General features: G+C 37.5%; 2 protein-coding genes and 1 pseudogene across 2 annotated transcripts; 1 reads left to right on the forward strand and 2 right to left on the reverse strand.

Moving 5' to 3' along the window:
• Window positions 1–21,592: 21,592 nt before the first annotated feature.
• LOC139717052 (uncharacterized) lies at window positions 21,593–24,407 on the reverse strand. The gene is made up of 2 exons (XM_071628564.1): window positions 24,388–24,407; window positions 21,593–22,502 (listed from the first exon to the last, which is right to left on the reverse strand). Exons 1-2 carry the CDS (start codon window positions 24,405–24,407, stop codon window positions 21,593–21,595), a joined length of 930 nt encoding a protein of 309 aa, XP_071484665.1.
• A 16,271-nt stretch (window positions 24,408–40,678) lies between these two features.
• Window positions 40,679–52,452, reverse strand: LOC139716913 (uncharacterized). The gene is made up of 7 exons (XM_071628432.1): window positions 52,162–52,452; window positions 51,479–51,791; window positions 46,387–46,602; window positions 45,739–45,822; window positions 44,073–44,294; window positions 43,175–43,295; window positions 40,679–42,243 (listed from the first exon to the last, which is right to left on the reverse strand). The coding sequence occupies exons 2-7, from the start codon at window positions 51,549–51,551 to the stop codon at window positions 41,562–41,564; spliced, it is 1,398 nt and encodes a 465-aa protein (XP_071484533.1). The 5' UTR covers window positions 51,552–51,791; window positions 52,162–52,452; the 3' UTR covers window positions 40,679–41,561.
• A 6,273-nt stretch (window positions 52,453–58,725) lies between these two features.
• LOC139717053 (G-protein coupled receptor moody-like) overlaps window positions 58,726–72,089 on the forward strand; it is a 16,852-nt pseudogene continuing 3,488 nt past the window's right edge.

The raw sequence follows: 72,089 nt of genomic DNA on the forward strand, positions 1-72,089 counted from the left end.
CTGCTACCTTTGTTGTTTTTAGATATGCACTCAGCAAAATAGAAAGGCAAAATTTTTTTCAATTCATTTATTTCATAGAAACTTTATATAGCAATTGTTGTATCATATACCATATCAAAGGTAATGTCATTGGCTATTAACATCATAGGTCAATATAAAGAGAAACTTTACAAATGGGTGAACACATTTTTTTTTATTTCCTCGACATGCTCAAAGGCACACAGTAGAAATTCACAAATTTGAATGTTTTCAATTTGAATGTTTGAATAAAGAAATTAATGACAACAAAACACCAATTTTACAATTTAAAGACATTAATTAAATTACAAAATAAGAATTCTTGTATTATCTTCATTGCCTCAAAAAGAGATCGAAATTGGGAATCAAAGGGGAAAACGTGAATTTTTATCAACTCCATATTCAAATGAAATGAAAATAAAGCAAAAAAAATGCTATTAAAGATTTAGAATTCATTTATTTCATTCTTTCATTTAAGGAGTATAAAAAAATGACACAACTTCAAAAACAAAATATTATATTCAATTTCCCTATTTTAAAGTGAAGATTCAAATTTCTGCAAATTTTTTGCGTTAATATTGGTTCTGCTCTAGAGTCGTTTGAATTTGGATTTGACAGAAGATTCTTTTCCTCCCCTTCCTTTAACCCTTCTTTATCTTTTGGACTGCAAAGACGAAAGATCATAGGTTTAATTTTCAACATAATTCCTGTTTCTTGTGTTAAATTTGTATTTTGTTCCCATTGTTATAATGGAAGAGTACTTGAGAACTTGTTCATTTGAGCTTTTGTTTCACTTTTATGCCTTGAAAGAGAAAATTAATGCCTGCAGCCATGCAAAAAGTTTTTTTCTTTCAATTTTCCTACCATTTTTCTACCATAATAAAGTTCTTGGTTGTTCATTTCTGTCGTGCAGCCTGAAATACTTCCACATATATTCTGACAACACTCTCGACAACATAATTCGTACAAACAAATACATGCACACACACACACACACATATATATATATATATATATGTATATATATATATATATATATATATACGTACATATAGATATGAGAAAGGCAGGAGAAATCGGGACGTAGCTTGGACATCCGCGGGGAATCGAACCCTGGTTTTTGGCATGAAATACCAATGTATTATATATATATATATATATATATATATATATACTAGTATGTTAAGTACGTTGTCCACGTGTTGGCGTGATAATCAAAAACAAAACTGGAACAAAGTTTATGCTGCATTGTGTGCAGAAATAAACTGTTGGTGGATACAGCATGAAGTTTGTTCCATTTTTTTTTTTACTTATATATATATATATATATATATATGTAAATATATGTATATATATAAATATATACACGTCAGTATAATTTCATCAGCAGGGAGCTCACACTCATAAATATGTCAGCAACAGAGTCTTGTCTTTAGAAGTGCTTAATGACTGTATGATTAATGACACCAGTGGAAGCCCCTTTAACTACACGTGTATTACAAGTCCCTTTACTATAAGCTTTCAGGTCTCGGTCTTTCCTCACACCTCCAATAGTTACTGACAAATAGGCCCAAAAGCCAGTGTGCTTTTCTTAATACTTTGTCGGTATACCGAACATACATAGCTAGACATAAATTGTGGTTAACATAAATATCCAATTACATAAAAGTGGTTAACAGTAACAATATTTGGGATGGATAGAATCGAACAATATTAGAAACACATATCACACGAAAGAAAGCTTGACGCTTATGTTGTATAAAGTATAAAGTGTGAGGGCGTATATCAGACAGGACAGGGAGAAAGAGGGGTATCGGTCATGATCGAGAGATATCGTGTAAATGAAAGGGGAGTTATTGTACTTACATTACATTAAAGATGACTAATCGCCAAGTTACGCTGAGCAAGTTTGATACGAAATTACAATAAGGTAGTGATATATCTGTAGATGAGCAGTGTTTAATTGAAATCTAAAAGAAAAGACTAGATTGGCTTTTTTATCTCCCCTCTCACTGCTATTTCCAAACTCTCAAAGGTTTGAAATACAACTACATACAATTAAGTCTCAAATCATTCAAAACATATTCAAACATATTTCATTTAAAACTTACAAGGATATACCACCGTAGGCATAAATACCAAGTAATAAAACTGCATAAATAAGTCAATAAGTGATTCGTAAATATAATTTACATTTGACTAATACTTTCTTTCTTGTTTCTTTACACCATTTTTAAACGTGCAAAGAAAAAACTTATTTTCCGCATAAAAGCAGTATGAATGTGTATTCCATACGTGGCTGTAAAAATTCTACGTTAAATGTAATTTCAATCCAACCGCGTTATTTGTACATGTCTTTCTGCACTGTGCTGTGAAATACATTCTTTGAAATCACGAGCAGAATTAAACAGTTGAATAAGTGCTAACCACAATTATATGTTCACGTCATGAGGGCAAGTACGTATAGTCCTACACTGTTAGAAAAAAATCAACAAGGTTGTTTAAAATTTTAAACAACCACAAGTTAACCGGTGAATCGCTCAACTGTTGTTTAAAAATTAAACAACACGTAGTTGTTTAAACTTTTAACCCTTTGTTGTTTAAAAATTCTAAACAACTGTTGTTTAAAAGAAATTTAAACAACTGGGGTTGTTTAAAAAAGTTGTTTAAAAATTTAAACAACTGTTGTTTAAAAGTCATTTTATACAACTGGGTTGTTTAAAAAAAGTTGTTTAAAAGTCTAAACAACTGTTGTTTAAATGTAATTTTATACAACTGAGTTGTTTAAAAAAAGTTGTTTAAAACTCTAAACAACTGTTGTTTAAAAGTCATTTTATACAACCGGGTTGTTTAAAAGTAATTTTATACAACTGGGTTGTTTAAAACAAATATTAAATATTCATGTTTAGAATTTAAACAGTTCGTAATCACATATTACTGTACAACTCACTTGTATATAAGCACAATAACACAAATGTTTATTTTTTTGGCCAATTATATATTTCAGCACATTTTCACTGTCTATATCACTGACAGCGTATCATTAGAAAACCTTCAATCGGTCAATCTGTCCATCGATGTGCAAACTTATTACAAATAACAAATTGCGCCAATCAAGAATTGTCTCATCCATTTTCAGAATATATACAGAGTAACAATTCTTCTTATACAGTTAACCTTTGATAAGTCGAAGTTCTCGAGAACCGAGACAAACGTGTCGACTTGCGCGGATTTAGTAAAAATATGCAGTTTGACTGCAGAGGAAAAATCACGAGCTTTTGTTATGCTTGAGTTAAGTGATTTCCTAGCTGAATTGACCTCGACTCATCTAAAGCTTAGTGTATTGTCAAATGTACATTTTGATACCACTTACATACAAATGGGGCGCTTAATGCCGTAAAAATCACATTTCACAATATTTCAACTAAACTGCAATGGCAAATTGAATTTGAAACATGAAATAATTAAAGAATTAATTATTATGCATAACATGGATGTGTTCAGCTTGAGCTTATCTATACCTGTGCCACATTGAATATTTTGTTGCTTCATTTCTCATATTGTGTGGGTGCATGGGAACCATCAGTTGCCCTCAGATGGGTCCAAAAGGGCTAACTGAATGAACAGTACACAGAGAATGTAATTTTTCAGAATGCTTTTACAGTCCAATGCACACCTTACAGACACATTATCCAGTTTTATGGTGATCATACCCTGATAAGACAAGATAAATCTTGAATGAGTCTTATTTCCTGGAATAATTATCTGATTTTCTTAGAACCACTGACTTTGTTCTTGAAGTGTTTGTCACTATTACATGCGCTTGGAAATCTCATAAGCGAAGCATAAGGGAATGGCCCTCTAAGGATTTGCTTTTCTGTCCCAATACTGTACTTTGTTGCCCCACTAAGAAAATATTACTGAAGGTATTGCACTACACAGCTTCTCTATTAACTAGATCATTTTAGCAATGTTCAATTTGATGTAACAACATTTTGAATCATTTCAGTTGCAATGCTTTTGGGGAACATCTGCAATTGTAAGTCAGGGGTTATTAGATTATATTTCCTTGACAGTACAATGATGACTGTAAATATACTGCAGATGGAGAAACCATTCACATTAAGAAATAAGTTTTATCTCTTGTGAAAATTCTACTCCATACCTATATTCAGCATATCTGAACAGACCAAATAATATATACAGTACATTGTAATTATAATGAAACTTACTCCTGTTTACTGGTGTAATTTGAGAAGTCATACCTGCTACCAACACATACAGTTGTTTTTTTTTTCATAACTGGGATGTGCATTGTACAGCACATCTGTCCAGCAAAGATCATCTCTGTCACTCCTGTGATAGAGATGGCAGTAATGAAGATTACTCTATATACAATGAAATAAATTCATAATGGAAATATACATTCTACGAAACAGTTCATCTTGAATTTTATGAAGGCCACATTCAGTACAGAGTGTCACCTCCATTATGCTCAACAGATATGAGGTTTTAATTTCACAATTGCTATATTTCTGAAAATTGACTGTCATGCTTCAGTATAAACCTGTGAAGATCTTGCCCAATATTTCATTAAGTGACTACTATGCAAAATACCTTTTTTAATTCATTTCTAGCCCATCTTTATCACAAGTTTTCAAGGGCCAACATTACCCACTAATAGAACAATCTTCTCATGACCTTTGATCTTTCCATGTGACATGTATCCATTACTTATTGAGTTATAAACAAATGAAATATAGATACCAAACCTTTGCTTTGACGAATGACCTAAAAGTCAACTTTGTCAATTAAACTTCTGATGACCATGAAAATCTCATTCTACGCATCTAATCTTCCTGATTTGAAGAGTTCAGGTATGTCCTGATCTCTTTCACAGAATTGGACGTCACTTTACCAGGCATTTTGTACACAACTGTCTCCAAGAACTGCCAGGCAGCAAAACATTGAGCCTGGTACTCTACATCTAGGACATAATGCACTTTGAATGCACAGTCCACAGCCTTTGTCAAAGTTGGAAACAAGAATCCCTGTCTCTCTACAATAGGGAGTTTTCGCAAGCACAACGCGGCCTGGAGTTAAGCATGTCGTGTGCGAAATTTGCTTCTGCACATGATCAAATCCGAGGAACATCCCGTCCGGGGGAAAACAAGTACGGTAATTGGCCAAAATAGCGTTCGGTCCCGATGCTGGGCAGGAGTGAGCCAGCCAGTCAGCCAACCATTCAGCGATCTTGTCCTCATGCCTCCGTTCTGTACAGGAAAGCGAAACTGCATAGATATGGGGACGGGAGTCAGAGTACGGGGACTGTCACAGGTGATCGCTTCCTCGTATTCTCGGTCTTCGCGTCGTGTAGCAAAAACTTCCAAATGACAAAGGTTTGCAGTGGCTTCTTCCAGGATCCTCCCATCAGCAAGATGAAGGGCTGTGGTCTCTGCTTCCTGTCAATTTGTCCAATGTAGAAAGCCAGGTCTGTGCCCTCCTGTAAAATGAAATGGAAGTGGAAAAGAAATATGCATTATATACATCTCGATAAAATCTTGAAATAATCTACGCAGAAGTGTTGGGTTGAGGCATTGGTATAATGAAGTCCATCAGAACAGATATATTTCCCACACCTCTCCAATGTTCAAGGTAGAGTTCATAATAAAGTGCCTGGCCAAATTCTGCAACATTTCATTTGCAAACATATACCCTAAATTGGGTATTTTATGTAGTATATAACATCCATGTATTACATTTTCTATTCTTGCAAGGGCTAACCATGACCTGGCTGAATGAATTTTCAACTGTGTGGCCTATGGGAACTTCTGAAAGGCAATTTGTAATGATTATTGACAAATGCTATCCTTTGCTATCTATGTATCATTCCTTCAAACGTATGTCGAATTTACATTTTTTGTACATTCTGTTGAAAGAAGTGAAAATAAAACCTTTGAATTGAATTGAATTGAATTAATTTTATTGCTGGCAAGCCCAGGCAAAAAGTATCATCAAACAAAAACTACTTCTGAATTGCATTTCATTATTTTGGGTAAGTTACTCTTTCCAATACTAGTAGTATAACAACTTTGTCCACTTACATTGCAGGAACATTAAGGAGTATGCGAGGTCTTTGTTCTTTTTGGTATGGGGGGGGGGGAGACACCCTGTATCACATTGGATGTATATGAGTGGTATGTGATATATTTCCAGCATCTTGCTGAATATAATGATACCATAGGTCAAGTGCAATATTTATTGATAAATGGAATATTCCTTATTGGCGACATTTGGGACCAATTTTGCATTTCATGCGAATTTTTTTCCCCTTTTTATCAAAATGAAAAGGACATATTGATATTGGACAAGTGTGTGATTGAGCAGTCAGGCACAAAATAAAGTAAATATGTATGTTGACTATGTAATATAAGATTTTTTTTTTTCATAAAAAAAAAATTATTGTGATTCACAGCATACATTAGCAACATAGTAAATTTGCATAAATATGTAGAATCCATGGACTAAACTAACAAATGAAACAGCATAAACTGGGAATTTCTGTAACTATGGACCACAGCTTGATGATTTTTATATTTTGTATTGCAATGTCAAAGTCCATCTCATCATTTTAATAAGAGGGCAACACATCACTTGTTTTAGAAGATTAGCCTCCGAACAGTTAGGTACTTACAGGTTGAAAGTCGTAGAATAACTCCAACGACTCCTGAAAGGAGCACTTGCCCCACACCCTCGCAGTCCAGCCTCGGCAAACTAGCGGCAGCATGCTGAATGCAAGCGTCTCTTTTTCCTCTGTGGAGCAAAATGTATGACACAGGGGGAGTATTTTGAATGATAAGTACAAATATACCCTTTAAAAATATTAACACAATCAAGGCTGATAAAGAGAAATGCTGACAAGTATCAGCTCATATTCAGATGCTAGCTTATGTACTTATATTGTACTTGATTGCAACCAGGATTACTAACTGTGGGGGAGGGGGCCGGGCTGTTTTAAAGTTGTTTGGAGGGTATTGTAGAAAATACTACACATTTTGAATGAGGGACTGATTCTGGCAACGGCATTTACTACCAAGACGGGCAAGTAATTGTGGATGAGTAGAGCCAAACTTGTAAGGCCAAGCATTAGAATTATAATGTTGTAATAATCATCATGCTATTCTACAAAGCAGCAATCAGAGTTACCATGAACTTGAATGAAAGAAAGTTGAATGGTGTTGACAGCCAGTGCCTTAATAAGAATAATCTTGCACTACTGTTAAGTGCTTAACAAAGACTATTGCAATATGAATGACATTTGGGCTTTTGCAGGAGGTTCATGTCATATTCTGGCAGTGCATAAGGCAAGATCAGTTGATATGCATATATCTTCATTAGATTAGCAAGAGCAAGGGATGTTCAAGGTCCAGTGATTTTTATTTCAAGTAGTAGGAAAAAGAATGCAAAAATTTTAATAGTTCATAAAAGACTTCTCTGTTAATGTTATCCTATAATGACAAAAGCTTGATTATCATGTGAGTTGATCAGGCAGTGGAGAAGAAAAGGGGAATGGTAGATGAAGGAGGCAAGGACAAACCGTCCAGAAGTTTCAGTGTACATGAACTGTGGGGCCGTGGGGTGCTACAATGTGAGAGAGGGGCAGGAGACAGCCTCCCCCAAATAATTGTCCAAGCTGTAGTTACAGTCATTAAAGCTGCACTACCGCATGTGATACAAGGAGCAAAAGAAGTTTGTATGAGCACAATTAAAGATGTTCTGAATCCACATGTCATCTCTTGAGGATTCAGTTCCAGCAGGACGAGGTCCAACATGAGCTAAGGAGGGACAATCTCTGCCTGACTGACCTGCCAGAGGGGGCTGAGGAGACAGAGGAAGAGCTTACTGAGGGCGAGTCAAATGTTGCCAAGGAAGTTGGCTTAGACATTTGGAAAGAGGACATCTCATCTTCATGATCTTATCATCATCTTGGGGAAAAGGCAAGAAGGAAAGAGCAGGCAGATCAAAGTCCACTTTATTGCAAACAAAAGAAACAAACTGTATTCTGGGCATTCTAGTCTGAAAGGAAAAGAGAACATGAAAAGTGTGTACATCAATGAAGATCTAAAGGCATGCAATGTGTCACTCGATCAGTGCATGATAAATGCCAAGGAAGCTCATGATGTCGAATCGGCAACAAAACCAAATACGGGAACATGACATGCAAGTTGAATGATGGACAAAGCAGAGTCATCAAGAGCCCGGATGATCTCTTTGATATTGGCTTTGAAATTACAGATCCACTTCAGTTTTTGCAAGTTTTTGCGAAAGTCTTAGAAATTAATTAACAAGCATTGAATGAATTTATCGGTCTAACAATTTTCTTTTTTTATAGTCATGTTCATACTGTAAGTATTTTGTTAATAATGTTAATAAATTCACCTCAACTCAAATGCAAAAAAGGAAAGGGTGGTACTGGGGCTGTAGATTAGAATCTCTACACAGAGCAATACTATTTAAAATGTACCTTGGGAAAGGCCATCGGTGTCACCCGTGTGACGAATAAGCAGCGTTTGCTACGATGGACATCTTGATTCCCCATAGTACATGTAGAGTACTTTGTCAGCATACATGGCCATGCTGCAAACATCCTGTCTTCAGCCATGATCTCCTGGCTGAAGTCTTGCTTCATCTGGACAAATTAGGGAACAAGATTGCATTTGTAATCATATTAAGGGTGGCCCAGACAGAATGCTATAAACCAAATGGAAAAAAATATAATACTCATGTTAATAACAAAAACATAAATGATGGAGTGAATTATGCATGATCATTAGCTTCTGCAAAAATGTTCATTCTATTACATTTTTCTCACAAGTTTGTGTGAATTTGCACAATGTGCTTCGTTTGGCATGGAAATCTTGACAGACTGAGAAGAAAGCTCCTAATCTTTGCATAGAAACTTATTTGAAAGTGACAAAAGTGCCAAAAATTGGTTCCAACCACCTACCTACACGAAACAAATAGAACACTACTAAGGTGGTATATTATTACTACAGGCATTAAGTTTACGTGTGGTGCATAGACTATATTGTGCGTTAAAAACACCACAATCTGTTTTCTGTCTTTATCTTCATTTTCTATAGGGGTTCTAGGCCTTTTTTTCTACTAAAAGTTTACGTAGACCTTAATTCATCGAGCATCATTGATGGCAATGATGCTCAGTAAAGAATGAATTGCTCCAGCAAAAGTAGCAGAACTTAACTTGCACTTTAGTATTGGATTTTAGGGGGTTCGTTATGTTTACAGTAGATTTTGGTTGTACGGCTGGACCTACTACTCATCGACCGCCTAATGTTTATTTGCTTGATAAGAATATTTAACACTACTAAAATTCATGCAAAAAACTTGACCTACATGATTGAGAAAATCCAGAGCTAGGCTATCAAATGCCTTTTAGGCCATGGGGTGAGCTGGTTTTTTCGCTTGTTTCGTTCCGACAACTGCGGCACTAAAATTTCTCCACAGCTACGTGTAAACAAATAACCAAAAAGGCTACAGGAAAAAGTTCGACACAAACCCTCCTGCAGTATTTTGGTAATTTAGGGGGAAACAGTGAACTTTTTTGTCACTGAGGAGCTGAATATGTACACTTTGCCGTGTACGATATTCATTCGCGAACGATCATGTGATGTATGTTATCCAATCCGAATCGAGAATTATTGTTTACGAGTCAAAATGGCCGCCCCCTGTGAGCCTGTCGACGCGTCTACGTCGTCTGCTCAGCCGAAACTTAGTATGCGTTATTATGCATGTAATATCGATGAAGTTTGAAAATTTCACGGCTATGACAAACCTAAGATAGACGAAACCTATTTTGTGTGCCAAAGAGTGGATCAAATTGAGTGGGGGAGACCGTGAAATCGCAGACCAGAACGAAGTGATTCAGCTGCTCAGGGGGACTGACTGCAACCTACGTAGTAGGATAATTTACAGGTTAGTTTACGTGCGTACAGTCGAGTCGTAGCAGTCGACACTGCAGTGCAGTCTCACTCATAATGTTAATGACCATGATGACTACAAGTACAATTGTACAACGTTTAATAGCTATGTTATGAACGTTGCTTGTGTATGTTATAATGGGCGCTAATGCGGTAGCTTAGCCGTTAGCGTGTCTGTTACTTAGATAAATTATCTTGAATTTCACCAATTGGCATGGCATAGCGCCGTTATAAAATGTCGCCTAGGCCTAGATGTAATTTTACATGTTGTTCTATGTACAGCCCAGGTTAGGTTGATGTAGCTGATCGGTGATATTGTTTTGTAAAAGTCTTGACACACAGGACTGGATTGAAAAAGGTCTAAACTGCATGTAAATTTATATTTTCATAATCATGGTCATGGAGTATTAATATTAAAAATCCATCCTGTTTCTCTCACCCCGAAATTGGCGAATCCTCCCTCAAAACACACATTTAGCATCTCATTAAATTAACTTATTAATATTTGATATAAATAGATCTAAAAGACCAACAATGACAATAACATAATTGCAACAATTAAACTCCCTAAAACATCTGATTACCATTATGTTGTGCCAAACTATAAAGCAGTGGGTGGTGGTGATAGTGAAAGGCCAAGGATTACTAGGATTAATGATGATAAGGCAGTTGTATTCATAATTATGATAATTGATATTGCATGTGATCAGGTGCTGAAAGCTGTAGATGTAATCTAAAATCAGTAATTGCACTGCAAGTACAAGTTGAAGTAGTTGATGATGACAATGATCATGAGGTGTTAATGATTACCTGGCATAGTACTAGGGCCTGTGTATTGGTAATTACAAGATTCAAATATTGGCAGTCAGTAGTCTACCGTACATTTAATGATATATTGAGTGTAATGTTCAACCCCTCCCTCTAGCATTTAGCCTTTTTTCCCCCTAACAAAATCCAACGGCTAATCATTGCTGTTCATTTCTCCATTGTATTAAATAGGATTCCATGAAACGTGCTACAAGAGGTTTATAGATAGCAAACGCCTGAATCTCGCTCGGAAACGAAAGCTGAAGCCAGTGAAGGAGGAGCCTGGTCCGTCAGCAGGAGCATCTGTTTCCTCCCCTAAGACGCTCACATCAAGATCAAGATTTTCTTCTGGAAGCTCTTCAGGTTCTGCTGTGTTCCATGTGAAATGCATCATTTGCAACAGAGTCAACCTGCTCATTACTTGCCATGGGAAAAAGGTTAATATGATTGATATTGAAGCATGAAAACATTGTCATGTTACTATAAGTTGTCCTTGATAAAATGGAGCAATATATAGGCCTATACACCACTGAAACATTCACACACATACACAAAGAACTTCAGTGCAAAGTTCAGAAACAACAGAATGTACTGTATATGCACCAATGCTTTGGTCAATGTGATTGATATTCAAGAATTGACATCTTACCAAAGTTGTGCATGATAAAATGTCTTTGTAATACAGATTGCTTCCTGTATTTTGAATGCCAATGTTTATGCAACATGTTTTGACTCCTTGCCTCAGTATGTGATTGTTTGCCCTTTAGCAAACATTTCTGCCCACTATTATGATTTGATTAGGGTTGAATTATTCTAAGAAGAAAGATGTTTTCCTAAGTGTGATTTTTTTTTCATAAAACTGAATGACTACGATTAAAATTTGTTTCTCCCACTCTGGGGAAAAAAAATATGTAACTACATTGTATCATTAATACTGAAACAGAATGTTCATGTAGAAAGGTCAGTACAATGTAGGTGTGAGTACAAAATCAGTTTGCTAAAACTAATACACACCAGCCAAATGAAAATTGTGCATAAGTTGAGTCAGGTTTGCACAGATCCTCTGATATTGGATGTTAATTGCAATGTTATCATAATTTTTAATGCCAAACCTGTTTTATTCTCTCCAAGATTTTCAGGTACACATTGCCTCCAATGCAGAATCCAACAGTTTTCACTCATGAATGGGTAAACTATAATTTTGCCTTTATTTTATATATTGGCATTTTTCAAAACTTTTACACCCTTTCAAGGATATTTGGACCATGGAATGTTCCAGGAAATTTATTAAAACTAGAAAATTTGACTGATTATCATTTTGAGCTATCTTACATGAAAGGAGGTAGTGTCCCACCATGTTGTAACCTAATGATAGCAATGAAGACTTCAGGAAATTTTATGAAGATTAAATTTTCTAGTGCTAAAGTAATGTATAATATTTCATGAACAACGTGATTACTATGTGATCTAAGTATATTAAAGCTTCTTAAGAAGAAGAAGAAGAAGAAGAAAAGAAAAACATGTTTACTGATAAACAATATGATCTGTTTAATAGTAATGTCTCATGTGTGTAAATGAGTTTGTATGTGTGCGTGTGAGTGTATATATGTCAGCGTTTTTATGCACCTGTGTATGTGTAATGCACTGATCAGTACATGTATTATATCATTTTGTGTGTTCATGTTTATGATAATCTTTTTTATGATGCTGATGTGATAAATGGCCAAGGCATGAAGAATAATATTTTAATACACTTGGGTATATTGAATCTTCATAACTATGTGTGTGCGTATGTGTGTGTGCATGTGAGGGTGTGTGTGTGTGTGTGTGTGTGTGTGTACAATAAGATTCTCCCACATGCACACGGACACACACACAAACAAACACACTGATTTTTTTTCTCTTTTTTTGCCTTGAATGATTAGTCATTTGATTAATAACATGTCTTTGAACAGAATATAAGGCATTTGCCTTGACCTCTGACGGTCAGTCAGTGCTCTCTCTCATATGGTCTTGAACCACTTTGCTCTTGTCCTCCTTTGCATAGCCAGCATCAGGAAAAGCTGAAACATGAGATATAAATGCTACTATTAAACCAAAACTTCACTTTTTTTCTAGGTATATGGCTAAAAGCAGTGCTTTACAAATGTGTATATGCATTTCAGCTGAGAAACACTATGGGAACTATACTGCGGCTAGCAGCCCCATACGCATAAAGGGCCGTTCACATTGGAGCGGTTTTGCGGCAGCGGCAGCGGCAGCGGTGCGCCGCAAAAATCACTCACGTGTTGTACCTGTACAACCATTCACACTGGAGCGGTAGCGGCGACTTTTCAGAGCGGCAACCGCAAGCGGTTTTCTCGAATCGCTCTGCTGAGCGATTTTTTAGTCTGCCGCTGCGGCGAGGTTGCTATTGACCAATCAACATAGAGTTTATTTTGTGACGTTTTTTTTGTGGGCGGAGTCACAAACTTTGGGCCAAGTGCCGCGAATCGTTCAGGAAAAAGGAGCGGTGAAAAAAAATCATGTCGACGGAAGCATTGATAGAGGAAGTCAGAAAAAGACAAATATTGTACGACTCAGGCAATAGCGAGTTCAAAAATGCATTGAAAAAAAATAAAGAATGGGATGACATCGGGGCCTGCGTCGGGCTAAGTGGTAAGTTGATCACATGGTTTTCTCGAGTTTTTGTATCCATTTTGTTGTCATTGGCATTTGATTCACGACAACGTTCACTCTTTGAGACATCGCAGACTGTACCCTCACACGCAATTTGCTATGGGCGCAGAGTTGCCCGCGCGATGAAGCGCCTTCTGCCAATTATCATAGTCCCGAATATGTATATCTGTGTATGAAATTGTAGTAAGACTCAAATGAATTTTCATCAGAAATATCATAGACTCTAAAGTGGTGATGCCCTAGCTGGAGTATAAATTGCCAATATGGCATTATGGAAGATAAAGCAATAGCAGGGGGTCTGGCGTTATCATTTAGGCTAACCCAGTCGTTGTAACGAACGTTTCTAGAGTTCTAACGAAACAGGTTAGATCTCGACACTAGTAAATTTATCACTTAACGTTAAACTTTACTTAAAGATAACTTTAACGCCATGAGAACTAAATAGTCTAGGGTCCAACACTAACGATATACAGCCGTACCTATATCTACTCTCGATCTAACGTTAGACATACTAAGGTCATAGACTAGACGGTAGACCCTATGCTAACATAGGCCGATGCCTAGGTCCTATACACGGGTTGGCCAGAGTTGTAAGGCCTACGAGTTAGTACTGTCACTGACTGTAGACCAGGGTCTAACGTTAGTTCTAACATCAATGTTAGCCCTAACAAGCTACCAATATCAAGCACCAGGTACCATTCTATTATAGACCATGTGCTTCTGTATACTAGACTAGTTCTAGGCTAGACTAACTATAGATTAGTGGAATAGACTCTAGATTCTAGTTCTAACCGGCATGCTACAAATAGACCATCTAACACTAGGACTAGATATTTTAACAAAGTGTTAACGAGTTAGTACACTAAACTCTGTAATGTTAGTCAGTGTACTGTAGTAGGCGTAAGTGTTAACCTATAGTATTATGATGACGGTTACACTTTAACGTTACTCAAGTAAATTTAGGCTAGAGTACGCTAGTACTAGTTCTAGTAGGGCCTAACGGTTAGGCCTAACAAGAATTAGACCACCTATACTACTGTTCTTACCTTAGTTTAGATGAGTAGTAACATAAAGTCCTACGGCGTTATAGTTTAGTAGTAGCAGTACATAGAGCCAGCAGAGGGTCTTGATGTCTAGTATGATTTATAAAGTTAATGAAAATGTCCAGAGCTACCAAGTCTCACGCATTCTGCGTGAGACTCAAGCATTTAGGGACCATCTCACGATCTCACGCATGACACCCATTTTTCTCACGCATCGGGCGAAGTCGGCAACTTGGGCCTATAATAATGAGCATAGCTCAAAAGATTAAAGTGATAGTTGCAGTTGAAGGTATATTTCCCTTTTGTCTTTCAAAATAAGCATAGTCACTTACGAATGCACCTGAAAAATTGAAAAAACTCCCTACTATATGGGGGGCCACATGGGGAAAAACCCCTCCCACACCCTCGCTCATTCGCATTCGCATGCCTAGATGCCGAGTCATGAAAATCTCATAATTCTTTTTTAAACTTGGCATCCCTGAATGTCGTGAATAACGACAAGGTAAGCCTAATGTTAGATCTAGATAAACTTCTAACGCTTCTAAAGGTTAGATCTACATAAAATAGCCCGACCAGACGCTGTCATAATACTCATAGGCTGTGCAGCGATTGGGTTGTGTACTTCACCTAACTTAACCTGTTAGACCTTACTATACCTGACTTAAGGCCTATAAAATTTTAGTCAAACGTTAGAAAGATGTCTAGAAATAGTAGTCCTCTCTGTAAATAGAGCCTCTACTAGCCCAAGTAGAATTCTAACAAATCTAATTGTACTACGTCAGTGTTACACTGGTAGTGTTACCACTGTATAGTGTCAGTATACTGACTTACAAAGTAGGCCTGGTGTTAGTGTTGACATGCTATCGCAGGTTTCATATTTCCGATTTGTTGTCATAGTAACAACTAGTCCCAGCAAAACAAACCGTTTCAAATAGGCCTAGCTAGACAGCACAGTCGTTGTATAAATAGCAACAGGATCGCACCGCATTTTCCTTGGGTTTACTGTTAGAGTGTATAAATTATATGTTTGTTCATTTCCATCTGAGAAGATGGCTGGATAGCCCATATTCAGAGCCTATGATTAAGTTGGTCTTCCATGGGGTCCAGTTGGATGTCAGGTCAGACCACTTCATCGGGATAAACACCCTGCAGCTGCACTTTGAAATGAATGAATGAAGCGGGATCTTGAGCTGTGCATGAGTCACAACATGCATGAGTTGTGACTCTCTCATACATGGGACCTCCATTTTATGTCTTATCTGAGGGACAGAGTGTTTTGCCTCTTGCTAGAGGGGGCGGTATGCTTACACATAACAACATTGCTCAGTCCAGACTCGGATTCGAACCCGGGCCCGACTGAGCCAACTCAATGCCCAGAGTAGACCATACAATAACATATCACAGGATATTAGACGCCTGCATGTGCTAACATTTAACGTTAGATATACATAAGACCTAGACGTGTAAAGAGAATACCAAGGACAAAGGTATTGTAGACGGGTCTAGTCTGCTACAGTTAGAAGTACCGGTATTAAGATACCACTAATTACTAGTTGATACAATAAACAACTCTAACGTTAGTAAGCTAGGTTATATAACATTTTGTACATTCTTCTTTAAGCATTAACTTATGGATACGTGCCTGACTTCATAAAAGTGGTTAGTATTCAAGGAAAAGGATATAAACTTTTGCTGCAATTGCAACTTCCAGTAGTAGCAAGTGCCAATATGCAATAACAATCGCCAATCAGGAAATTGGGCCCTGGTGGACCTGTCCCTAACTAGGTTCTAAACAGTACTAATACACAGCACTAGGTCAGTCGCTGAATGCAGGGTCTGCAGGGTATGGTCACGCTATAGACCAAGACCCATCATTACATTAGGCTATACATTTACAGAAGATCTCTTGAATTCAGAAACCCTGACCAGGGTTTTGAAATTCAATTTATAGTTCTAGTGAGTTATCATTAAACTCTTAGTCTGAGGTTGGGCCCTACTTTGTACTGGCCCTGATTATCTTGACATAACGTTACACTACACTGCTAACCATGTTAATTCTACATACTTTCTGTGCAGTCTGGACTTTTCTATATCTAGGTCTAGTAATAATACTTATCATACAATGTAGCAATGATGAGGTCCTGAGGGGTTCGAGCCTTGCTGAGGCAGCTGACGGAAAGTGATTCCTCTTCTGAAACTCACTCTGAATTGAGACCAAGTCTTATTGTTGGTCAATTAATATTAAAACTACCAAAGGTTACGATCTACATCACCATCCTCCCTCCTTTTTCATAATATTGTAGATTTGGTAGATTTAAGACTCCAGAAATTCCTAGGTCTATGTATATCTAATGTTATACTATAGAGACGGTCTTTATCATGTACATCAAGAAAACCTAAATTCTACACCCTAGCTCTAAAAAGATGTGATGTACTTATGTAACGTTGCATCGCTTATCTAAATCTTATTAGAGGTACACCAGACATGACTCCTAGAAACTAGGCCTAGATTAGAGAGTAGTATTGTTAAATATTAATGTGTTCTTTCATAGGGCCTGCTGCCATAAAATAACTAATTTTACATTAAAGCTGGAAATATGGCCTGCATTTCATAATTATTAGACCTTTCTAATGTGTATGGTAAGTGTCGGAGACCTTTCTTACAGCAGTTAGACTTACAAGTTGTATTATATTCTTTAACATTTTGCTCTGGATTCCTGCTATTTTTATCTGTGCATCTTATCACTCAAATCTATTGCAAGGCATCCATACTTTATTTTCATTAATATGGTCTGCTTTGTTTGGTAGTCAAGTTTCTTGTGACATGGAGACTGTATTGTAGTTAGTCATGCATTATTATTATTTTTTTCTAAGAAAATCTAGTAAGTCTACAATTACAGTGTACTATGGTACCCACTTGTATCATAACATCCTTTCACAGAACCAAGGGTAGATTTGAGACCTATGTCTATGGGACAATACTTCTACACAGAAATGTTAAATACTCTTATTCACTCACTATCTTATTGGGAGCATTATGATTTGAAAAATGTTCAAGATAACTTTTGAATCATATTTGTAGTTAAGTTTTATCACCAAAAATCCTATCAAATACAACATTTTTGCAATAAAGCCTAAAATATAGGGCAATATCAATCTTTTTCTCATTAAAATATATCTATATGATAACATGCTATTAAAAATATAGATCACCTTTTGTATATTGAACAATGCTTTCAAGAATATTTGTTCAAATTTTAACATTGTTTGTTTTTATCCCCGACTCACATTTTAAAACTATTTTGAAACAATATTGCTGGAGTGTTTGCTCCATCTGCAAATGCTAACTTATGCCTTTAATAAGTTGGACAATTAGGTGCCCTGTAGTTACATGTAATTAATGTTTGGGATGTTCTAGATACAGTAGTACTTAATGTATGACCTTATGGAATACTCTATCATGACTAACAGATTTATTCACTAGTTCAAATTGTCAATGTTTACAATAGCGTATGATTGGTGCATCACCAAGTTGATAGCTGTGTATGTTTTTAAAGAAACTTTTACCCAATCTTTGTGGAGTTGAATTGGTTGGTAATCATACTGTGTATAAAATGCTGATTATATTGTTGTTGATGTAAATCTAGGTATGTGATGTATAATACATGTGATAAAGGAAGGTAAGGTATACGTCCATCACATTCTTGCATAAGTTAATCTCCCCCCCCCCCCCAAGGAATTTAGTCTAAGCTATTAAATGATTTTGTCATGAATGTCATTTGTCAAAAATAAAAAATAAAAGACATTTCAAAACTTCTATTATGAACAAATGTACGTAGTATATCAATTCTGACAAATGGTTATGTGTTCAAACTGGACATGGGTATACATAATTTTCACATTTATGTATGGGCTATATACATGTAAGTTAGCACAGCTGGCATGATATAAAACACAGAACTTAAATGATACCAGAAAGAAACAACAACAAACAAACGGGATGATTTTCACTACCATAGCTAGTAGTTTGTGAATGCATTGTGACAACTTTAATTTCTGGATAGAAGCATAAACTTTGCAGATTCATAATAATTAGCAAGTATTCCTTGTCTGCTGAAATACTTTTGTGGAAAAGGTGTTAACATACAAACAAAAATGCCAACGCATACATACATTGTACCCTACGTACACACTACTAAATCTCTTACAAGTAATAAAATTATTTACAAGTGACCACAATCATTTGATCGTGTCTTCAGATGATAACAGACCTTCGAATAAACGTTAACCAATATCGCTCCATACATGTACATGTCTGTTGAAACGCGCACCTGTTATGCATCATTACAATAATAGTTGCATTTTTTTAAAGTTCATTTTCCTTTCAAAAAAACAAAAGACAAATTAGTCACATAAAGATCAAGATTTGATATGTACAAATGGTAAACTGTGGTATGCTGTATTTGCTAGATTTGAGTATAGGGTTTTTGTCTTTAGAGAACACCTGACTTAGACTGCCTTTCCCATTTCATATTAGTTCTTGGCTACTGTATATAAATCAGTGCAAATAAAGAGAAAAATGGACAGCTGCATTAATGTAAGTAGCCATATGATCATAAACAACAAATGTCTAATATTGACATAACTCCAAATAAAAAAATGAACTAAACCATTATAACATCTGTGTTTTATTACAATTATAACCGGACAAAATAGAATTATTTTGAATAGACCATGCTACTACCTACATCATTTTATTTCATACTAAGAATACACTTACTTACAATGTAGTGAGTCAAGTGCTAAATATTTTCTGAATGTATACATTTTCTATTTCTCATATGTTATATAGTTCCCACTGATTTTCGATTTCTATTAAAAGATGTGAAATATTTTTCCCACGCCAGAAGACTGTATAATTGTTGATGATATGAAATGACTGAGTACAGCATCTGATGTGAGACACAAAATGAGGAGAACCACTCTAATGAGGCATTGATATGGTTCTTTTGATTACATTTTAGATTTAAAGAACTCGTAATCAAAAGAAACATCGCTAGGAACACATAGGCATAGAAATACCACTCTAGCAACTGAATTTTCCATGTTTTAGCATTACAATCCAAATAGTTCTATTGAACTTCTTGGCCAACATGACTGAGACTAGGGGCAACTAGTGTATTCACGGTAATACAACAGGTTCACATGATACAAACAATAACAAATATTTACATGTTAATTTCTTTCAAAACAAATCTTTTACGACTTGCACTTTTCATTCATTCATTCATTCAACAAAATGAACATATGATATATCGTTGCTTGGAAGACGGCCTTGTATCTACACATTGTCAAATGTTCAGGAGAGCGGAAAAACATGACAACTAAAGCACTGATTCAAATGGGATAGTCTTTCCTTTCACATGCCGTGGTGGCTTCCTTGCTGTGGTGGCTTCCTTTTAAGGGTAAGAGAACTAGTATTTGGACAGGATAAATGAGTACCTGAACATTTATTCAGAAAATGATTTTCTCCAAAACTTCAGATGCAAGATTACAGTTTATGATTTCATGATGAGAAGTCTAACCTCACTGAGTAGAGAACTTTTCTATAACATATAGTTCAAATGGCAATCATTGTATTGTTATGATGTGGGAAGGGGTGGGGAGGCAGAAAAATTTAAGAATGTTCCCAATAGTTGATACTTTGTGCACACATACACATTACAATGGTCTCATGTCCAAAATTTCAACAAGAATTTCAAGTAATGATGGAGCCGGTGAATGTACAAAATCTTCTATCAATGCAAAAAATAATACTGTTGCCTTGAAAATAGATATAATATCCACATTCAAAAGAAAGCATCTCTCACGACAACTCCAGCAATAATGTATGCCAATCATAACCAAAATGGTCCAAAGAATATACAACTTTTTATACAATTTGTTGCCCATTCACTAAATGAAAAATGCACATTGGAGAAATATGCAACGTAGTTGAAATTGACTACGTGAGGAAAAATCATCTCAATTGCTAAGAAGTGAGAGTAGTTCATCCCACAACATATATAATTTTGATGAAGATCAGCCATTACCATGACAATTTGCAATACTCCATAATAGCAATAAAGGTGTTTTCCATTTCACTCATGGAAACAAATCTTCAAAATGGTCCAAAGAATACAGAACTTTTTATACAGTTTGTTGCCTTGGCAACTGGTTCCTATTCACTAAATGAAAAATGCACATTGGAGAAATATGCAACGTAGTTGAAATTGACTACGTGAGGAAAAATCATCTCGATTGCTAAGAAGTGAGAGTACCAGGTAGTTCATCCCACAACATATATAATTTTGATGAAGATCAGCCATTACCATGACAACTTGCAATACTCCATAATAGCAATAAAGGTGTTTTCCATTTCACTCATGGAAACAAATCTTCAAAATGGTCCAAAGAATACAGAACTTTTTATACAGTTTGTTGCCTTGGCAACTGGTTCCTATTCACTAAATGAAAAATGCACATTGGAGAAATATGCAACGTAGTTGAAATTGACTACGTGAGGAAAAATCATCTTAATTGCTAAGAACTGAGAGTAGTTCATCCCACAACATATAATTTTGATGAAGATCAGCCATTACCATGACAATTTGCAATACTCCATAATAGCAATAAAGGTGTTTTCCATTTCACTCATGGAAACAAATCTTCAAAACATCTGATGGAAGCTCGGACAATTGGCAATTATATGAGCAACGTAGGATGTTCGACCGTAAGAACCAAAATATACAGATTATAAGATTAGAATTGAAATTATGCACAATCTGTTAGAAAATTGCATTGTAACTATGTCTTAGTAAATGAATGAAATAGTTATTCAAACACCTGTAGTGATTCTTAATTTGAAATGGGAGTGGGGGACAGGGGTGCACTTAGAGTGTTTGTGTGATACATAGTCATACTCACACATGGTAGGCCTACACATGGAGAGTACATTTGTACTTGGGCCTATTTCAAATGGTTCATTTCACATGGATTGACATTACTTCATTCCAAATAGCATGCCTTCCGCTGCCATTCGACGGCTCCCTGAGTGTTGAAATACCTTCTAAAGTTTTCTCGCACTTCAAGGGCTTCCTTTGAGCCATGGGAGCCTCTGGGGGTCAGGGGAGTGAGTGTCTCCCCATGTAGTGGAGCACTTGGGCATTCGTGTTGAGTTGGTGGGGTAATTTCTTCTTGCTGCAGGTAATTGTGCAAAACACAAGCTGCCTTGATTACCGCGTTCACATTGTTGGGGGAGATAGTGATTGGCCTCCTGAAGATTCGCCATCTTGTAGTTAGAATGGCAAAAGCATTCTCTACAATTCTTCTAGCCCTACACAGTCTGTAGTTGAAGATTCTCCTGGAATCATCAAGATCCTTTCCAGGATATGGTCTCATCAGGTACCTTTTGAGGGGAAATGCTTCATCCCCAAGCAGTACATGGGGCATGGGTTCCTCGTTTTCACTACCTGGGAGGACTTTGTCTGCAGGAAAGTTCAGCTGATTACTGTCCAGTGCCTTGGCAAGGGTTGAATTTGCAAAAATACCGCCATCGCTGCTTCTTCCAAAGGCGCCGATGTCAACAGCTGTAAAGCAGTAGTTGCTGTCAGCGAGGGCTAACAGCACAACAGAAAATGAGCCCTTGTAGTTGTAGTAGAGGCTACCAGAATTGGATGGAGCTTGGATTACGACATGCTTCCCATCGAGGCATCCGCAGCAGTTTGGAAAATTCCATCTCTGTGCAAATCTCCCCTCAATTGATCTCCATTTCTCCTCTGTGGGCTGGGGTAGGTATTCTGGCTGCAATGCCTCCCAGATGGCTGAACACGTCTCCGGAATAATTTGTGAGATTGTACTCACACCAACCCGATAGTTGTATGCAAGACTGTGATATGAATCACCACTTGCCAGGAATCTGCAATTTCACAATGTAAGTAGAGTAAATTAATTCATTAGGCTTGAAAAACAAGAAGAAGATGAATACTGAAATAAAGTTTTATTTTCTTTACCTTGATTTCAAACTAGGAAGTGATGCCAAGAGAAGATGGAAGAATATAAAAGACAGTTTCCGGAAATACAGACAGAAGATGGTAAAGAAGAGTGGCCAGGAGGCAAAGGTCATTAAACCCTATGAATATGCCCAGCTCCTGGAATTTCTGCTCCCACACATGGCCATGAAAAGGTTGGTTGAAATAACATGTTTCATAAGGTATTAACATTGCCCTACATGATTTCACATTTAGAAACTTTACAGGAAGGATAATGAACATGACAGGAAAATTAAGGAAAACAATATCAAGTTAATCACAACTTACTGGATTGGATTGTGTTTATTGAAATTCAATACTTCATAAATTAGATCTATCACTCAATGTGATTAATATACCCCCACCCATAACTGAGAGAATATTTTTACCTCAACCAGGATTATTTTTTTAAACTTTTTATTGGAAAAAAAAATATCATGGAAATGAGCTGTTCAACGGTGAATAAATGTATTGCTCACTAATAGTCACATGTCCCACATCTAAAGCCAAGTGCTCAAAAACTGAGCAAGACAAGTAAACTGACGATTTCTATGGCTTTTATTAAAAATTGTGTAACCATGGCAGCACAATGTTGGACATTAATGAAAAAATGAAGTTTGCACATCCACATATCATAGCCATCACATTTACCAAATTTTAAGCTAAATGCTGAAAGGATGAGGGGCTTAGTTGAATTCACATTAGTGTGTCATTTTCATTCAAAATATACTGTTGCCATGGTAGCACATTTTCCACACTAACGAAAGTTTTTTTTTTGCACATCTAGGTAATGTAGAGGTAACATGTGCCAAATTTGAATCCAAAATGCTCTAAATAGAGAGAGAGAGTTAGGGGAATTGAAATGTTTGTATGATTTTTGTTTAATTGCGCAGTTACCATGGCAACACATTGTTCAACAATGATGAAATATGAAGTTAACATAATTATTTCTGTACTATAATGGTTGCATGTGCCAAATTTCAAGCAAAATGATAAAAGACTGATGGAATTACAGTGGACTCCCGTTATAACGAAGTCCTTGGGACCGGCAATTTTATTTCGTTATATCGAAATTTCGTTATAACCGAATGATTAAACAATAAAAATACATAGAGTTGACAATGTTGTGGCCCTAAATTTTACTTCGTTGTAACCGGAATTTCGTTATATCCGTGTTCGTTATAACGGGAGTGCACTGTACCTGAATCCACAATATTTTTGTATGATTTTTATTCAGACTATGCTGTTATCGTGGCAACAAATTGATCACCACTGACAAAGGATTACATTACACGTCTACATATCACAGTGGTCATGTGTTCCAAATTTATAGGAAATGCTCGAAGACTTAAGGAAGTTAGCTAAATCCACAATTTGTATATTTTTTGGTCAGAAAAAGGTGTTACCATGGCAACGCATTGTTCACCACTGACAAAAGATTAAGTTTGAACATCTACGTACCATAGTGGTCACATGTGCAAATTATCAAGCCAAAAGCTTGAAAACTGAAGGAGTTAGGCAAATCCATACATTTTTATATGATTTCTAAAAAAACGCTGCTGTTGCCATGGCAACAGATTTATTAACACACACATCAAAGGTGTTTTGCACAAGTATACATTGCATTGATCACATATCCCAAATTCAAACTGAATTGCTACAAAACTTAGAGTAGTGCGATCCACAACATTTTGTAAGATTTTTATGAAAATCATCCATTGCCATGGCAACGCATTATGAAATACTCATGAAAAAGTTGTCGTGCACATCTACCTGTGATAGCGGTTACACATGCCGCATTTGAAGTTAATTGCTCTAAAAATGAGAAAGTAGTTCCATCCACAAGTTTTTTAAAAAATATGCCATTGCCATGGCAACGCATTATGTGATACTAACGAAAAAGGTGTCTTGTCACACATGGGTAATTCCGTGAGGTTGACTTCTTTGACCTTTGACCTTGATTTTTGACCATATTGTACATTTTGCTACAAAATGCTACTCCTTCGCCATTTCCAACCCGATTTCGATTCCGTTTGCTTTATGTGATGGCACTAGGTGAGGACTTCAGAACTTTTACACATAATTTTGACTTTTGACTTCTTTGACCTTTGACCTTGTTTTTTTACCTATATTGTACGTTATCCAACAAAATGCTACTTTCGGCGGGGACATATATTACGCAACGCGTAATTTCTACTTTAAAAAAAATTTGCCGTCGCCATGTCAACTCATGCAATACTCACGAAAAAGGTATCTTACACATCTCCTTTTGACAGCAGTCACACATGCTAATTTCGGGGTTAATTGCTCAAAAAATGTAAGAGTAGTTCGATCCACAAGTTTTTACAAAAATATGCCGTTGAAATGGCAACGCATTATGCGATACTAACGAAAAAGGTGTCTTGCACATCTACCTTTTATAGCGGTCAAACATGCCAAATTTGGGGTCAATTGCTCAAAAACTGAGAGGAGTTTGACCCATAAGATTTTGCAACGGACCGACTGACCGACCGACCGACCGGCCACCCAACCTCAGAGTGATTCTTGTATACCCCCCTACACACTATGTGTGGGTGGGGGTATAAAAAGAACTGTATAAACAAACAGAAAATAAACAACATATTATTACATAAATACATTACATTCAGGTTCATGTCGTCCAGTGTAACATACAGAGTTACCGACATGTCTCCTAAAGATACCAAATGTGACTCTGCACCTCAAAACAAAAAGTCGCCAGACATGATTTTTTAGTTAAGACAATATTCTGAAAAAGCAGACTTTAAGCTTTATAATGATGTATAACTCAAATCAAATGGACTCTCCTAACCTATCTAAATATTGGAAAGAAAGCACAAACTCAGGAAAAGCGTGAACTGAGAAAAGAGGCTCTGAAGCACAGTGTCTATTCAAGCGCTTAATCTTTACCAAACCGTGCTGGCTGTGCGATGAATGGGACAAAAAACAGGAAGTAAACCACCAGAGTAACAACAATGAAGGGATTATCAGATTAAACTGAAATTATAGAAGCCTCATTAACACATTCTATCCATTATTAATGCCAATTTTTAAAGCAGTAGCACTATCCTTTCGAAAGTTATTAGAGTTGAAAGTGAATAGTGTGGACAAGGTTTTTCGGAAATGAAAAAGGGATTCTAAAGACACACCTAATGACACTATTCTACCGAAAATGTTCGAGATAAACTACTAAAAAACCACACTTTCCTGCCCGTTTTATGATAACAAATTTTAGCGTAATGTAAAAGAAGACCTGTTCTTTCAGAAAATATGAAAAAGTCAAGTTCGGTTAGATTGACCCATTTCACTTAATATCTTCAGTCCTCACGCAAAATCAGTGTGTGCGACTTTATGTTCGTTTTGAGGTGCACGGTCAAAAATATACATCTTATTCTTGTAAGCATCAACATCACAAATAAGGAAGCATTAGGAACTTGAGATGAAGGCCAAGTCTTAGTAGCCAAGTCTTGTAACATGTACTAAATGGATTACATATTATATAAAAGATTACAAACAGCAGCACAAAATTATGTTATATTGTATATAAAAGTTTGAGTTTTTAGATTTATTTTCTTTAGTGTGTGTGTGGTGTTTATGTCTGCATGTAGTTCACCTGTTATGAAAGACCAAAATTTTATTTTGATAATGGAGCATAATCATTTTTGCCTTTTTCATAGAAATCATGAAATATTTTGCTTTAAGTGTGAATGAAATTTCATTGGGTAGACATAAGACTTATAAATTTTAAGTAAAAACAATGAAATAAAATCATCTTGGATTGAATTAATGGTAAAATTATTTAAAATGTGAGTTATGTTGGTTTTTTCCATCATTATGACTATTTTCTGCAGAACAGAAACGAATCTTCTTGATACGTCTGTTGACACGCAAGCTAGTGACAGCGAGAGCATGAGCATTGATGGAAGTCCAGATGAACTGGTAAAATAATGTTATGCACTCCTTTTTACTAATTAACTTTTTTTTATACCCCAACCGCAAATAGTGCTAGTGTGTGTGTGTGTGTGTGGGGGGGGGGGATTGGTATTACTATGTGATCAGTACATGGCTGGTTACAAAATCTTGTGGATCAAACTCCTCACTATTTTTTTGCGCAATTGATACAAATTTGGCATGTTTGAGCATTATCAAAGTTAGATGTGCAAGACATTTTTTTTTAAGGATCGTATGATACATGGCCATAGTAACGATATACGTTATATTTCCATAAATACTTGTTGATACAACTACTCTATTAATCTTTATTAGCAAATAATCCAAAATGTGGCATGTTCGACCACTCTCAACTAAAGATGTGCAAGACATCTTTTTTTTTTTTAATATCCATCTCATAATACATTGCCATTGAAATGGCATATTTTCACAAAAACTTTTTGATCAAATTACTATCTCTCTCTCTCTTTTTTTTTGGAGCAATTAACCACAAATTTGGCATGTTTTTTAGTATCTGTATTTTCATAATACAGTGTACATTCCCATGGTAACGGCATAGTTTCATGAAAAGATATTAGACTACTCTCTAATTTTCGGCACGATTAACACCGAATTTGGCATGTATGACTACTGTCAAAAGAAGATGCTCTTTCTTTTTTGTGTTAATAAATGTGTTGCCATGGCAACATCATTTTTGTTGAGCCCACCGGAGGTGAGGGGAGACTAAGGGATCGCCTATGGCGTCTGTCCGTCTGTTGTCTGTCCGTCCATCCGTCGTCTGTTCGTAACGCTACAAAAACTTCAATAACTCTTTACTCTGAGCTTCAATTGCAATCAAACTTTGAGGGAGGAGGGGTCATACAAATTTTCACATTTTACTACATATGAAGGTCACCTCAAGGTCAAAGCTCATATGCAGGGGTCAATGAACTTTATTGCCCAATGTTATACAATTTCTTGTACGCGAATGGGCGAGACACATGGCACTTGCCTTGTTTCTATACCAATCAGATAAATATTTGAGCATTTGGCTTGAATTTCAACACATGTGATCACTACCGTATGTATATGCAATAACATCTTCTTTAGATGTAGAACAATGCGTTACAATGTTAAAAGCATGGGGTTTTTTAAGTTATATAACAATTTTGTTATAACCGAACAAATAGCCAATAAAAAATACATAGAGTGAATAATTTTATGGCCTGAAATTTCATTTTGTTGTAATAGGAATTTGGTTATAACCTTATTTGTTATAATGCGAGTGCACAGTATGTAGTAGGGCTTACTATATACCTTGAAATACTAAACATGCTTCCCCTGTTGGTAAATTTGTGAAAAAAATTTATTTGACGGTTGCCATTGACATTAAGCCTTTTTTAATTAAATTTGAAAAGGGTATTGTGATGAAAGAATATTGATCACATTGTCCTAGTTACTATTAACTAAAAAATGATTTAAGCAAACACCATTTCTTGGCCATTTTCTACCGCTTGTTTGTAAAATTTTTTTTTTTTAAATATATGTTAAAATTGTCAATACAGATGTGTTGTCCAATGATAAAAAATGATGTAATGATCGTGTTATGCTTCATATTTTGATTTTAACTTTCAAAAGGTCCAAAGTGGTTATGAAATATTTTCTTTGGTGACACTAAATACATCGATTAGGAAAGCAAGAAAGTCAGAATAGTTCCACAATTCGTGTTCTAACTATGCTGTGTCAGGATGGTGTCTAAATTAATGTCTTTTTATGCCTCCGCCACGAAGTGGTGCCGGAGGCATTATGTTTTCGGGTTGTCCGTCCGTCCTTCCGTCCGTCCGTCCGTGCTAACGAGAGTATGCTTGTCGTACGTCCGTCCGTCCTTCCGTCCGTCCGTAATGAATTTTGTGGACAAGGTAACTATCAAAACCTGTTGAGGTATCCTAATGAAACTTGGCATGTATGTGTATTAGGGGGTGAAGTTGTGCCTATCAACTTTTGGGTGCACATGCTCAAGGTCAAAGGTAAAAAAGGTCAAGGTCAAATACATAAAATTTCACTATTTCCATCATATCTATTGAATGCCTGAAGATATTTTCTTGAAACTTAGTGTATACATGTATTACCCAATTAAAATTCTCTGGTGAAAGTTTGGGTTATGAGGTCAAAGGTCAAAGGTCAAAAGGTCAGGGTCAAATACATAAAATTTCACTATTTCCACCATATCTATTGAATGCCTGAAGATATTTTCTTGAAACTTAGTGTATACATGTACTATCCAATTACAATTCTCTGGTGAAAGTTTGGGTCATGAGGTCAAAGGTCATGAGGTCAAAGGTCAAAAGGTCAGGGTCAAATACATAACATTTCACTATTTCCACCATATCTATTGAATGCCTGAAGATATTTTCTTGAAACTTAGTGTATACATGTATTACCCAATTAAAATTCTCTGGTGAAAGTTTGGGTCATGAGTTCAAAGGTCAAAAGGTCAAGTAAAATATTAAAACTTCTTTTTTTTCTCCGTACCTTGGAAAATTGTTCAAGGTATCTTCATGGAACATAGTATATACATGTACTGACTGGAATTGATTATCTAGAGAATGTAGGGTTCATGTGGTCAAAGGTCAGGGGTCAAAGGTCAGGGGTCAAAGGTCAAGTGCAACACTTCAAAATTTTACTATTTCCCTCATATTTATGTAATGCCAGCAGGGTTATTTTTTTTTTTACACTTGGTCTATGCATGTGTAACCTAATAGAAATTCTCTGGAAAGTTTTTTTTTCTTCTTTCTTTGCCTCAAAGGTCAAAAGGTCAAAAATCAAGTGAAAGTGCTGAACTAACTTTTTCCTCCATATCTCGGAAGTGGCTCAAGTTATCTTGAAACTTAGTGCATATTATGCATGTTCTACCTGAAAGTGATTGTCTTATGAATTTTAGGGTCAAGGGCCAGATGAAAATGGTAACAATTTACTATTCAATAAAGAAATTCACACCAATTTTCCACACCTGTACCTTGAAAATTACTCGATGCCTAAATGTATGAATGGGTCAAAGTCAAGTTAAAGTCCTTAAATCCCTAGATACATGCTCTCCTATTCATCCAATTAAACCTAGGTCAAGGAAGGTGAACATTCAACACATTTGTGACAAATTTGTTATTTCAATATTTTGCCAATTTTGTGAAAATGTAATCACACATTGTCCACATGTACTATCTAGACCTATTGGGAAAATCATGCATTATGGCGGAGGCATACCAGTCGCCAAAGCGACATTTCTAGTTTGTGTGTAGATCCATCTTCATGTCTATCTAGTTTTTTGGGGGGCAGCTGCTCCCAATTTTTATTTCTATATCTGTATGTATTAATAGATTACTATATGCAATTCTTATCTCATTCAACATGAACAGGTATATTAGAAATATGAACATTATAATACCCCTTGATTGCCCTAAGTGTTGCCTAAAAAGCTTTCTTAATGTCATCATTTCAGGAACCAGGTGGCAATCAAGCTCCAGGCTGCAGCAAATCTTGCAGTCCCGCTGGAGGGCAAGAAACTAGCCGTCCAAGGAAGAGAACTCAAAAAGCCAAACAGGACACCATAGATAGTGAAATTCTAATGTTCCGTCATAAGGCACAAGAGCAGGATGAAAATACATTATTCTTCAGTAGCATGGCCAAACTCACGAGCAAATTGCCTCTCGTGAGGCAATTAAGTCTCAGGTTAGATATTCACAAACTCGTAAATGCAGCATTCTGCGATGAGGAGTAGACAATACGTACAATAAACGAACCCTGTCTAGTTGTTATACTATGTTCATTGATACACATGCATGTCATGTATTTCCTTTTTTTTTTAGGATTGCCATACACAAATGCATCTGTTGTCATATTTCTAAATGACATTTTTAGCCGTTGCCATGGAAGCAAATTATTTTCTTTAAAATAACACGTTTACTTCATCAAAAATTGTAAAAATCCAATGTAATTTCAACAGATGTAAAAAGAAACATAATTCTTTGATAAAATAAAAAATGACAATTTCCATATGCAACAGCTACATCATAGCAATGTCGGTTGACATGGTAACAACTATTTAAAGAATGAAGTATTTTTTTTTTTGTTCATTAGTAAGTATGGAAACATGAAAAGATTGAGTAGTTATCCACTACCAGTTAGGGTCCTATTATGACTATCAGCTCTTTTTAGGTCTCCAACACGAACATTTTCGGGTTGTCCGTCTGTCCGTACATCTGTCCGTCCGTCCGCATTCGTTTACGCAATAACTTGAGCAATATTGACTTGAATTTTACCAAAATTGGTCCAAGTATAAAGTATGATCGAGCAAATTACTTTATTAGATTTTGGATGTAATTGGCCAAAGACCAAAAAGTCAAAGGTCAAGGTCAAATCATTGAAGTATATCTGTTTACACAATAACTCAAGACTAGATCAAGCAAACTTCACCACACTTTGTCCGATGATGATGTATGATGGGACAATTACCTGATTAGTTTTTGAGTAAAATTGGACAGATGGCAAAGATGAAGGTCACAGCCTAAAATTTATCTGTTAACTTGATTTAAATCAAAACTGGATGAGGCAGCTTTCACCAAAATTGGTCCAAGGATGGTGTATGATAGGGCACTTAATTGAGTAGATTTTAGTGGCTGAAGAGGTCAAGTCAATAGGTGAAGGTCAAATGCTAAGAATGTTGCCATTTCCCCCATATCCATACAATGCCCGAAGACATTTTCTTGAAACTTAGTGTAGACATGTACTACTGCATAAAGATTCTCCAGAGAGTTTCATGTCATAAGGTCAAAGTTCAAAAGGTCAAAGGTTAGGTGAATATGTTACAATTTCGCTTTTCTCGCAAATTGTTCAATATATCTTCATGAAATTTGGTACATACGCATGTACTAACTAGCAGGGAGTATCTATGGAATGTAGCTGGTCAATGGGTCAAGGGTCAAAAGTCACGGTCAACTCCTCAAAATTTTTACTAGTTCACTCATATACTAGTAAATGCAATGCTTGCATTATTATATTTAAAACTTAATATACAAATGTCTGTATTAATTTTCTTAATGGATAATCTCTGGGAAATTTCCAGCCAAAAGTCAAAGTGCTGTAATTGTCATTGCTATGCCAACAACATGCAGAAAACCTTATTTTTAGATAGAAGGAATGTTTCATTAAAAAGGAAAGAAAGAAAAAGAATGAAATTTTGAAAAATAAATGATCAATTTATGTAAAGTTTGACTCTTTTTTGCTTGTGTATCTATTTTGGGGATGCTGAGCAGGAAATGCAACTGCTGTCATTATTCTAAATGTCTGCAGCTGTTGCCATAGCAACTGATTATTTTCTTTAAAATACCTTGTTTTGTTCTTTAAACATCATGAAAACATGATCTCAAGACTCAAATGTGTCGACATAAACATGTCTCTTTGATATAGCAAAATAACACAATTTTCCAATTTCATAGTTACCTCAAAGCAATGACAATAACAGTTTATTGCAGAAAATATTTTCCTGATAAAAATGGAAAGATTGATGAACATGTTCATAACAAATTAGTATTAGTTCTTTTTTTAACTGTATCCATCCCACATTGTCTTTGTTGCTATAGCAATAACATGAGAAAACTCATTTTTAAAGAAAAAAATAAAGTTGATAATTGGATAGGGAAGAAAAGAATATGCTAAATGAAAACAAATAAGTAAAATCATACAAGTTTCATCACTTTTCAAAATTCTGATCACATTGCACCTTCAAAACTGTAAGTATCCGTCAATGGTTAATATTTAACATGTTTACCATGGTGATGCATAAATTCTTTAGAAAAAAAAATCTTCAAAAAAAATCCTTAAATTATGGCTTAATTTTGAAATACTACAAATGAGCAAGGATATAAGCCATACATTAATCTCAGGTAGTCTCTGTAATCTGTTCATAGAATGGAACATCATTTCTGTTCCTTTAGCAACAATATGCTAAGCGATGTAGTTTCTTTATTACCATAGAAATGCTGAGAAATGTAAAATACAAATAACAAGTAATTCTAATGTATGAAAACCTGGATGATATAAGGCTTCACGGTGCACCACGTAATCTTTCTGGAGTATGTGAGTGGCCCTGAAAAGGGCCTACCCAATCCCGACGTTTTGGCAAGCATGTTCTCGCCGTTCTCAAGGGAATGAGCAAGTGACAGGAAAATCCGGCTTAAATCAGGTATGAAAACATCCACAGAAGTTCAAATTTTCTCGTCGCGATGTACTCTCTTTCTACATTGGTACTTCCAAGACTTTACATTTGTAAACTGTAAATTGATATGATACACATCCTTCAACAATTTTCAGACAGATTTTTATAGAACTTTAATCTCTGAAAATACATTTCTTTATGTTATTGCTATAGCAACAGAAATGAAGTCTTGACGTTTTGAAAACAATATACTGAATGTAATTGTAATAAAAGTGCTGCTCGATTTCGTCATATATTCAATCTTTCCATAAAAGTATCATTTTTTTTAAGAATTGTTAAAATGGCAACTTTCTTTAGAAAAGAATGTATTCAAATGAATGTGGCGTCAAGTAAAGTTTCAATGTTCTTGTTTGTAATAGTGTTTATATTGTTCAAATATGATATCACCCTAAAATCGTCTATCCCCTAAAACTGCTTTTAGTAAAACAATTATTTTAGCTTATCTTTAAACATCTCTTTCCTTGTCTCAGTAACTGACTTGGAATTGATTGTAACTACAGTACGATCAATGTAGAGTGCCTTTATCACACAATATAAATTAGATTTTTCCATCTCGACCGAAACTCTTGTGTACAGCATATTCTTCCAAATGTAGTCACATTCATAGCAGCACAGTATTCTCCTTCCTCTCAAAGTATTGAGATGGAATGAATTTGATATCGTATACTGGAATCTATAACAAACATCGCTCAAGTAGACATCGCATAAGTCGGCACGATAAAAAAAGTCATGATTTTCAATTTTTGCCTTTGTTATTCCTTGGAAATTTCCTTGTCTTAATATACATCTCCTACAATGGTTTCAGACTATCTCGCAAGATGTTAAAAGATAAATCCTCACCTTGACCAGAACTCTATATAACCTTGAATTGTTGATTGCAATGAATTTAATTCATCATTTCAAATAAAAGAGAAAATTTATGGAAAAGTTTTCGAATGTCATTATTTTTCTCTTGCATATGAAGACATTGAATAACATACTGCGGCTGGCGTCACAATGTCTCGATACTGACTCAAGACGGTCATATGATTATGACATTACCAATTTCGCTCGAAGTTGGTCCAAATATTGTTTGAAAATCAATAAAAAATTCAAAATAAATACGATATTTTGGTTAAAATCGGAAAACCCTCAACGTCGGTTAAATGACGGAGTGAAGGTATTTCGAATACTAGTATACCTATGCTGCGGACGATCAAAGCAGAAATAATAGTATTAAAAAGAAAAAAAAAATCATCGTATGTCCATTTTTTTTTTTCAGCTCACGAACAATCTGACGCCTTTTTTAACAAAAACAAGCTTTACATAATGTTTAAAGCGTGTGTTATGCTGTACGATACACATACCCATATTTTGTGATACGTGTAAAACACAAAATGTAATTAGCACAAACTTCATCCACTGATGGGAACATACTTTTTTTTTATTCATTGAAGCAGGTGATAAACAAACAAAAGCAAAACATCCCACAAACATGCAAACGCAGACAAAAGCAAATATGCACGCTTAAAACCTGAAGGGCCGTGTCACACCTTTCCGGGCAGCGTGTTTTTTTAGACGGCACAGATTGGGGACCCTAACCCTAGCCCTAACCCTAACCATCAAACCCTTACCCTAACCCTAAACCTAAACCTAACCCTAACCCTAAACCCTATAACTCAACGTGTTTCCTGTAGATTTAATACGCGCCATGCCCCAATCTGTGTCGTTTAAAAAAAAAAAAAAAAACGATTCCGGGCATGCTACGCGGGCTTGTAGCGAGGAAGTAGTTTCCAGCACGTAGATTTTCATCGGGCGAACAAAAATGTTTGCAATTTTCATTCATACATTGTACTTTTCATATCGTATCTGTGAAAGTTTTGCGGCTTGACTTGCGGGGAAAGAAATTTACTCCCCGGAGCTCTCCGCAGTTGGTCCGCACCTGACAGTATCTAGCGCGTTTCTCGCCTGTAGTTGCCAGCGGGTGCTCAGGCAAGTCCGATTTAACCGCAGCCAAGTTTTGAGCATGACCAAAGCATTTTTCCAGGTGAGTCGGGGGGGGGGGGGAGGATGCCCGGAGAGATCCAAGCAGAACGCCAGTAGGATGCCCTTATAGCGGCAGCACTCTCACGCAGGTACTTCGCAGACCCCGTATGCTGCCAAGAAAATCATGAAAATGTCATTCCGTGGAACTTTACCATTCCCTCAGAGGAATTCCTTTTCAGTTGTCAGCCCCCACGCGACTGGTAAAAAAGTCACACAGTATTATACCCGCAAGTAGAATAAAATAGAACGCATCAAGCAATTAAGACACATGTACCGACTCGCCCGAATCCTTGTTTGCCCTCAGAAATTGCCGGTATGCTGGAAAATCCCTACACGCAACAAGCCTGCGTAGCTTGCCCGGAAAGATGTGGCAGGGCCTAAACATGGTTGCGGGTAAAAAGATTTGCGTGCACACCTCCTAATGACTAATGGTGATATACGTGCTATAGTCAGGTCGCTTATAGTGAACTTACCGTTACACGGCGGATAAAAGCATCAAATTTGGCATACGGATTCCTTTAGGACTAATAAACAATATTAGAGTAGGAGCCCTCTGGAATATTTTTATTATTAGGGTGAAAATGCTGAATTTTGATATTTCTTTATAGTAATATGATATATACTGTATTGAGTAAGGTATAGTCATGTCACTTAGTGAAATTACCGTAATTCATACACGGCGGATAAAAGCATTTTTTTTTTCACACGGATTCCTTGAGGACTATTAAACAATGTTAGAGTAGGAGCCCTGTGGGTTTTTTTTTTTGAAAAAACACTAAAAAGATCAAATTTCAAAATGGCCGACGCTTAATTGGCAAAACCCTCACTTTTCATGCCATATAGGTGATACGATGACAATATACAATACATTTGTTTTTGTATTTTTGGTTTGCTTTAGAACGTTTGCTTGAACATTGCGTTAGGAGCATTATGTTCTTGAGTAATGTAAAGTCTCTGAACTGCTGGGGGAGGGATAGGGCAAAAGGGGTGGGACCCCCACCCCCCCCCCCTTAAAAACTCGTTTTGCTCTATACACGGGTGATGAAAACAAAATTTTGCGCACGGATTCCTTGAGGACTAGGAAACAATGTTAGACTAACCACACGCACACACACACACACACACACACACGAAATCAAATTCCAAAATAAATCAATTCAAAAAAGATCTGAACTTTTATGTCATCACATTTCCTTTGTCCGATCGCTTAATGTCAACATTTGGGCTTACCGTTAGTTAGAGCGGATAAAAGCACCAAATTTGGAGAGGTGAAAAAAAATCTTATGCGTTTTTCCGCAGTGTAATGGTAATTTCGCTAAGCGACCTGACTATTACTTAAGCAATACAGTATTATATATCATGATATAAATAGATATCAAAATTCAACATTTTTACACTAAAAATCAAAAAATACCAGAGGGCTCCTACTCTAATGTCAATGAGTAGGTCCTAGTGGATCACCTGTCCAAATTTGGTGCTTTTATCCGCTCTGTAACGGTAAGTCCGAATTTTGACATTATAAAAGCAACCTGACAATAGGTACTGTCATGTGCGGCTCATTCCGGGGAGCTCCGTGTAAAAATTGTTCTTTGCAAGTGACACGCAAGGCTTGCCCGGAAAGGTGTGACACGGCCTTGATAACCAAACACTCATGATCGCAGGTCACACATACACATTCCCACACACTTGAACGCTCATTACACACCTGGCGAGAGAGAGAGAGAGATTTTAGTGGAATAGTAAATTCAGTGGCGGATCCATAAGGGGCGCATCCGGCGCACGCCCCCCTTTTATTTTTCGTTAAAAACAAAAGAAATAAAAAGAAAAAAAATGAAATGAAACCCGGAAGTGGCACCAGAAATATTAGTCAACCCCCCCCCCCCCCCCCCCCGTTACAGAATTCCTGCATCCGCCCCTGAAATTTGACTGTGCTTCCATGTCTGGCATGATTAAATGATGACGTTGAATTATCGTTTAACAAATAATCAACATTGATTATTCTACGTTGTTGTTTTTGTTTTTTTTTTGCAAATTCACATCAGATTCAAAACGGAGATGCTATTCATTAATGTCTGGACGTGAGAGAACGAATGCGTGTATATGTGATATGATCCATGTTTACCATGATTATATATGAACACGTGTCTGAGAAAATTTGGTGTTCGTTCAGATCTACTGTGGGACATTCCATAAAGAGTACGTCATTTTTGTTCTTTTCTAATAGGAAAGTGATCTAATTCAATAAGATACAATTAATGAGGAAATTAGGTTATTAAAGTTTGACACTGGAAACGCATCATGACATGCCCTATCACAAGTCAGCGTAAATAACCCATAACTAGCTGAACCTAGTCTGTAGATTATTCAGATACAAGTGTATGTTTGATTTCACTATGTGTATTATAAATGTTTTATCCGTGTTTATAAGTGTGTGTGTGTGTGTGTGTTTGTGTGTGTGTGTCTTGTCTATCTGTCTGCCCGCCTGTTTGTCTTTGTGTGTTTACATGCGAGCGTACTTCCAAAAAGCACGTAGGCCTGATACTTTCATCGCACAGCGTCCAGAAACCCGGAAGAAGAGTGGGGACAGAGTGGTGCTCACCCCCTACCATAGACATTACACCCCCATGAAAAAAAAAAAGAGATCAGTGTAATAAAGGGATGTGTATACAATCATAACAATTGTCTTAACATTCTTGACTATTATTACGTAAAGTTTTACAATGAGAAAAAAAAGTAGGGCCTACACATGTACCTAAAATATAAAGCGAAACAATAGTATTCATGTTTGATAATGATCAAAGTATTGCAAATAGTAGTGTACTCATGGTCATCATTACAGTATACCTTTATTCGATAAATGCGATATAAAGTCATTAATCACGGTGACAATGGTATTCAGCAAAGTATAACTTAGTTATATTACAATTATCATAACAAATCTCTCACGTGACGAGATTCTTTATGTAGTTCTTACAATTATATTCTTATACCAACCGTAACGTTATAGACAACCGCAGATCCGGGGATATAGGCGTTCTGCAATGGGTGTGTCGTTTCGTTATTTTCGGCTCGACTTTCTCCAAAAGAGAAAAGTATTTCTCCGGCGACATGCGATAGTAATTCTCGAACTTGCTGGTGTCGTTCAGTAGTTCGCGATGAAGGATTGCGTGTGCTCCTTCCGTGTCTCTTTTAGCGTTGAGTTCGTGAACCCAAAGTCGTCCGCTTCCAGAACTTCTGTGCCGACGCCGCCAGGCTAACAAGGCAGCGGCACTTGTTAGAAGATTGGAAGCCATTTTGGTTGCTTAATTGATTAATAGAAGGTTGCCAAGGAAAAACATTCTAATTTGCGTAATGCGCGCGGCAAACCGCTCCAGTGTGCACAGCGTGCCGCTGCGGCAAAGTTTAGCGGCAAACCGCTGCCGCTGCCGCTGCCGCAAAACCGCTCCAATGTGAACGGCCCTTAACTGCGGCTAGCAGCCCCATACGCATAACTGCGGCCAGCAGCCCCATACGCATAGCGTCATGGGGCTGTGAACTGTAGCATACAGGATCATGACGGATATTTTATCGCGGACAAATATCAACTTAAAATCGGGAAAAAATCTTCAATTTGAAGACTTATTAATAAATTTGAAGTATTGATAACAGAGTTCGTGCAAGGTTTGCTTCTGCAAATAGTTCCTTTCTGTTCAAATTGATGACTAAATGTGGCTCGGTCGAGAGGAAACTGGGAGAGCTACACTGAATTGACGGCCAGCGCATGCACACACAGACATCTAATATCCAGTCAATGGATACGAAATTTGTGCGCAGTGATGTGTGCGCCTGCGCTGACCGTCAATTCAGCGTAGCTCTCCCAGATTCCTCTCGACCTAGTCATATTAAGTCATCAAATCGAACAGAAAATGACTATATGTAGAACCAAACCTTGCACGAACCCTGTTGTCAATACTTCAACCTTACTTGTAAGTCTTCAAATTGAAGAATTTTTGTTCGATTTAAGGTTGACATTTGTCCGCGATACTTCCCTGTCATGATCCTAAATGCTACAATCCGCAGCCCCATTACGATATGTGTATTGGGCTGCTGGTCGCAGTTTATAAAATATGGATTTTCGCAAAAACTGCAGGATATTTCGAGGAGAACTTTTTACAGTATATTTAGGATGTACAAAACATCACATTTCCGCATTCAGAAAGTAGTGCCAGTGTTGCTGGAACGAAACCCATTTTCTAAGCCTCTTTTTCAGCTTCACCCCATGGCCTATTTGTTCCCTCTTCGATTCGAAGTTTCAGTGCAAAAATATCGCCGTCGAACTTGCATGGCCTCGTTTCAGCTCCCCGCGGTAACGCTCCTTATTGTGATCGACCGCCGTTTTTGCATTGACACTGCACGCAAACTGAGTTGTATTGAACACCGTGTTGTACGAAGCTTTTTAGAAACTTCCATAGACATTACATTACGATTCGGTGAAAATCATTCGAAATTTTGTCCTTGATTAAAACCATTAACTTTGTTAATGAACGGTGAATTTTCGCGTTTTCCCACACCATCCTCAACAGTCAAAGCCAATCCATTTTTATGTGCTTTGCGTGCAGTGAAGTGCGTACTAAGCGTTCAGTGCGCCAATTAATACACGGTCGGTCTATTACAAGAGGGTGGTCGATGTAGTAGGGCTATCATACAGCCGACCATAAGTTCTAAATTATGAGGTAGGATTCATAGGAAATGATCGAGACATGTCATTGTGTAATTGAACTTAGTCTTAGTTAGCACTAGCAGTCTAAAATATAGGCCCTAGCCCTTGACTAGGCCCTAGCATTGCCTAGCTAGATAGGCCCTAACCGTCACGTTAGACCCTATGCCTAACTAACTTGTTAGTTGTGTTAGATTTCTACATCATCGAACTCGGACACTGCGCCTATATAATTGTGCATGATGTGATACGGTGCCTGTTACAACTTAGAAGTTAGAACCGGGAATACTGTACAACGAATAGGCTACTGTACTGTGTCAACAATGGGAATATTCCGTACGCTGATTTAGAGATTAGTTTTTGTAAAAGAAATTCGTATTTTATGTGAAGTTTTGAAAATGTATGTAAGGATTGAATTATGCAAGTGTTTATACAAGCACGAGTTGGTTGAAAAACATAATGTACGTACCGGTACAGACGACCTAACTTAACGTACATTAACAGTTTCTTAGATCTAACGTTACATGCATAAAGGCGAGGCGTAGCGCAGCCCGGCCAAGAACCCAAAGCGTGAGCCGTGACTATGGCTTCATACATCATGCAAATTACAGATGGGCATGAAGCGATGTAACTATCAGTTAAATAAATAAATGGGGAATGGGTACCTTGGAATGACTGGCAAAGTTCTTCTATAGCTAGACCCCATTTGCTGAGAATGTTCGTGACTCCATATAGCTGCATTGCAGTCATCGACACCGCCGTCCATCATGATGAATAGCCGCGTATGAGCTGTATGCTAGCTATACGTACATAAATGTGTGATGTACGTGTGTGTGTGTGAGTCGCGCGGTAGGTGGCCGCGGCACCCGGCGGCGACCGATCGATTGCGACGAAGGATACATGCAGGCGCTCTGATTGGTTCATGACTCTCACATGACTTTTGCCCATCAATTTCTAAACAACGATGTTTAATTGTTTGGACAATCATTCCGAATTGTTTTTAAACAACCGCTGTTTAAGGCAATCAAGCTCCAATTTTCTATATTTAAACAACATTGTTTAGAATTTTAAACAACAATATTTTAAACAACGAAATTTTACACAGCGTTCTAACAGTGTATTACAATAATTGATATGAAGCTAACATTCATCGTGTAATATGATATTTTAGAACACGTTTATAAAGTTTGTGTAATGCAATGAAAGTAATATTTCTTTGAATATATATGCGTTTCTCAACATTTACATATTCTTCGCGAAAATTTAGTGGAGAGGGAAACTTAAAGCCAGTATCACAACTTCTGTCTATGTACAATAAGTGATAACTAAGGAATAGTCAAAATAGTTAGAAGAGAATATCTTATGTGTGATTATCATTTGTGATCCGTATTGTGGTCATTAATAACCAAACACGAACAGTTCTTGATACACGTTACGTAGGAAAAGTACATTTTCTTAGTTGTTCAAATCACCTGACGAACACTTTTCAAATGGTAAGCGATCGTTGTGACTCAGAAATAATCTTCTCAAGAGCAGACAATGACTTTATTGAGTAATGTGATATGTCATTCATTCACTACAATATGCCACAGTAGACACTTTAACAAAATCAAAAGAAATATGTTCAATTAAACAAAAGCCCAGGGGTGAAAATGCTGAGAAAAACATAATTCCGATGTCCAAAGGCACAAAAGTATCCAAACACTCGTTTAGGGATGCCGGTTGCTATCTATCCGTTATGATATCATAAACGGTAGATAGTTCAATTCATTTATTTTCAGTCTCCTTTCTACAACAAAACAAGACTCTTAATAAATCCGGAACTATATCATAAACAAACATTCGATTTTGCAAAGGAAGTCAATGAAGGCTGCACAGAAGCTATCTTTCGAGTTAACAGGGATGTCATTTTGTCTGGTAAGTGGAACATGGTTATTTTTTTTTCTCATACATGTTTGCAATATGTTTGTTAAAGACTGTCCGTGTAAAGCAGAACTTAATGATGCATTATATTTTTCTCTTTTTGTCTACCTTCGCATAGAGTGATGCTTTGCAAGTATCAGTCTCATTATCAGGATCTACTTGATAATATACGACCTGGTCTGAGGACATAGCTGTTGAAGAACCTATGCTGGAAGGAGCCCTGTTTACACCAGACGCATCAGTATGTCTACCTCTCTGGGGATGTGCTTTGGGAATATTCGCATCCCGTGTGCGAGCGCAAACCCCGTCGGACTTAACGCCAAAGTTTAGCGAATTGTAACAACTCTCGTCATACAAGCGCGGTCCTCCTTTGCCAGCACCGTTCGTCATCCTGCAGTCTTTAACCCGGTGTTGACGGTCCCGGTGATCAACCTGGTGATAATTGTTTTGCTCCGTTGATGTTTCTTGTAGACTATGATATTCATTGCGAGACGGAAGAGAAGTTGACTCTGCCCCAGCAAGATGATAGGGTACTGTTTCTGCTTCGGCCATGTCCTGGGAAATGTGATATGAGTTCTGCTCCTGACGAGCCGAAAGGGTTCCATGTCTGTTGTCTCGATGGTCAAGGAAAGGGCGACTCCCTGTGGCAGAGTCAGCACGAGCGGGGTTCAATGAGACACTACGATCGATGTCCGTCGGTTGCTGCAGCTGCCCGTCACTCGTGTGGTCATGTGACTGGTTTGCAGCTCCTTGAGGTTTCTTGCTCCTGACATAACGATGGAAAAGAAGGTTGATCTCAAATAATTACAATTTCTTCATTCATTTATTTATTCACAACATCTTTTAACAGGGACATTCCGTTCAGTTCCGCCGACAGCCAGTAGACCTGCTTTTCAAGGAAGCCCTATATATAAGGCATACATAAACTTTCAGATAAAAACAAACAATAGGTGGCTTACACAAAAAGCAAGAAAAAACCGAAATATATACAGTATCTACAAATCATTCTTTACAAGTAGGGGCCTACATGCACATTCACAAAGGGTATTAGATAGGTACCAGTGTATTACAATAGTATGTGGTACATAAAGCAACTCATTATATAGTCAAATAATCAAAACAAACAAACAAACATAATTTTCTATCATGCTTGACAACCTAAGATCATAAAGTATGTAGCAATAGTCGGCAGTGTTTCTTGAAAAGAGGCAATGAACTCAGCGTCTGGACAGTGAGTGAATATCACATTGGGATAGAAATCGAATAAAATGGTTTTATTTTTATTTTCCTTGCTAAATTATCGCATCTAACGCCGTTTATATTTGGAAAGGAAAAATAGTTCCTACAATCATTTCTCTTGTTTTTTGTAGAAAAAAATCGTTTCTTTAAGTGACAGTTTGAGGAGAGCAAGAGAACCTTTATTGGAATCTCACACATATACAATACAATGATATACACGAACAGAATACTTTTCGTTAATACACTGTACATCGAAAACACGTAATACGCAGTATACGAGCGTACAATGTACTCAAGTCACTGCAAGTGTTCTATAAATATGATTTTAACATGTCAAGATACACACATCATTACAATTATACTGATTTATACTTCCCATTCACAAATATGATCAGGTCTTTGTTTATTTTATGTTCGTTTTGCTGTATTTTTGTTTTGGTCGTATCAGACGGACTCACCTTTTTTGGAGTTGGTTGCACAATACTATGGATAGCGCTGAGAGTGCGAGAATGACAGAAAGAAGGATTCCCAGGGTGGACGCAATAACTATTTTTCGATGATTATTATCATGATTTTGACCTGAAAGAGAAAAAACCACGTAATGATTCCCTTGAGGAATAAATCAAGCAAAAACGTGAAACAGTTATTAGCGACAGCGTTGTCATCTCTGTAGGCCCTAGGTGTTGAAGTTTCATGGTATCAAACTTCTGCACTAATGAAAAACAGATTGATAAATAGCGTCAGATTGATGATTTCAAAAGATATGTCTTCTATTCGATCCGTACAGCCTATACATCCCTCCTCAAATTGTACACTTAGAGTCAACTCTCCGAGGCTTGTTTTCGCCACTTCAAAATGGCACGTTTTTATCATTGCTATTATCGTTTTAAACGTCTTGCCACTCGTGCCATTGAGAAAAACGCACATACATGAACATGGTTAGTAGGAAAGGAATCAACATTGGAGCATAGAATGGCAAATTGTTCTTTCATGATGGGAAATTTGAAATATTACACTCTCGAAATAAGCGCAACATTTGACTGCACTGGTCTTGTGATGTCAGATTACAGCAGGGGTAATGTGCGGTGGATTTTGAAAAGCCGTCGAAGAGCACATTTTACTATCATCACAAAGACATGTTGACCTGTTCCAAATGATCTAATTGATGAAATGCTGTGCTTTTAGTTAATGGGCCTTGCAAAACGTAAACTGCCAATTATAAGATATCATCCACTCAACTGCATCCACTTGTCACTTTGCTAAGCAATTCTTTGTTCGTAATATTTCTTTCAATCAGAAGTTGTTTAATGTTAAATGCATATATGACATACTGCAAGAAGCATTTCTTGAACATACCGTCTCTTTTATTTTCGCCTCTCGAACAAGACGGGACTGAAGCATTCCAAACCGGGAAGTAAGTTGACCAACCAGGTAGTCCCACACACTGTAGTGTCGCGCTGCCATTTATGACGTAACCTTTGCCACAGATGAGAGTTAACTGGGACCCAAAGTTTGATTCACTTGAGTCCCAATGACCATCATGCACTTGACCGGGATGATCACAAGACCCGAGTGGACCTGTAAAAGTAAATGGTAAAGGAAAAGTAGAAACATACAGGTATTTCATGTCCAAAGTGCACGCCCTTCAGTTTGCTACAGCAGTTTTCCATGGAATCAGACGTGAATAAAAAAAAATGCCAAAATTCAAAGTCTAACATTCAAAATCCAACATATACCATGGTTTCACACACACACACACACACACACACACACACACACACGGAAAAAAAAGAAAAGATTTGACCGCACTAAATAAACCGCCCGTATGAACTGATGATGATTAAAAAACTGCACTAGTAGTAATAATGCAGTAACATAAAAGAGGTTAAAAAGGTAACATGTACAATAAACATGATACATAACATTGACATACAAATAAAGATACAAATTACATGAACGGTTTTTTAAAAATGATAATAAGAATGGAAAATGAATTGAGCTTGAAAAATAAGTGGAACTTGATTATCCAAACAACAATGATAAAGAATAAGATTTGAAAGTGTGCGACAAATATAAACATGCACATCAAAGATCACAGAGACATTTGTACATATCACACACTCACACCCACACACACCCACACATAAAACATCAGCCCGATTCCAAAAATTGTATCCAATTATCTGATATAAGATTTTTAATATAGTTTTCCTGCTTTTCTTTAAAATTTCGGCAGCACTGCATTGTTTAATATTATCAGGTAACATTTTCTATAATTCAAATGTTCTCCATGTAACATTGATATTTTAAAAAAAAAAATCATTTGCACATCGTGTTTCATTTCGCCAAAACAAATCATTAAATACTTTTGGTAACATTATCATTGTGCTATATATGTATATTGTTCATATCGTGGCATGAAATCAAGCTGTATGGGGTGATTCCATCCTTTATTTTTGTATTCCGTTCAAATTGCGCGAAGTACACAAGTGTGTCTATACGTACCATTATGTACTTTTATAGCCACATCGAATCTTAGTTAATATTTCCGACCTATGCATTTAAGCATTATTAATGGTATTTCGAGTGAAGAAAAGAAAAGAAGGGAGAAGAAAAATTACTTAATTTATAAATATTAATGCCGCAAAAATGTTACCGAAAATTTTAGAGAATTGGTAATGAAATAGATAACTATAATTTCCCAAATTCAACGAGTTTGATTATTGAAATCAATTCTGTCCGAATTCTGAAGACAATTACTATTCTGAAATTCGAAACGTACTGGTTTTCATATTAAATAACATTATGACAAACGTTATTTTGCTGGAATATCATATCGATTTCACGTTAACTACAATCATACTTTTTGTGTATTTCTAGTTGATGTCTTTCGCAATATTTCTGCGGAACCTTCTTGAAGATTGGGATAATACCATTACAAAGGAACGGTACTATGGCGAATTTATGACTATCACTAAAATTATGCAACGGAAACAATGTTAGCGTTCAATCTTTTTCTCACCTCTGCATATCAATCTGACAGTCTTGTTCGACGTACAGTTAGTCGTTGCATGGGAACAATCCAATAAACGTTGTACCGAATCACCTGTGAATTTAATGGTATTACGAGATAAATGTATACAGACCTGAAGAAAACAACAATTCATTGAAAATAGAACAAATTCATTAAGAAAGTCTACAGGAGAGATGTAATTGTACTGACCTCTTCAAAAGCTAACCAATTTTAGCCTTGTCCCCTCAAAAAAAAAAATGCTTTTATTATTGGATGCAATCATGGGGAGTTCAAGGAGGAACGATGTGTGTTGGTTGTAGACATATACTGATCTAGTGTTGTGATGTCAGTGACAAAGGTAGTGTGATTTTTATCTTTCACTTTAGGCGTATATCGTAAAAATCCGACAATTTCCTTCCGAGGGACGAGACAAATACGATACATGCAGCGTGACATGCTCGACATGATCTAAAACAACATTGACTTATTTAGTCTCACTGGACTTTAAACCAACGAGGTCTCGGTTTGAAGATTTTTTAGCAATCCCTAGTTCTCATTTTAGAATGAATAATACTTTTGCGATTTATTTTCAGTAATGTATACGTTCATACTAGGTGTAATACTTCTTAAAATGTTCATCCACGACACTGCAGTCACCTTCTGGACATGATAGCCATTGATTGCTGGTTCTGATTGCTGTATTGGGCAAAACCTGAGCCGAATACTCTTCTGCCGCTGGGAAGCCAAGCTCTCGACAGACCAATTCAGCAGCTTTGAGGGTAAATCCATCATGGCAGACATAACTGTCTGGTTTCAGGACCACCATGCCTTCTAGGGGAGAGGGTCCGTCAACCAGCTTCACAGATGGTATTCCTCGAAGACAAAGTGAACAACGATGCACAGCTTAGTAGTATTACTTGATGATTTACAACCAAATAAAGTACTAATGTGAATGTTGAATTTGTCAAAATTCACAAATTTATTGTTTGTAAGTAGCGATGGAGGAAAATGTACGAAATTTGAATATCTCTTTTTGGTCTCTCTTTGTCAAGAAAATGGCATTACATTCCTCGATGTGGCATGCACAACTACAACAACTACAAAAATTTGGCATACAATTGTTCCATTTCGAAAAAAAAAAAAATCTGAATATCTATTTGGGGTCAACAGATTATAGTTTTATACCCCCATTCCACAGAGGGATTTTCTCTCATCGGTCGCTCATTGGAAGGAAAGTAAAACATTCCGGCCACCAACCGAAGCGTATCGGATCGAAGGCCGATGAATCCGATTTGTGTTGGTCGACTATCAGGTGAGTGTCAGCACTGGCGTAGCCAGGGGGGGGCGATGGGGGCGGTCGCCCTCCCCCCCCCCCCCCCTAAGATTTGGACCGGGGATTTGGGAGGCGGAAAAAAAAAATGCGTGTATACTGTATGCATGCACATACATTTCACTCAAAGTGTGCACCAGATCGTTGAATTTCAATTCAAAATATGCAAAATCTCTCGTGCTTGGGAGGGGGTATCCCCCTCCCAAACCCTCCCCCTCTGTGCCTCTTTCCCTAGCTAAGTACACTTTTTAGATTTACAAAAAATTCTGAATAATTCTGAGTGCAAAAGACGTATCACTTATATTCCGAAAACTGAAGGTTCCCTCATGTATAAGGGGAATTTCCCCTTTTAATCGACCCTTTCCTCCCTCAGCCCCCCCCCCCATCAAGTTTGTTTGTTTTTTTGTGTTTTTTTTTTGGTGATTTCCCAAATGTTGATTCCATCAAATATGCGTATACGAGATATCTCAATTTCAACCTTAAAAAGATAAAAGCTCCATGGGAAGGGAAGGGTGGAGATAACACTCGCCCATGCCTTCTCCCTGCTCGCCCCCCGCCATGCAAAGAAGTAGACTGTGGCTATACCCAGATCGCTTTATTTCAATTCTAAAAACGCAAAAGCTCCGCGAGCGGGAGAGGAAATCCCCCTTCCCCTAAGCTCTACCTCACTAGACTTTATACATACGCACAGATGGTGCACATTCGGAATAAGAGCTAAATTCCGTGATTTTAACACTTCGATGAAAAAGTATCGCACCAAAAATTTGCACCAGATCGCGGAATTTCAGGTCTGAAAACGCAAAATCACCTTCGTGTGGGAGGGGATATGCCCCTATCTACACCCTCGTGTGCATGCTTTTTCTGTTTGATTGCTGAACAGACCGCGTTCATGATATTCAGTGTAAGAATTAATACAAGAAGACTAGTGTATTCATATTATACCATTTCATAGGCAAATTGTTCAATAATAATCTACACTAAAATATACTGCAACCTTAAACAAGTGGGACTGTTTCAACTCGTTAAAACACGCAAAAACATGCATCAAATTGCACCATTTGCAACATCAAAATGCAAAAAGTTCTCACCGTGGGAGGGGGGACACCCCCCTCCCACACCCTCCCCTACCCCCTCGCTCGGGTTCAGTCGCGTTCATGATATTCAATGAAAAGAATTGATAGAAGAAGTGTATTTGAATTATACCATTTTATAGGCAAATTGTTCAATAATAATCTACACTAAAATATACTGCTACCTTAAACAAGTGGGACTGTTTCACGTCGATAAAACGCGCAAAAACATGCATCAAATTGCACCATTTGCAACATCAAAATGCAAAAAGTTCTTACCGTGGGAGGGGGGACACCCCCCTCCCACACCCTCCCCTCCCCCCTCGCTCGCTCCGCTCGCTCGGGTTCAGTCGCGTTCATGATATTCAGTGAACAGAATTAATGTAAGAAGTGTATTTAAATTATTCCATTTTATAGGCAAATTGTTCAATGATAATCTACACTAAAATATACTGCTACCTTAAACAAGTGGGACTGTTTCACGTCGATAAAACGCGCAAAAACATGCATCAAATTGCACCATTTGCAACATCAAAATGCAAAAAGTTCTTACCGTGGGAGGGGGGACACCCCCCTCCCACACCCTCCCCTCCCCCCTCGCTCGCTCCGCTCGCTCGGGTTCAGTCGCGTTCATGATATTCAGTGAACAGAATTAATGTAAGAAGTGTATTTAAATTATTCCATTTTATAGGCAAATTGTTCAATGATAATCTACACTAAAATATACTGCTACCTTAAACAAGTGGGACTGTTTCACGTCGATAAAACGCGCAAAAACATGCATCAAATTGCACCATTTGCAACATCAAAATGCAAAAAGTTCTTACCGTGGGAGGGGGGACACCCCCCTCCCACACCCTCCCCTCCCCCCTCGCTCGCTCCGCTCGCTCGGGTTCAGTCGCGTTCATGATATTCAGTGAACAGAATTAATGTAAGAAGTGTATTTAAATTATTCCATTTTATAGGCAAATTGTTCAATGATAATCTACACTAAAATATACTGCTACCTTAAACAAGTGGGACTGTTTCACGTCGATAAAACGCGCAAAAACATGCATCAAATTGCACCATTTGCAACATCAAAATGCAAAAAGTTCTCACCGTGGGAGGGGGGACACCCCCCTCCCACACCCTCCCCTCCCCCCTCGCTCGCTACGCTCGCTCGGGTTCAGTCGCGTTCATGATATTCAGTGAAAAGAATTAATGCAAGAAGTGTATTTAAATTATTCCATTTTATAGGCAAATTGTTCAATGATAATCTACACTAAAATATACTGCTACCTTAAACAAGTGGGACTGTTTCACGTCGATAAAACGCGCAAAAACATGCATCAAATTGCACCTTTTGCAACATCAAAATGCAAAAAGTTCTTACTGTGGGAGGGGGGACACCCCCCTCCCACACCCTCCCCTCCCCCCTCGCTCGCTCCACTCGCTCGGGTTCAGTCGCGTTCATAAAATTCAGTGAAAAGAATTGATACAAGAAGTGAATCTAAATTATACCATTTTATAGGCAAATTGTTCAATAATAATCTACATCAAGATAAACTGCTACCATAAACAAGTGGGACTGTTTCACGTCGATAAAACGCGCAAAACCATGCATCAAATTGCACCATTTGCAACATCAAAATGCAAAAAGTTCTTACTGTGGGAGGGGGGACACCCCCCTTCCACACCCTCCCCTACCCCCTTGCTCGCTCCGCTCGCTCGGGTTCAGTTGCGTTCATGATATTCAGTGAAAAGAATTAATACAAGAAGTGAATCTAAAATATATACCATTTTATAGGCAAATTGTTCAATGATAATCTACATCAAAATGAACTGCCACTATAAACAAGTGGGACTGTTTCACGTCGATAAAACGCGCAAAAACATGCATCAAATTGCACCATTTACAACATCCAAATGCAAAAAGTTCTTACCGTGGGAGGGGGGACACCCCCCTCCCACACCCTCCCCCCCCCCCCCCCTCGCTCGCTCCGCTCGCTCGGGCTCGGTCGCTTCGCTCCCTCACAGACTAACCGCCCCCCCCCCCCCCTAAGATGAAATCCTGGCTACGCCGTTGAGTGTCAGACATGTCATTCGACGAGACTAGATCGTCCGATGAGGATCACGCGCGACATGTCTGCACTCACTTGATAGTGGACCAACTACGTCGGATTCATCAGACTGCGATCCGATACACTTCGGTTGGTGGTCGGAAGCAGTAAACTCTGCTTCCGATGAGCGACTAATGAGAAAAAAATCTCTGTGGAACGGGGGTATAAGTTTAAAATCGCAGTAACTGTTTTATATTTCTGCTTATATTAATTTTCTGAAGTTTTGAATCAAGCAATGTTTTCTATGTAGAGATTAAGCCTACTTGACTTTTATTTTTAGGGGTTTTCTTATTTCTGTACCCACACAAATGCATGAATACATAATTGCAAGCCTTACAGAAAAGCATAAATAAGTAACAATGCACTCTACAACGGCAGTGATTCTTCAAAGCAAAAGGGAGTACAGTGTGATAAGTATAAGTTCGTGATGCTCTATCAATTTAGCTATTTATATTAAACGTTATATCATTTCCTTCATTCGCATTATTTGCACTTCATGGTTATCTACACTTCTTTTAAGAATATCTTTCCAAGCAGGTTGAATTGTCTTTTTTGTTTAGTGACATATGGTCATTCCTCTGTCTTTTTCTATTATGTATTTGACCTCAGCTTTCCAAACCTTTTCGGGCCAATATTAGTTTGTTTGCTGTGCAAAGTCACTTGCATAGAAACCTTGCAGCATGCTTTCAAAAAGACCAGAATCATCGACGACAAATCAATTTCTTCAATGATAAAAAAGCGTCCGATGAAAGTCCATTCCTTCAACGCTATTATGAATGGAAACCATTATTTTTCAGTGTTGTAACTATGCTGTTACCCTGTTTTCATCTGGATTAAGGAATACCAAGGGTTCCAAGACGATATCTACATTATCTGTCGAAAACTTTCGTGATTATCTTTACCTTTCTCTGGATTAAGTAATCTTAAACACGAACTATTCCATAATTATTTTGCAGCTTTTCGACCCCCTTTCTAAATATGCATATCAATAAATCGCAACAGCCTTTCAATTTTTATAGCTGAATTTTAACATCACCTCTTACTAAAAATGAGGGTGCGTCATGTTTTGTATCAATATGACATTCCCTTAGGATTTATGTGCATTGCCTTTGAGTGGACATTTAGAGCATTCTTAAAAAAAAACACTGTTCATGAAAATAAATGTATATATTTTTGTAATAGATCTAAAGCGTATATCTCTCGCATGCAGAATTATTCGACTTCATGTAAACATCAGAAACACATACCTTCATAACACTTTACACTCAGCTTGAAGTTCACTGGGTAAATATATATACCATATCGAAAGCTGAATCTCATGGGTTAGTGATATAACGGGGGAACTCTGGTTGTAATCCAATATCACAGTCAGAGACGACTTGTTAGCTATTTCTTCCGACATGTAGAATCCCATCACTTTGTTGTTGATAGAGTTTATTTCAGTGAGAATTCGCCGTCCAGGAGATGCCTTTATAACCCAAGTATCACCGTTGGTAATACATCTTTCGTCACACGATACCTCGTGCTCTAATTGCTTCTCCGAACAGCTGAGAGTAAAATCTAAGGGAGATATAATGATGATCAAGAAGAAATGCTTTGCAATCAATTGTTTCAATTCCTGAATCGGTCGGGAGAGTTACGTTCCCTTGAGGAGTTGTGGAATTTGTGCTGTTCAGTTCAGCAACGTCACTGCAATCCAAGGAAAGTAAATTATCGTTCTGTGTTGCTTGCGGTAATGTAACCATCCACTGTTTTAAGGTATGATTGAATATGATATCAGGCACAATCGATGCTTGTATAAACGTAAACATTCAGGTAAGGCATGTGTGATTTTGGGTACATCGACCACTTTTGTGCAAAGTGAAACACGCAAGAAAAGAACTGCAAAATTACCCCATAAAGGACTATTGAAAATAATCAAGATACTCACACTTTGTATTGCCTTTGGACAGTGAGAAGATGGGGTGAAAGAGAACGAAACCAGCAAACAGCCACACCAAGAAATTCATTCTTTCTCAACTCGATATCACCAATACTCCAGATTCAAAACTCATGTGCTGCTGAGGCTACACCGTTGATGTTGTCGAAAAACGATGCCCGATAGTGTATGATATGACTGAACAACTTTGCCATGCCAAATGTGTGTAACGTAAGAATGATAAATGATCTATAACGTGTGCAAACTGAAACTCCGTCCAGCAGAAGTACGTTGCGTGATCGTTCACGAAATCTCCAGGGCACCTTAAGAGACACCAAACATCTAAACATAAGGTAACCACTTGAGGACGCTAATCAATCATTCGGCCAGTATATGGATAAGATGTCAAGTTGTCACAGTAGCTGTTATCATAATGTTATGTTTAATTACTTTCTTTTTTCTATCTCTGCCCATTAATCATATTATGGTATCCGCGTGATCCACTCACATGAGTGATAAATGCCAGCACCTCTTAATTCATGTGACTTTAATTATCGCACTAGATTCAGTTTTGAACATGAAATCTAAACTGCCAATAACGCGATGAGAGATGCTTCAGCAGTTGAAAGAGAAATTACAACAGCGTTAATCAATACCGTCGTTACTAACCCTTTTTGGTGTTTTTAGTCTTGATTGGCAGAGAGGATCCCATAACGTTATACCCACTGTCCACAATCCCTGGCTTGGAAAGGGTTAACAGTGGGCGGAACAATTTCTCACGTAATATAATGGAAATCACCATTTAAGTGTGGAAAGAAGTAAGAGTAAATATCCCAGTCTAGAGACATAAAGACAATATTTTGAAGTTTAAAAGATAAAAACGATGGTAACTATTAAGGCAAAATAACATGCATCATTACTTCTGTACTACACAGCTAGCAAGACCGCTTTTTCTCACTGTTGAAATTAAAAAAAAAAATATCAGCACTCAATGAAGCGCCGTAAGTTTAGGAAATTAACAGCGATTTGTAGGTTTCAATTACTTGAAGGCTTTATCGTTCACATTGCTTGAAAGCTGTCTATTAGTAGGGGGGTGTTGCAAGAAGGTTGCAATTAATTGCAAGTCCACAAAATCTATTGCAAAGTTTGCAATAGATATTTGCGATTAATTGCAACTCGACTTTCTTGCAACACCTCCTTACTTTTACATGTAATTATGATTCTAATATATACAGAAATGTTACCATTGCGTTTTTAGTTTTTTTTTAAGGCCCCTTGATGTTGTTAGGCCCAACAATCAGAACAGTGGGAGCTTTAGCGCCGAGCGCATCCGAGTGAGGGCGTTTCGAGATATTACTGAAGTAGGTCTGGTCAATTACACCACTAGACCCACCCATCCGCCGTCAGCGCGAAATGTTTATACATGAGCTTCCCTGATTAGCGGTCTGCTGATTAGTTCCCACTTTTGCTACCAAACGCCGGTGCTAAACATGGCTACTCGAGGCGGGTAATTCAAATTGTTACAAATACAAATATTACAAGTCTTCAGCAGCCTCTCGCTCGGAGATTTTATACGCTTCTCTATGACACTACCACCTCCCACATGTTAGTAGCCAGTTAAATCAACATTAATGCGGTATAATTAAATCAATTTTAGCCAAATTTTGTACAAGAAATATGATTCAGAAATATTCTTTACTTTCTTTTTTTTTTGCTGAGTGTATGCAAATGATTTCAATTCAGTTCAATTCAATTCGTTTTTATTCTTCCAATAAAAAACATTACAGGAAACTCATTGCGGGATTTTTACATAAAAATGACAAAGCATAACAAAATACAGTATATACATAGAGAGAGAACACGGAATAGTACTTGACATAGATAACTAACCGGACATGTATGCAAAGTTGAACTGAAAAGAACAAGCGTATAAAAACGTGGCATTAAAACGGACTCCATTGGCATGATGTTAAAAAACTTCAGAGACCTTCCCTGTTGTTACGTCCCAATCTGAGCCCCCCCCCCCCCCATGTCAGCCCGTAATAAACTGAAACCCAAACCAACTTGCCCTGAAATACAACAAAACAAACAATATCCATTTCTCAGGTTTGAGTTTCTTCAGTTTGTCTCCCTCTACAAATAAAAATTTGTTAAGATCGCAACTGCTGATCTGTAAATTAACAAACATGTCGGAAAAAAGGAACCAGTGGGAGTCGAACCTGTCATTTACTGCTTTCCGGGCAGCGACACTACCACTAGGCTGTCCCTGGTAGCCGGCAGTGAGAAGATGTACATGAAACAAATACTAGTACCCAAGCTCCGAAATTCCGACATTGTTATGTTAAGTACAAATTTTCATTTGTAGAGGGACACAAACTGAAGAAACTCATATCTGAGCCTTCACCCCTCTGAATAATATCTTTCTTTCAAAAATCCATTTCCATTGTCAATTTTACTCTGTTTCCAGATGACACGACGTTTTGTTTTTCATTAAAACCTACAGATACTGACCACAATATTCAACTTTTTTAAAGTTTGAACGTTGTTTCTGGAGCAAAACAAATTTTTAGATATCTACATAATCATGCTAGAAAAAAAAATTCAAAGTCTTGTTTTGATTTAATAAGGGACTATTATCGATTCACACCTTACATGGTCCAAGCATATACATAGAGTTCAGTCAGCAACTATCAAGCAATATCTAGATACTTTTGAAAGTTAGAGAATACCTCGTTTGCATACTAAAAACACCATCCAGACTCTTTATAATGCACTTCTTTAACCACACGTCACCTATTGAAATATTGTACAGAGAAACTGTACTCGGGAAAATCAACTGTCTATAACATTGTCATTACAAAAACGTGCCGAAAGACTTATTACTGGTTCTGACTATTCAGGTCACCTTAAATGTATAGCTATTAGGCCTACTTTTTTTCTCTCAACTTGATCCTATTTAGGTATCTCCATGTTAGTTCCTTTAGTTTCTGTCTTGTTCAATTCCCATTGTGTTGTCCTCCTCAGTCGAATGATTTTGAAAATACTCGGAAGTTCACGCTATCCTTTTCTGTGTGAATATATTTCATTCTGTTGGAATGACAGGAGAAAAGAAGAAAGAAAGGTCGGATAAGAGGTAAGAAATTGAGTGAGAGTATTCTTTCTGGAGTGTGTGTAGTCCTTAAAAGGACTGTGAACCCAAGAGCTTAGAAAAGTCCTTTCCTATATAAGCTCTTCTATCTCTAGGGTTCACAGTCCTTTTCAGGACTACACACACTCCAGAAAGAATACTCTCACTCAATTTCTTACCTCTTATCCGACCTTTCTTCTTTTTTTCTCCTGTCATTCCAACAGTCCTCCTAAGGACTACACATGGTGAACCGCAAACCGAGTGTATCCTATGTACAACACCATGCAAACGCCTTCCTTCAAAAATCATATTTCATTCTGTCAGTCAAATTCTTAAGTAAGGGATATGTGTAACAAGCCTTCATGCCAACAGGCCTTTATCAAATTCAAGAGAATTGCTTATCGATAACACCCTCTTCCACTGGTTTACTTTAAAATACCATGAAATGTACTAAGTTCATATGTTATACACGTAATTTTCTATTTCTTTTGAATAATTTTGTTGATATTATCATGTGAAAAATTTTGATATGTCAAATTATCATTTTGTTAATGTGAAGATAAGATAAACTGTTAAAAAAAGAGTAAAATGAAGCTTATCAAAACTGTTATTGAAATTTTGCGTCATTGCGCATCTAACAAATTGTGCTATGATAACGATTTCATTAAGCCACCTCGGAAAGCCACAATCGTTGATTTCATACTGAGAAAACTACTGAAAGGAAAATGGATGGATTTGATTCTTATGAACATTGTAATTAACGTAAACAGAGGAAAACTGACCAGAAATGAATATAAATTATTATTGGAAAATTAAGCGAAGAAGATGGGATTCCATTGGGATTCGAAACCGAGACCTCTGGATTGCTGGCCCGGTGCTGTACCGACTGAGCTATAGAAGGCCCTAGTTCAGCGTTCGTCCCAGAAACCTTAATTCTCAATGCTCGGATGGTCAGAAGCTACAATTGTATAGCAGTGCGCTTTATGTGTGACACACACGTACACACTTAAACCTGGCATAAACCCGAAGGATAATTCAACTTGGAGATAAATGCAATGGATCACCGATGTGATGGAGCTTTTTGAGTTTATAAAAAACGTAAACAGAGGAAAACTGACCAGAAATGAATGTAATCTATTACTGCAAAAATTGAGCAAAGAAAATGGGATTGCTCAATTTTCCAAAAACATTATACATATTATTATAAAAAAACAATTTTTAGCTACACATTACATTTGTCTTTCTCCTCTTTTTTTTTTTTTGGGGGGGGGTGGGAGGAGGGGAGGGAACGCTCTCACCTTTTTTGATTGGGACGGGAGCAGGCCCCTCCCCTGCATCACCCCCTGCCCCCCCCCCCCCCCCATACACACACACACACACTTCCGTCGTCTGTGCATAAATGTACTATGGTATTGCACTTTTGCATTTCGACAGGAACGGTGGCTTGCATTTTTTTTAATCACTAAGCGACCAATGTCCACGTAAAATATACATGTCTATCAACAATAAAACACTCAGCCACTCTTTCGTCCGCAAACTCTCCACCCATTACAATTTTCTAGATTGCCATACTGTTTAGATATGAATGAGCACTTGCCCTTGCAAGAAGGAAAACAAAAGTATAACGGCATCGGCTGGGGAGTGGGAGATGAATTCATATTACCATAGAGATATCAAATTTTCATCAGCGTTTGAATCGCAAATCATCATGCATTGTCTACCGTCGTATGTGATATTTTATTTCGTTTCGAAATGGATTCATCTGGTTAAGTTTACACACGCCAGAGGCCTACGACGACTACAGGGATGTTTTTTTATTGGTAACACTGGGTACAAAGTGTTATGTCGGTAGAGAGACATCTTGGTGAGTCAACAAAAGCAGTATGATTCAGGAAAGTTGTTTGTGAACAATAAATCAACTCTCATGACTATTTTTTTTCTGAATTTTCTTTTAACTGGTGTTACTGAATTCCATTGTTCACTCTTTTAAATGACAGAATCCTCGTTCGTCTGTTCTGACTACTCAGCGTGATGATACTGTGAGCAAATTTGCAGATTGCCGTGTAAAAGCATTCATGCGCGCGAAACATACTTCCGCATGTCATGGCGCGTCGACAAATTAAACGTCGTGCGGATTCGTGTTTTCATTCCACCATATTAGAAGTAGCTCTGTCCCGTTGAAGACTGGAGCTGCCACGAAAATACGTCGAAGCGATTATTCCCGTCAAAGCGACGGTCGAGAGGAGAAGGATTTTAAAGCGCTTGTTATGTCTGTGGCATTATGCAAAATATCCTTAATCATGCTTAAACCTGACGCGTGGTTCGCTGTCGATTACATCGGCCCATAATTATATGTCACTACATGAGATACACTGTATCGCATCTTGCCGATGTGGACGGAATTCATTGGCGATTTCAATTAAACGTCTAATCGCCAGGCATTAAGGGTTTACTGGCTGTTATAGACAGCTTATGAATAACGTATGCGCAGTCGCGAGAGGATTCTATCCTATCTAGTAGCGCAGGTCCTTTAACAGATTTTTTTTTAAAGTCCGCGTACAAAATTGTTTCGCAAAAATATCTCCATTGCGTCGCAGTGCTTTTAAATTATTGTTGATGCATATGCTGCGCTTCCCTCCACGACAGAATCTGCTATTATTACTGCTCACAATGCTTCGCTTTATATATTGACGGCTTAAGTGAGCTGCAGTGAGTTCCAACACTCCAGTCAAGAAAAACGGAGCAGTTTCCATTTCGTTCCATGTGCCTAACTATCAATTCCCTGAAACGGAGCGGTTTACCTGTTGCTTGCAGTTGTGCGTGACTTCTCGCTGCCTTGGCGGAAGAACGTATCAGAAGGATTTCAACAACTTGCTCCCAACCACAATCAAATCAATGTATCGAACTTTTCATTTCTAGTGACTGCATCAAGTCCTGTTTTGTATGTGTAGGTAGCGCCACTTGCTATTGCTACTATTATAGTGCAGTCACTCAGAAAATTGCTGGCACCCAGTCCATCTTCGCAATTTATCAGAATACCAAGGAGCATAGGCCAATCTCACGAATATCAAAGGAAACTAATAATTATCAAGGTTCTCCGTTTTTATAGGTCTTATTTTTCTTTCAGTGTTTTGAATCTGTAAACTGTGAAGCACGCGATTAACACACTGGAAATGTCATGAAGTATACATCCAAGAGGGTGCCTTTATTTCTTTTCTCGTGAAATACTGCGACTTTATGAAGAAGCTTTGCTTGAATAGGTTGCATTTGTTGGGATCATTCTGTCCAACATTCAGCTTTGAATACTTAAAATACATTTTATTTCCCTTTATTTTCAATCCATGTTTACTTTTAGGGCTGCTTGATTTAATCCTTTTAATTTGTAATCGTGGTGTATTTGAACAGAAAGTCGCGACTCGATTGGAGAGATTTAGTAGACAGAGATGATTATGAATCGAAGCCTTGCACCCAACGGGTACGACATCGGCACCGATGTCGAGGGCGACAGCTTGGACACCCTCCACTCGCGTATCGGATTCAGCTGCTGGCTTGGACTCATTGCAGTCACCGGTTTTGTCGGAAACATGGTCGTGGTCGTCGCCGTCGCTCTGTACCCGAAACTCCGCACTGTCACTAACGTTTACGTGTTGAGTCTTGCCGTCGCCGACCTCCTCACCTGCACCACCATCCCTTTCATCGTGGTGGGTATGGTGTCGACCACGGGGTGGGCCGCTCTCCGATGCGTCTTGTGTCGCCGTGGCCATTGTTTCATTTGTGTGCGGAGGCAGTAGCATCTGGCACCTCACCGTCATCGGCCTGAATCGAATGGTTCTCATCACAATGTCGACAGCTAGATATCAAAAGGTAAGTTTGCACTTTTATCTTAATAAGCTATAATCACTATCAAAGCACCTTTTTCTTTTCTTTGTCAGCCCGGAAATAATCGTTGACATCTTTGATTTTCACTGTATCTTTTCAGATATTTTACATTTTATCGTTATCATTTCACCGTGAACTACAATTTCTTTTTCAATAAATTTACCGTTAAACTATGTGTGATTTTCATAGAAAAGATGCACAAATAAAATCAAAAATTAACTAAACTGAAGGAGTGGGTCACTTACAGTGTTCAAAGTGACTAAACCCATTGTTTACGGAATACGGATCCGCCCATGTTCAAACTCCATGGCCCTCTGTATATGGCAATAGATAAATAAGCAGAGTGAAATCCGTTTTGCCATGACAAGTGCTGGTCATAAATGATTTGTCATATAATTTAAACTTTATTGTGTATGCCCTAGTGCATTCCCACTAGCACATGTACACATCATCACCACAGGTACTTTACTATGATTCATAACGTCATGCAGCATTTATTATTCATTGCAGTCCTCTTGTAAGTCACTGTAAATCAAATACAGTTCTGTTTATTAAAGCTATGCTTAATATGGCGGTTAGCTGCACTTTCTATAGCTGTTTACCACCGACATCCCTCATATTGCAAGTTCAATCTAAGTCTATTGTTGTAATTTCAGTATATTGTCATACTTGTCTCCTGCTGTCCATGAACTTTATGTGATAAAAATCTTGTAAAATGTCAATTTCAGTTTTATTACTGATAGAATAGGAATACCTTCCTGAAATGATGAAGCAAGCCAAGAAAGCATTATCGTAATGATAGTTGTTTGAGAATGGGATATGAAATAATAAACTCGTGGGTCTGTACTTTTCATGTCCTTTCACATAACACCTATATTGGTCACATACAGTCTTAGATCAAATAAAGACAAGTTCACCCAACAATGTGTGTGAATGAAATAAAAGCGGCAATACTCGTAGGACACATTAGTGAAAGTTTGAGGAAAATCGGACAATCTGTTTAAAAGTTATAAATATTAAAGTTTCAGTGCCGTCATTGCTGGATCAGCAGTCTACAAACTTTTGTGATGACACTGCAGGACAACGATATGAGGAAAATAAACGCAGAATCCAACATTCTTTTTATTTTTCTAGCAAAATAAAAGAGCACTTGACTTACAACAGTGATACCCTTAACGTATGTCACTAATAACAAGTTGAGGAATGTGTACTTTTTATAAAACAGAATAGGGGTTCTTGGTATTCAAGTGATATTTTCTATACATTGCTGTCCTGCTGTAGTGTCCCAAACTTTTGTAGTCTTCTCATCCAGCTATGGCTGCACCTTACAACGTATTCGCATTGGTTTTCTCTAAAGCAATGATTATCAAAATATAGCCTATTCATGTTTCCCGTCAATACTTAAAATGCAATGATTTATGAAAACCCTTCCCATTTAGAGATCATTATTGTGCAAATACTTGGTATGGTATTGCGAAGGATATGATTTACTTACTTAAAATCATTTCATAAAAAAAAAAGTTTATAATGTATATTTCTATGCAGACTAAAGAAGATTTGTAAGACAGCGATATCATACATGCATTGCATTTGTGATGCTTTCACCTTGAAATTACAATTTGTTTATATTATGATCAATTTCAAGCAGTCTCGTTTTGTTTGGTTTTTGAAATTTGAAACCCATTTTTACACTACTGCTACTTCTCAAAATAATTACAATGGTGGGCATCATCACGGATGATGAAAGTGTACTAATATGCTGATGATTTGGTGATAATATTGTGTGAAAGACAGTGCAGTCCGTACCTGCTTCAGCAATAACGACCATTCACAACCCTCCTCCGTAAGGTCCGGTCCTTCCCTGATGGAAAGAACACAGTGTCCCACAATGTGAAACACAGTGTGAACACACTGTGAACACAGTGTGAACACAAGTCAACAGTGTAAACCCTCTTCACACTGTGAAATTAGAGCGTTTTAAACAGCGTGAACATAATGTGAATCTTCACTTCACAGGTGTGAATCATTAATTCACAATGTGAAAGAAAACATTTACTATGTGAATACCCTTTACATTACTATGTGAAAAACCACACCACCGTGTGAAATGATCTTCACACCGTTAAATTCGAGCTTTTTCACATAGTCGACTATGTGAACACACTGTTGAACAGGGTTGCTATTTCTTTTCTTCTTCTTTTTTTTTCATCTCATCTAGTGTCATCTGATAATGATGATAGTTACCAAAAAACATCAGCTGACATACATCACCACCAAATATCATAATCTTACTGCTGCTATCTTTACTGTTTTATTTTGAATGATAATAACGTAATGACATTGATAGAGGAGACAAGTGCTCGTAGCTTGAAGACATAAAACAGCTAATAGTGCAGGTCAAATAGTACATGCAGTCTATAAAAAAAACTTGACTCGAAAGTCATTGAAGAATATTGTATTTTGAATGACGTTTAGACACGAGATTTGTTTATGTGTGATGTGTCAAACACGCAATGTTGGCCTTGCAAATGCGACAGTATCGAATATTCAATTAGACTGGAAAAAGAAGATGAAGAGTGTACATGTAATATGATAATGCTTTTAAAAAAATCATAGAAATCTATGCGTTTGAATCAATGAAATTGGTTTCCACCAGTGATGGCCTTGTGACGCGGGGCACACAACCCGCAGTCCCTCTGCAGAACACGTCCACTTGTTGATCACGTCCTTTCGGTAGTATGACAAGAATAGAAACTCTTTAACAATTTACTCAGAAGTCCGTATCTTTCATGAGACCTGGCAAACGTGAATTCGAAATGATTCCTGGAATCGCAGTTTAAGGTTTCTTTAACGTGAAAATTTACGACCACTTAGTAAAAATCATTTTCATGGTTGTGTCAAGGAAAGTTAAATGCACTGACAGCACCGCGTTTGTTTGTTTCTTTCTTCTTTCTTTCTTTCTCTTCTCTTTGCTACATTGAGAATGGCAATATCGTGGATGCCTACAGTGTGCGTGTAGCAGGGCCGTCGGGCAACACAAAAGGCAATTTATTTCATAAAGTTGAAAGTGCAAAAAGATCGGCTTTAATGGTGCAAAGAATCGTCCCACGGGCAGTAAATGTAATTGGTTGCAGATGCCCTCATCTATAAAGAATGTCGTTGTATGTATGCAGATGTGAAAATGAATGTCAAGCGTGTATCACAGTGTGCTTGTAACCCAATTCATCTCATGACTCGCTCTCATAGGCCTACGTTTTTAAAGCCGTGTACACCGTCGGGTGATATTGGCACTCTTCAGCATCACCGATTTGAGCCACATTATCAATTGCATGTGTGAAGAGCACAACACAACCCACACATACACACACACACACACACACACACACACACACACAATTATAATTAAATCTGAAAAAAAAAAATCTGGAATTTTTTTTTTAAATAAGTCGCCCTTTCGAGCTTCGTGCGGGGTTGTGTGGGAGCGTCGCGACACGTTTCCTGACGACAGTGCTTTTATGCCTTATGTGCACGTGTACAGGTATATAAATGGCAGGTCTAAAGTCCGATGAAAATATTACCAATCGAGCTCAGGTTGTTATTGGCTTTTTGTAATCCTGCTGGAGATGCAGGTACAATAGTTTAAAGAGCCTAAAGAAAGTAATAAAAAAATCGACAATGTCGAAGTATACTCTCACACACTTCCAGACCTTGCATAAAAGGGTTTTCTTATGTGATTATCGAAGGGAAAAGCGTACATTTTTGGTAAAAGAAAAAAAAAACCCTAGAGAGATGCGAGTACTGACTGTTTGAAGCTGGGAAATTCTCATTGCTTGAATTGTTGTTTTCCTCATTGCACTCATCACATGGGGAGGGTTAGGGATATAAAGAGAATTGCTGTCAATCGATGTAACAATGCCATAGATTAATATTTAAAAAAAAAAACGAAGCTGACATAAATTCATCACCCTTTTTCATGGTCGACAGTGACTCAAATAATTTCTGAGAAAAGAAGAGAAAATAAAAAAACAAACAAAGAATTGCATTTTTTTTACACCTGTTGACGTGTATGGTGACGTGATAAGATAGCAATGAGCCCAGGAATGAGTATTTATTACCTTTAGAACCAAAACAAGATTATTAACGATAATAGTTTAGGTTAGATATCTTTTACGAACGACGCCATTGTTATCAGCATTCATCACGTTCATGACCCATTATCGCCCTGCTTTGAATAACTGGCACATTGGTGTGTTATTAGTACGTCCGAGATATTGCACACTGGATGACTTCCTCGTAATTACTGACGTTCTAATGACCCCCTTTCAAAAAAACAGTGATGTACGATTATGGTAACTTAAAATGATTACGGGTACTTTGGGACCTGGACACTAATCAGCCTTGGTCATTATCATGAGCAGCTGCGATAAGTGAAATCGTTGCAATTTACCACTTATGCAACCCTGGGGACCGTTCCTTGAAAAAGATATGTGATATTTTATAAGCGGTCGTAATTTCTGTTACTATGGAGAGGCAGCTAAAAAGCATCCAATCAGTTGCAAGACTTCTTTTTTTCCGCAAATGTTGCAAATAATCAAAAACTGGCGACCTGATCTTGATCTTGAATACAACAATGTATTTTCCCTATTTCACGTATTTTAGACTTGAGAGTGCACACAAATACCGCGCACACTACTGCAGCTCCGCTAATAGATACCAAAGGCGATATTGGTTGTTTGTTTGTTTGTTTGTTTGTCTGTTTGTTTGTCTGTTTGTTTGTTTGTTTGTTTGTTTGTTTGTGTGTGTGTGTTTGTTTATTCATCGCAAAATCACAAAGTATCAATGATACGATACAACTTGAATATATACAGTATAACTGAATACAAACAGATGAATTGCCCTGGCCAGCTCGGCCTTTATGTTCGTGCTGGTCTTTCGAGGGGTCCAACTTTTGATTGATTGATTTGATTTGATTTGATTTGATTTGATATTTGATTTGATTTGATTTGATTTGATTTATTGGTTTCTGTATCATCATTGTACATATACACATTCATGTACAAACATAAATATAATAATATATATAAGTATTTTCTTGTTCATATGCCTGTGTACAATGTACAGCAAAAGTACAACAAAACATACAACAATGAATAATACAGAGGGGCTACAGCATAAGCGTAGCTTGATTTGCGTGCAGCCCCCGTAGCATAACATAATATTATAATATACATCGGAAGGAGAATAGGAGGGAGGGATGACTTGCATAGAGATAAAATAGTTGAGAGTAGAAAGGGAAAGGAGAGGTTTGTCTGCTTTCACTAAAGGTTTAATACAAAGTAAAGTCATCTGTATCACTGATTAGCAAGACATGCTAAAAATATTTCCTCACCGAGGTACAGGTGGACAGTAAAGATTTGATACAGGTCATGGTCGGTTACATAATCATTATTTCATAATAGATTAATTGCGTAGATATTTCTACGAAAGAATTTCGTGTATAATACATTAACAATGACAATTGGAATTACTGATATTCAGATAACAACATTTTGTTTTTACAGCCTTCCTAAAGGAATACATGGACTTTGAACTTCGAATTTCAGAAGGAAGAGAATTTCCAAATATCGGGTCCAGTGTGTCTGACAGATTTCAGAGCCATCACTGTTTTGGGATTATGCAAGTGAACTTATCAGACTTGTCTTGTTGGATAAGAATGTATTTCCTTGTTTAATTGAAATAGTAAGTAAAAAGAAGATGGCAACTGACTATTGTGTAAGCGAAACATAAAGAGTGAGTTTTGCAGAAGATTAATGTCACTTACCTTAAGTGTTCTTAATTCTGCGAATAACTTCAAACGAATAATTACATTAACAGGTTTTTCCCACACGTGCATCTGATAATCTAAATAATTTAATCAAAGTTTGGATGACAAGTTAAGTAAAGACGATAAAGAAAGCCTGTAAATAAGACCCACACTATAACTATCGTGGTTCTTTTTTATGTATCCTTCTGCATAAGAATTATATACATTAATACTTCTGAGTGACAGTATATATTCAATGGAAGAATAATAATCTTTGCCTTGTCCTTGAAAAAAACAACAACCACAAGATTGATAATTATTCTTTCATTGAGTATATACTACCAGTCAGAAGTATGAATGTATGTATAATATCCCCATCCATAATGATATACTTTTATTCAGTATACATAAACAGCCAATCAGAAGTATTATAGTGCAAGATATACATAAACAGAGCCATTATAATGTGTGGATCTTTCATATAGGTTTTCTTTACTTTCTTTACTGTACTTGTCATGTAAATTTTGTGATAAGTTGTAAACAGCATTTTTCTTTTTTGTTTCTTTTGTTCCTGCTTTCGAACGCGTATCATCCGATGTCAAGGAACGGTTCACGTTTACTAGTATATTCAGAGACCGTTTACCTTTGTCTCGTTCGCCGCCATGCACTGTGAAGCGATGTCATAATAAGTCAGCAGAAGCACAAGTGGCCTTCTTCTTGCTAATAAGTTTCGCATAATAGTCGCTCTTAACGTTACCATGAAACATGTTTGTTGTTAACGAGTAGCATAAGTATCGAGTGAGGAAATCAATGCCCGCGGGCAAGCATTGTTCGCAAATGTATGTTATTCCCATTTTTTTTTATTCCTGACTATAAATGACAAGTTCGTTCGTTTATATTTCTTCTGCTTCTCAAATCAAATCGAAATAAATAACATGGTTGTGGAAAATTTAAACAAAATGATAAAGGAGGAATACAAAAGGTGCAGTCTATATACTATAACGAAATCATTCTAAAACATTCATGGTTGCATATAAATACAAAAAGGCAGTACATTGTGATTCAATAATGAAGCTAGAAACCGTCAGCATAAGCATGGCTTGGCTGCACTGATAGCCTCGATGGGAACGTAGCTCAGGTTTGCCTCTCACAAAAGGTAGTTATTTTTGTATTGCAATAGTATGTTATAGTGGAAGACAGAATTGAGAGGGGTGCTGTGTGGTGTGTCAGTAAGCGTCGACATAAGAATGGGTGCGTGTGGTAATACTGCTATGGTAAGAATACAAAGACTTCAGAAGCTGTGATTTATTACGCTATAAGGGGATCTGCAGAGTACTTGAAAGAATTCTTGTCGTGCAAAATTTTATTCACCCCTCGCATTCTCTTTTCGCTGTTTTTTTTATGGTTATTGTCAATCGTTAAAGCCCCCGTTACCACTATCACGATTTGGACCCCGATCTGTCCCGATCTAGCAGATCGGAAGAGAGCGGCAAAAGCGTACGGGGATCGGAAGCATCGTAGCAGCAGCGTGTGGAGGTCGGGGTTGGAGCGGGCAGTTTTTTCAGATCGGGAAGAAATTTTGAACCGGTTCAAAATTTCTTCCCGATCTCCCCGATCAAAATTGACATATTTTTTAATCGTATGGCAAGCGGGGAGAGCGTAGTGACAGCGTAAACGCAGCGGGGAGAGCGTAATGACGGCGTAAACGCAGCGGGATGAGCGTAACAAGGTCTTTCTGAGCGTAGTAACATCGGCACAAGAACGGGAAGTAATTTTAGCTTTAATTTTCGAAGAAGAAGAAGAGATGAGAAAAAGAAGAGAAGAAAGCAGCGAAGCAGCTACCGAAAAGGCGAAGAAAGAGAGACTGCACGTGATGCTGAAAGAGGAGGAAGAGGACATAGCAGAATTTTGTGAAGAATATGAAATCATCTACAACTGGAGGAAGGCGGACTATAAAAGCAAGGACATCAGAAAAATCCTTTGAAAAATCAGCACGTCTTTGTTTATACAATGCATTGCTGCAAAAGAACCGTGAGTTGAGGAGGCTCTTCAAGTTCAAGTTCAAGTTGATTTATTTCACTTCCAAGCAAACAAATAATAAGAAATACAAAAGAAATGCTCATATACACAGACGTCCATGAAATCGAGTACCACAATGCAATGAACAGAATAACATTGTAAAAGAGATACAGGCAAAATTATCAACAGAGATACAAATAACAGTTACGTCACTGTGGTAAATGCATACAAAATATTGCTGGAAATGGAGGGGGTCCTGCTAAAAAGCAGAGCTTGTAGTATTAGAATGCAGCTCCCCTCATAGAGAAAAATTATATAATTGCAAAAAACAACAACAACAAATTTCCCTAAGCGGCAGCAAAAAAAAAAAGGACAGACAGAGTTATACCACACATACATGCACACATACGGACGCACATTAACATAACACATGGCGGCTCTCTTGTAAGGAAAAAATTGATGAGAGGATAGAAAGATATACAGTAGTAGTGAAGAAGGTAGTAAGTCCGAGGTGGACAAGGGGGGGGGGGGGGAGGGGAGAGGAGAGGGAAATGGTGGGTCATAACCAGGGCACTGGAGGCACAGAAGCACGGGCTCGCTGATGAAGAAAGAGTAGTCAGAATAACGAAGCAACAACAACTTTGAAAAATCAAAAGTAAAAAAAAGAATAATGAATCTTCGAGGTCCACAGTATATTTCTTCGGTTCTGCATGCTAATAAGTTGACTGACTGCTGACCCACAGTCGAATCGGGGTACATCGGGGCACATCGGGCACTTTTCAGCTCTCTGAACGGGGTAACAGCGTGATAAGATCGTATAGATCGTTCAGAGCGTAGATATTACAGTGTGCATTGATCGAATAACATCGGCAACATCGCACTAACAGCGTAGCTACATCGTTCTAAAGCGTACCGGCAGCGGCAGAGATCGCAATGTGTAATTCCCGATCATCGTAGTAAGAGCGTAGCAAGCACTTGGTAGTCGTAACTGCAGCGTACTTAGAGCGTTCTAACATTGTACTGTGTCCAGATCGGCTCAGGTTTTACCCGATCCTTCCCGACCTGAGAAAATTGTCAAATCGTAGCGAGAACGGCATAGTGGAACGGGGGCTTTAGATATAATAACATCGCAAAGGGAAAAGAACCATGGCCTCTGTATCTCTACCTTGTCCTTGCATGAAAAAAGGATTTCTAATTATTCTGTCATTGAGTATATGCTGCTATTCAAAAGTATTGCTAATGTATGTATAATAATACTCGAATGCATAATGATATGTGTACATAAACAAAGCTATGACCGTTATAGTGTGGGTCTTTCATACAGGCTTTCTTTACCTTCTGCCTTATTCATATTTACAAACATCTGAATTCGTTTAAGTTTTTTTTTCTTCTTTAGAATTGACCTGGTTTGTCCTTATCACAACGACAAGACATGCAAGACAAATTGTGTAGGTTTCAGATGGACCCGTGGTTTCTTTCAGGTTAACTACTTTTAACTGTCAATCAATGATCAGAGATTTGTTTGTGCTGACTTTTTTTTCCAGTTTCCTTTTAAACTCTGACATTAGTATGGGTAGCCAGTTTGTAAACCACAAGCAAAATCACAGAAATTTTCCGCTGAAAATACTCCACCTAATCATCCGCCTCCGCCTCCGTCTCCGCCTCCTCCTCCTCCTCCTCCTCCTCCTTATCGCCTTTCTCCTCTTTCTTCTCCTCTTTTTTCCTCTTCCAGAAACAGGTAATGTGGATCTGTGAGTGTAAAAGCTTCATATAAGCTTCATACGAGTTAATTTTCTTTCAGACGTCAGAGGGAGGCATTAACGACGAAAAAAACACAGGGCAATATTTTTGGACAGTTTTTATTTTTCCTGACATCTCATGTATTCTTTAGCACAGGGGTACCATTCGACATTTATATAATATGTAGTTTCGTTAAGGATATTATGTGCTTCAATTTGAAGATCATGCCGTAGCTGTAATTGCTGCTTTGCGGTTGTAAATGTTGTATTATGATGGGGTCTAAGGCAAATACCCCTTGGGGCAATTACCTCGGACCCTTCCCCTGACCCTAACCCTTACCCTAATCCTAATCCTGAACCTAATCCTAACCCTAACCCAGACTCTATGCCCTAAACCTATTAAACCCTAACCCTAATCTTTGCTCTAACCTTATCACTAACCAGTATTTAGCCGGGGGGGGGGGGGGTTATAGCCCTGATACGATAGTGATGACACGTTTTATTTTACATTGAAATTTAAAGAGCATCCCACATGTACTGGTTATGATTATATAACTGTTTAGCTATTATGCATGAGAGACTTTGTTTTTCTCCGAGTGTGATAAGCTGTTAAATGTAATGTTAATCAGTTTTCATGCATCATGATGGGAACAGTAAAAGTCTTATCAAAAATCATTAATATAAGAGAAATAAAAAGAAGTTATGAAATTTACAAATTTCACTTATATCGAAACAATGGGTTTGGGTCAGTCACATATAGTATGTGAATGAAATTTGGTGATGATATAGACATAATCATCTGACCATTACCACGGTGGAGTAGTCAGGTAGTTACAAAATTTATAAATAATTTGTGAGTACGCGACTTAAGTCCAGCCAAGGTCCAGCCAAGGCGAACACAGTGTGTGTGTGTGTGTGTGTGTGTGTGTGTGTGTGTTTCATATTCATATAGTTATTCGCAATTTTATGTCGATTCGAGATCAGAACAGTAAAAATGATTATAAGTAGTCTTTGTAACAGCTCTTGTATACCAGGTTAGTTTGTTTGTTTGTTTGTTTGTTTGTTTTATTTGTTTGTTTTTTTTTTTCATGAGGTTGATTTTCTCTGTTTCGACCCTTGTTTATACATACTCAAACATATATATTTAAAACTTGAAGCAGGTTCAATATGTTCTTAGAACAGTGGACCCAAGTTTGTGGACATACCTTCCCTCGTTATTGAAAAATGTGCAGTTTAAGAGATCAACGATGCAATCAATGAAATCTATTATTGATAACAGAGAAGATAAACGCCATAAAAAGTAGCCACATCATGAACATAACGATCGTAACCAAATATCCTTTGGACTATCGTGAAAGCAATGTTATCTCTTCTGTTTGATTTCATTTCATGTGCTTGTTCGGTCTTGCGTGAAGGTCTTTACGCGGTGTAACGTGGTAATATTCCTCGCCCTGACATGGCTGATTCCACTCAACGTCATCATCGTCCCGTTCGCTGCCGGACTCACTCGTCTCGGCTACGACTTTGACACTCACATGTGTTCAGACCACGAGGAGAATGAAGACGGTAGGTTACTAGAGTCAAAGTTGGTTGCTTACTCGTTCGTTTTGTGTGTGTGTGTGTGTGTTTTTTTTTGTTTTTTTTTTGGGGGGGGTTGGGTTTTTTTTATGAGAGCTTAGAAATAAGTTTTTCCAAAGTTACATCACAAGACAAAAATTGTTATGCAAGCCCTTACATAATATGACAGAGGGAATATAAAATCGATTGGGGTAATGACGCCAGTCCCACGTGACTGCATCCATGCTAGGGTATTTTCTCATCATCACTATCGTCGCCGGCTGTTTTAGATATTTGTTGTGTTTTTTTTTTTTTTTGTCTCGTCGATAGATTATTCATGTAATTCTCCCAACATTATCAGAACATTTCACATGCAGTTACGCCTAATCAGCAAGCGCAACAAAAAAAGAATCGCATGTTATCAACACTTTTTATAAAAATAAGATATTGTTGACGATTAAAATAATATATATGTCACATCAAAAAAAAATGAAGAAAGACAGATACGTTCAATGGAATAGTATGCCTTTTTGTGTAAATTAAATACATTGTATCCTACAATCACGATAATCTAACCAAATTGTCAAAAGACAGAGAAACATTTCAACATAATACGAGATACCTACAGGAGTAGCGTAGGGATATGGATTACAGTTCACAGTATTTTACATAATGATTTAATTCCCCATGAAACGCTGGATAATTGTAGGTGCGATAGCGTTCCAATCAAAATATTAATTCTGCCACAGTGGTATTAGTTTGCGTCTTTCCCCTTCCTTATTCAATAATCTGGCTCGTTTTTGTAATCGTGTTTATCCTTCATGAAGGTTCCGAAAACTTGATTCACACGTACATGGCGTCGACTTTTCTCACCTGCATCCCCCTCGCCATCGTCCTTCTCTTCTACGTCCGCATCTTCATGTTCGTTCGACATCATTCTAGGAAGCAGCGCGAGTGGAAGAGCATGAAGCGAGCCGCGTCTACTGTGCCGACCGTGAGTTCCCGCCCAGCTGGGGCTGACGTGGCCCAAGCTACTCCTGGCCATAATGACGACGATAACACGGCTCCACCGACTACATCTGGTGAAAATCGGGAGGTGAGCAAGAGCTGGCGTGACGTTTGTTTGTCATCCAAGCCTACTGATTTAAATTTTAAACTTTAAGCTTTCATTTTGAATCTGAAGATTTTTGTTTTGTTTTGCTTTTGTCTGTTGGTCGGTTTCCTGTGAGGATTTTTTTTTTCATTTGTTTATTTATTTGTTTGCTTGTTTTGTGTGTTTGTTGTTGTTTCTTTTAGGCACTGTGTGTGCAATTTTCGTAGTCGCGATACTGCTTTACTTCTAGGGGATTGTGATTATCTCCCCAATTCTTGACGCAGTGATGTGATTAGATATTCTAAATGGGTGTGACACATGACTTGTGAGAAAGTGCTAGTAAGAAATTGTTCTCATTATATCTGTTTCGATACCAAATACTTTAATATCAAAATCAAAGTGAGCATAAATGAGCAGAGATTGTAAATATCTATTTATTTTAAGACATGTCTTGATAATAGCGTATGTTTTTGTTTGCTTTCCAGAAGACAAACACACATACACACACACACACTGTCGCGCGCGCGCAAGTAATAAAATTCGTAGCAGTTGTTCATTCGTGAAAATCGGCTGACAATTAAATGGCAGCAGAAACAAACAATAAAATCCATTCAACGACCGCAAGCCAATGTAAATTTGTCACTCATTTCCAGTTAAGTGGGACTAATCTTACATAATATAGAAAAAAGTCAGATTAATCAATGTGTTATGGGATATAGCAAT

The sequence above is a fragment of the Diadema antillarum genome, unplaced genomic scaffold (assembly GCF_040938485.1).
Source record: "Diadema antillarum isolate AM-2024a unplaced genomic scaffold, OU_Dant_1.0 scf00000071, whole genome shotgun sequence".
Lineage (NCBI taxonomy): Eukaryota > Metazoa > Echinodermata > Echinoidea > Diadematoida > Diadematidae > Diadema > Diadema antillarum.

What these genes read in the sequence shown, in the direction of transcription:
- LOC139717052 (XM_071628564.1), bottom strand. Translation starts at nt 24,407, where the DNA reads ATGTGTAACCGCTATCACAG. An exon ending in ATGTGTAACCGCTATCACAG is followed by an intron (nt 22,503 to 24,387) that starts GTAGATGTGCAC and finishes GTGAAATTGCAG; the next exon opens with ATTCCTGGCAAGTGGTGATT.
- LOC139716913 (XM_071628432.1), bottom strand. Translation starts at nt 51,551, where the DNA reads ATGAGATTCAGCTTTCGATATGGTATATATATTTACCCAGTGAACTTC. An exon ending in TGTCAGATTGATATGCAGAG is followed by an intron (nt 44,295 to 45,738) that starts GTGAGAAAAAGA and finishes TTACTTTTACAG; the next exon opens with GTCCACTCGGGTCTTGTGAT. An exon ending in TGCAACCAACTCCAAAAAAG is followed by an intron (nt 42,244 to 43,174) that starts GTGAGTCCGTCT and finishes TCGTTATGTCAG; the next exon opens with GAGCAAGAAACCTCAAGGAG.